Source organism: Pavona decussata, unplaced genomic scaffold (assembly GCF_977016875.1).
Source record: "Pavona decussata unplaced genomic scaffold, jaPavDecu1.1 SCAFFOLD_164, whole genome shotgun sequence".
Lineage (NCBI taxonomy): Eukaryota > Metazoa > Cnidaria > Anthozoa > Scleractinia > Agariciidae > Pavona > Pavona decussata.
In genome coordinates, this window is record NW_028145575.1 from 1810001 (window position 1) to 1862500 (window position 52500).

The 52500-nt window shown below is 39.5% G+C and overlaps 3 protein-coding genes across 5 annotated transcripts; 2 read left to right on the top strand and 1 right to left on the bottom strand.

The window, feature by feature from the left end:
- The first annotated feature begins 895 nt into the window (after positions 1–895).
- On the top strand, positions 896–16045 carry LOC146464445 (gamma-butyrobetaine dioxygenase-like). The gene is made up of 4 exons (XM_085129900.1): positions 896–1855; positions 10126–10231; positions 12650–12852; positions 13869–16045. Exons 1-4 carry the CDS (start codon positions 1095–1097, stop codon positions 14200–14202), a joined length of 1404 nt encoding a protein of 467 aa, XP_084986026.1. The 5' UTR covers positions 896–1094; the 3' UTR covers positions 14203–16045.
- Positions 16046–26544: 10499 nt separating this feature from the next.
- On the top strand, positions 26545–33609 carry LOC146464446 (uncharacterized). Its single transcript, XM_085129816.1, has 4 exons — positions 26545–26645; positions 29846–30164; positions 30669–30809; positions 32750–33609. The coding sequence occupies exons 2-4, from the start codon at positions 29852–29854 to the stop codon at positions 33229–33231; spliced, it is 936 nt and encodes a 311-aa protein (XP_084985942.1). The 5' UTR covers positions 26545–26645; positions 29846–29851; the 3' UTR covers positions 33232–33609.
- An 8571-nt stretch (positions 33610–42180) lies between these two features.
- Positions 42181–45997, bottom strand: LOC146464447 (uncharacterized). Of its 3 annotated transcripts, none has more exons than XM_085129837.1 (3): positions 43058–45997; positions 42830–42935; positions 42181–42607 (listed from the first exon to the last, which is right to left on the bottom strand). In XM_085129837.1, exons 1-3 carry the CDS (start codon positions 43158–43160, stop codon positions 42532–42534), a joined length of 285 nt encoding a protein of 94 aa, XP_084985963.1. In that variant the 5' UTR covers positions 43161–45997; the 3' UTR covers positions 42181–42531. The 3 variants fall into 2 exon arrangements, 1 of the variants encoding a protein (XP_084985963.1); XR_014868492.1 differs by having other exon boundaries at positions 42830–45997.
- Positions 45998–52500: the final 6503 nt, after the last annotated feature.

Genomic DNA, 52500 nt, shown 5'->3' on the forward strand with positions numbered 1-52500 from the left:
TGGCAATCCGAAATCAGAGACGTTAGTCTGCATTTATTTTAGTGAACAATGCTTCACGTCAATTGAGTTTCCACTTAAGGTTCACCGCTGTTAATGCGAAATTTTGGGATTTTTCGCCATCACTTCTAGGAAGTGTATTATTTTATCTGTTGTAATTGGTATTCGCGTTTCAATGCGTGGAACATCACGTCCGATAAGTGACAGTGGGCCTTTAAATGTTATTACTATTGTCAATAAACACTTGTGTAACACAAGAGCTAGATGTTGTCCTCTGTCCTAAATAGGGTCTTAAAATTGAGGACATTGTCCTACACAGGGTAGGTATTTAAGGTTATTTTCGTCCTAAACAGGGTCAGGGTTTCAAACTCCCAGCGGCACCCCTACACCCAAACATGGGTCAAGTGCCCCCCCCCCCCCCCCGGGTGCCGACCCTCCTATCTCCCTATCTCTAAAAGTCAGATCGAAAGTCCAACGTGCTGACCACTACACTACCATGCCACCCACATGTACTGTATTATAAATGTCAGTCGAAAACTCATTTGTTCAAAGATTCTTTTACAGATCCTTTATAATTTGATTTATAATGGATGCCTTTTTACCAACCTATCCACACAAAAAAACTCATGCACAATGTTCGAGGGAGAAAAAAATATCCTGCAAGCACCTACCCCAAGAAAAAAAAAATCAGTGTGAATTAAGGGGTTTAAAAAAACACTCATGCCCATACCAAATCACCCACCCTCCCCCTCAAAAGTAAAATGGTTGGCCCCTTACCCACGGTCATTTGTAGTCTCCTACGCAGCGTTGCATGACGAGCCTAAAAACGGTCATTTGTGGCTTGAGTGGTTTTTGTATCTGTAAGAAACGATCGAAACTCCCTGTTATCGCTCCGAATCGAACTAAAAACCACACAAGACACAAACAGACACGCAAAGGAGTCCACTTGAGTATTTTATTCCAGAATCGTTCAAAATGTTTCTACCGTCAAACAGGAAACGTTTTAGCGCAGAGGAGTAAATGTGATGTCACAAAGTTTTCCCCATCGTTACCCAACAGTTGTCGTGACACTCCAATTACCGTGACGGACACACACAATGGCCATCGTGCTGCTTGGAAAAAATTACAGACATCTGATACGTCACTTGCCTAATAAAAAAGGGATAGGTTACTTACTTCAAGCGACTCCCATCAGAATCGTCATGTTTTCTTCTTTGAGGCAGCTTTGCAAGACCCGGGTCATCATCCAAGCCCAACGTTTCGGGCAGTTCGCCAAGACAGGCGGAGTAGCAGCTGCATCGGCCTCAAGATTTCTTGTACAAGAGATCGAACGCAATAACAACAGAGGCATGCTGCACGTAACATGGAACAACAAATCAGTGAATCGTTTCCCCTTCATTTACCTGCGTGATAACTGTAGATGTTCGGAGTGTTTTCACGAGTCAAGTTTGCAGCGTAGGTTTGATACCGTCGGAAGTTTGGATCTTAACATTTCGCCTCAGAAACTGGAAGTAACGCAAGACGGAGAGCAGTTGGTTGTGACGTGGCCCGATGGTCATGTTAGTGTCTTCGACTCGGAATGGCTCCATTCACGAAGGCTCAGTGAAGGCGAAGACTTGAGCAAAGAAAGATCGAGCCTCAGTAGAGAAGGCGTAGAAATATGGGACGCTGAAAAGTTGCAAGGCAACATTCCGAAAAGCGATTTTCAAGAGGTTATGCAGGATGACAGAGCTCTTTTCGACTGGCTTTTCGCTATGCACAGTGTGGGAATCGCATTGGTGCGCAATACGCCGCTTGAGGTCGGACAGGTAGAAAAGCTGTGTGATCGAGTTGGACATTCCAAAAGCACTCACTATGGGTAAGTGAAAGATGTATTTTTTAACAACTGGTTCGTAAAAAAATAACAAATACCGCGAGATCCTATCGATCCCTGCGGGTTTCAACGAATTCAAAAGGAACGAAATTAGCATATCATCAAATAACCACTTGCTTTTGTTTGGAAGCTACAAATAGAACAAGTACCTTATTATGAACCCAAAAATTTGATCAGGATTTTAAAAGAAAGTGATTCATTTATCGAACAAATCAAGTTATTGCAAATTTGTATTTCGCAATAAATTAGCAGGAATCCCAAGCACTACATCGTGTGACATTGGGTGGCTCACAACAGTTTCCAGCACTTTCCATATCGCTTATACTTTGGGTTATCAATATTACCGCACAAATCTGTGGGGAGGGCCTCAAGGCCACCATAAATTTTCGTTAACTCAAGGTGGCTTTGAAACCTTCCCTACAATTTGTTTAACTTTGTCAAAAGTTGTACCTGTGCATTCTGATCACAGATCCATAATAAAATATGGTGGTCACTGAGCTAAAGCTAACATCATTCTTATTACACAGGCTCAACATAATAAGGGGGTGGGGGTCAGGGAACAAAGGCCATTAAAACAGAAGCAAATGTCAGAGTCAAAGGATTTATAGGTCAAAAAACCAAAGACATAAATGAGTACCACAGTCATGTTTCATCTGTAAAGGTTCAGTTGTGTTAAAATTCACCAGGCCAAAAGCAGTGTTCATGCATGCACTCAAAAAAATTGAAGTCTAACCGTCTTTCTTAAATTTTAGTCAAGTGACAATTTACAGTGATATTTTCCTTATCTATAACTACATATAAGAATGAAAACCTGGCTGTACCCTTAACAAAACAAAACAGATGTGAAATTAGAGTTAAAAAGAAACAGGCAATTCAGACTAAACATGCATTTGATCTTGAGAGTCACCAAATTGTGTAATTTGCAATAGTTACAATGAAGTTAAATTCAGTCATAGTAAAATTCTCCAAACTGCCACTGTACCTGTTACAAAAATGAATAGAAATGAAAAGAAATTTTTTTTAGATATGAAAGGAAAGGATGTAAAAAAAATTACAAGTAGGTACTTGTGATCATGCAGGCTTACCTACATAGAAACAACGTGCCCATTTGCCATGTGACAATTTAATCCATGTGGGAAGAAATTGCAAGCTGCAGAAAGCTGGTCTTTGCATAATTTCTGTGTCATTTTCATTTGATTTTCCATGTTGTTGATGAAGCGATACTTTTTCTTTGCTTGAAGGGATTTATCTCAAAACTTACATGTGAAATAATTGACAAAGGAAAACAGAAATTAAAAATAAAATACAACAGTGCATATAAATACTGCAGACCACAGGCAGCCCAAGCTCAAGCTGTGAGTGATGGTCATCTTGCATAATGCAAGTCACGGCGCAAATATAAGAGTTCGTACATGGGAATATTTATGATTGGGTTTAGGACGTAGAAAAATTAAACGGAAAGTGTACTCAACTCTTTACCAGTTTGAGACCAGGGATTATTGAAAGCAGAGTACCACTTGGCGTCAGCTGCAGGTCCCAGATTGCAATGTTATTTTACTGACACGAAACTAGGACATTTGTGCTGGGATTCTGCATTGGATTTGTGGCTGCTCTATCATTTTGAGCTGAGATTTTTTGCTTCTCGGAAGGGGCCTTCAGAAGTTGATTGTGACACCTTGTCTTTCTCTTAGAAGTAGGAAACCTAGGAAGTGATAACTTGCTAAAATGGCCTCAATCAGCAAAAGAAGCAAACAGACCATAGGCAATACACCTTAGAAGCAAGGTATGTCATTTCCAGTATTTCTACCTCCTAAAACCCGATTGTACTGTAAATAATCCCATACATGTACAAACTCTTATGTTTGCGCTGTGACCACTATTATGCAAGATGATTATCACTCACACCTTGAACTTGGGCTGCATGTGTACAGACCAATAAAAATAAGACACTCTGGCCCACACCCCAGCTCTAGCCCTGCATTTTACTGATAACCAACAATTTGATTAAAATATGAGCTGCTCCACAAGAAAACCCTTATGAATACAACAAAATTAAAAATTCTCTTCCTCTGATCAGTCCAATTTGCCTCTACTTTTACCTGTCTACAAAGTCTACAGCAGCCATCAATCTCTCAAAGGACTAAAAGAGGAGACATTCTTTGCAATCTTGCTGGGCCAGTCTGGAGTTTGGCTAGGACATTAATTATCATGACACAAAAACTGTGTAACAAGGTTCCCCTCTTTAGAATTCACCTTTTCTATGAAGTCCAATGCATCAGCATCATCATCATTGTCACTTTCCGCTACCAGAAGATGCATAACCCCAATGTATCCGTATGTAAATCAAGTTTCTTAAGAATTGATTCTTTTAAGCATAAGTATAAATAACATTTTTTTTCATTTTTTTTTTTTTCAAGCATTTAAATATTTTTTCTTGCTTTCTTTCTTTCTCTCCTTCCTTCCTTTTACCATAATTTTTATTCAGTGAAGTTTTTTCTTTCCCACCATCCCCAGTAAGGAATTGCCAGTGTGACTGGTTGATGCATTTTGATGTATTCTGACCGTATAGTGCAGTACGTGTGACATGTTGACCCTATGTTTAACAAGTGAATCAGCTTTGCTATTCTTTTTTGAATGTTCAATGTCTCTAAAGTTTCTGCAGGGGGTAGTGACCGGGTGATCAGTTTCATCACAGTTAGGTTCTTGCCTTCCACATTTGAATTTCATGAGTGTCGAGTCTCACCTTGTCACATGACTTTCAATAAGCTGTCAAGGTAAATTCCCCAGGCTGCTCCGAAAGACTGCTTGAAATCTAAGACAGGCTTTTATCCTCTCCCACTTTCAAAACTTGGTGAACATGTGCTGTATACAGGCCTATTGTTAAATGTAATTTGTGCATAAAAAAACCATGTCACTGGAGATTAAGCGCATAGAAATAAGCTCAACATTGAAAGTCCAGTTCTACCATAAAATCTCTATTAAAGCCCCTGAGGGGAGGGGGTGGGGTTGGCATGGGGGTTATTTTCTTCAAGGTCTTAAAAAGGGAGGGTGGGGGAGTGCTTATTTCAGTTGTGAGTTCTGAGCAAAGATAAAATTAGGTATGCCATAGTTTTAGTATATAACTAATGTATAACATAATGCTCTTGGGTTGTTTATTAGAAATAAAACCTCACTTTTACCTTGCTACAATAACACTTCTGCTGAACGGAGATAAAGTTTTCCCAAACTGGCTAATGTTTTGAACAAGGGCACGCCAGATTTTTTGAAGTATTCTTTTCTTTTTTGTTTCTTTCCTATTTCTGCATTGGTATCATGGTATGTGGGGAGAGGGGGGGTGGTGGTGCTTAATAGAGAAGGGAACTTATAATATTTAGAAAATATGACCCCCAAACAGGGGGCTTATCAGAGAGGGGGGCTTTTATGGATTGCCTTTCACATATAAAGTAAAGATAAGCAAAGAAATGTTTTAGGCTAGACAGTTAAAGGGTAGCATCTTTTCTCCTTAGACCCATTGGAGGAGATTAAGAATTGTTAAAAGCGTTGTTTTTGGAGTGCCTCCCCCCCCCCCCCTTCCAACTCCCAGCGAGAACTACTCTGGGATGGCTGGGAGTGAGCTGTGGGATTTATGCATTCAAAGGTTCAAGCTAGAATTTTACTAGGGGATATTAGTAGGCTTAGTAAATTAAATAATAGTACTGATGATAATAATAATAGCAACAATATAAATGATAATGCCTAATGTGGTCCTGTCTAATTAATACCTAAAAACTGTCCAAGAAGTCCAGGAACAGTAAAACAGCTAAAATTATTTGTGCAGGATAACGTTAAAACTATTAACACTATAAAAGGGAATTAAAAGTATAAACTACCTAAGCTATTAAACATGCAAATAAAAACTATAGATGGAATCAAAAGCTGTAAATTAGATTTTCTTGATTCATCGTGAACAAATTTCCCTCATTTGATTCTTTTGCTGGTTCAAAAAGGCAGTGCCAAGATATCTTATAGACTTCTTTGCCATATCTGTCTTTGGTCTCGGATTTATAAACACAGTTGTTATTTAACAAACAGGTTCCATTTTGCCGTGCGTCTGTACTCTGATAACGCACAGATGACGTCAAAACCTGGTGAGAACAAAGAAGACCTCCTGCGGCTCGTAGCGTGACTGATGTTCTCACCACGTTTTGACGTCCTCTGTGAGTTATCAGAGTACAGACCCACGGCAAAATGGAATCTATTTGTTTTATACAATAACCAAGACATTTCAACACATTTCGTAAGTGAGCATCGCGTTGCCTGAGCTGAGTCAAAAACTTTCCAGCAACCTCAGTTTTAGACTACTACACACATGCAATTATGATCCTCTAAATAAGAGTATAATCCGAAAGAATTTCACTAACATTATTTTCAAAACTAACCTTTATTCCAGAGGGAAATCCTGACCCCAAAATATTACAGCATGTAAGTCGCTTCACTGCGATTTGTAATCGGTTACTCTCCATTACCGGATTTCTATCGGCGACATATTTCTACAAATATTTGCTTCCTTTTCACGTCACAATAAAGTTCTAGCTTTTTTGTTCTGGTTGAGATCACTCTCAACGGTCTTTGTCCAATTTTTTTATTGGGCAGTTTTCCTTTCCTGCAAAAATTTGCCTGTGTTTGTCCGCTACTCGCAAAAACAGTTTGCAACTTTGTTGACCAGTCACTCTGGCTGGACTCAACTGGACTCTAGACTCTGATCACGTGCGCTGGTCACACCAGACGGCGATAGAAACCGAGAGCGATCCGTCTAATTGTTTTAGCATACCTCAGTGATCGATCTATCAAGCAGAAAAATCTTTTTATTTCATTAATTTTGATATATTTGTGCAATGATGCATGCTAAATCGCGTGCGCTCTGACAAACTGCCGTCTATCGATCGTTATACAATGCGCTGAATACTACGCGTGCTGTGATTGGTCGTTGCCCGTGATCTATTAAAGTACAGACACACGGATGACGTCACGGGAAAGATTGTTTTCTTTTTTTTGTACAACATGGCGCGCAGTTTTGAAAATGTTTGCGAGGTTAATTCGAATTGAGCAAGTGAAGGCCTCGAGAAAAGTTTAGCAGAAGCTGTTTACAAACAAGAAAAAGAAGAAACCAAGGCGAAAGTGTTCTTGTCAATTTGAAAATGCCTAAACTGGAACAAATCTTCAAAACAGTTGTTAGGGCTACGAAAAGGCTCACAGTTTTGGAAATATTTACTAGATTATTCTGCTTTGAGCAAGTGAAGGCCTCGGAAAAAAATAAAAGGAAGCTGTTTACGAGTACGATAAAGAAGAAGAGAAGAAGCCGACACGGAAAGTAGCGTTGGTGACTTTGAAAATGCCTGAACTGGCACAAATCGAACAGTCAAGCACTACGAGGCAAGTTTGTCGTGTTTCCTTTCAGTTCATTGTATAAAACAAATAGATTCCAAGTTGCCGTGCGTCTGTTCAGTAATAGATCGCAGAAGACGTCAAAATGTGGTAAGAATATCAGCGACACACTCGCCTGCGGCTCGTGTGCCACTTTTTTGTCCTTACCACATTTTGACATCATCTGTGATCTATTACTGAACAGACGCACGGCAACTTGGGATCTATTTGTTAAATAGACGGCACCTGTGTAGCCAATCAGATTGCGCGTTACGCGATAGTCGGTCACTGAGGTATGCTAAACTCTAATCACACACTCCTCTAGAACAATCAAAACGCGAGTTTTACACAGTTCATTGTATAAATTAAGCTACTGCAACATCAAAACTTAATAGCTATTTTCTGGTGGTCATTACCTCCATTGGCGCTACGTCCTTCGTTGCCTATGGATATGGATTTATGTTTGACAAGATTAAAGGGACAGTATCACGCTATTTTTAGCAACACATTGAAAATCGGAAAGACGCTATTCGGTTGATTGCAGCCAAGATATAATGACAAAATTCCATCACAGCGGTTACCAATAACACGCGACCTATCGCCTTCAAAAGACTTCGATAAAGTTGCGTTTTGGTGGACGTCAATCAAAGAAAAGCCGTTGAAATTGTTTTGAATTCTGAGACCATTTCAAGGCAACAGAACAAAGAAATTGACAGTTTTATCCACTGACGGATGGTAAACTTTATGAAAGTTGATTTCCAAGACAGGTTATCTAAAAAAAATGCGCATTGTTTAGACGAAGCTGTATTTTTTTATGAAACATTTGAAATTGCTTAGACTGTTCACAGTCCCCCTATTTTTCCGTGGGATTCTCGAGACCGGTACGCTTCGATGGAACCGCCGCCATCTTGGTTTGTAAGAGCAAGCGCGATCTGGGGAGAGTGTCTAAACTACCGAGGGGAGCTGGAGTGGGTGTTAGTATAGTGATGATATTTTTCCCGCCGCCTCCCTACTCCGCACCCCTCCCCTCGGTAGTTTAGACACTCTCCCCAGATCGCGCTCGCTTTTACAAACCAAGATGGCGGCAGCTCCATCGAAGCGTACCGGTCTCGAGAATCCCGCGGAAAAATAGGGGGACTGTGAACAGTCTAGAAATTGCTACACCTAACAATTAAATCAGCGATGCGTGCAAGTGAGAAATTATCACGTGCAGTGAAAATCGAAATTTTTAATTCAAAAATACCTTTTATTTGCGCTTGATCTGGCTGGAGAATCAATTCAAATAAAGTTTACCTTCTCTTAGCGAGGTAAAATTCTTACTTTCTTGCAGGGTTACCTTGCAATCTTATCAGAATTCAAAATAATGTCAACGGCTTTTCTTTGATTGACGTCCACCAAAACGCAACTTTATCCGACTCTTTTGAACTCCGTAGGTCGCGTGTTATTGGTAACCGCTGTTAAACACTGTCAGAATGCAAAGAAACTATGCACGGATATTTTCGCCGGCAGATGACCAAGATAGAGAGGGGTTCAAATTTGAAAACGTCTGACGACATTTGACGTTTTCAAATTTCGCCATTGTAACGCACTAAAAATCGCCGGTTGTACTATATTTTGGTTCAACCTTTCGTCTTAGAATCACTATCAATATTTCTTTAAATTAGCGATTGAGAAATTAATTAACACAGTGTTCAAAGTGTAACTTTGGTGAATTTTGGCCAAAAATCATGATATCTCCCATCGATCTCCCATGATATTGCCCCTTTAAGGTAAAAAAAAGTGAGAAATTCTTAGTTACTGTAGACATTGAATGGTCAGTTGCCTGTTAAAGCAACTAATTTTTTTCACCTTTAATGAAAAAAAATGTTGTAGTTTTTATCTATAAAATCATAACTTGACCAAGCCGCACTTACGCAGCACCATAATGACAGCCGAGGTGGCCTCTCTTGTAACCCTGGTGGTTTCGTGAGATCTCCTCGCCATTATTGTAAATTAAATGATTTTTTTTAGCACTTTGCTAAAAAAAAATCATGTCATTTATAACAATGGCGAGGAGTAACCACCAGGCTTATAAGAGAGGCCACCTCGGCTGTCATTAATAAATAGAAAATATGGTGCTGCGTAAGTGCGGCTTGGTCAATTCATGATTTTATAGATAAAAACAATTCAATGTCTACAGTAACTAAGAATTTCTGACCTTTTTTTATCCTAATCTTGTCAAACATAAATCCATAGGCAACGAAGCACATAGCCCCAACGTAATGCGTAAAATAGGCGTTAGTTTCTAGAGAGACTGTGGTGCTGCCTCGATGGACACGGATCAGATTTGGTCTTTAATATCAGGAGCCATAATCAGGCCTTGTCTTATCAATTGAGTTGGGGCAGAGTTGGTAAGATAATTTGGCAACCGGAAAGAGATTGTAGTGTTGATGTTTTAAACGTTTGCCCTTCGTCAGAACGAACCAAGAAATATGTGGGTGGTGTGTGGTTTCTATAGCGACTTGTGGAGCTACGCTGTTGGTGCGAGCATGGTAACGTGAAAAACAAGAACAAATCAGTCGAAACCAAAACAGAAATGTAGAAAAAAATCTCTATATATCATGGTAACATAGAAAGCCGCAAAACTTTAGTGCAAAAATTAATCTTCCAAACTGGAATCAACGAACGCTTCTCATGAATTTCTCCTTGTTTTCCACGTTACCAGCCGAGGCACTGAATTTTTTCATTGGTCAGGGGTTTCAGTTAAGTGTCGCATTTATCATCTACTTGATTTGCATTTGCCTGTAGAGAGCAATTCTTATTTGTGTTTTTCCCCAGGCATTGTATTCCATTGTCTCTTCCTTGCTTTTCAGACATACTTTCCAAGTGAAGGCGAAATATGATCCTAGCAACTTGGCTTACACTACAGATGGACTTCCCCTGCATATCGACCTGCCGTTTTATGACTACGTTCCTGGAGTAAGTGAGATTTCTTGTATTTTGTAAATGTGTATGTATCTATAGTTGTAGCTCACTGGTTAACTTTTCTCCGAGTCTGATTGGTTCAAAATACTGAGTCAAATCTTGCTCTTTTATTGTATTGATATCTTGTACGTTTAGTCGTCTTTTTTGGTTCAGCCTTTTGCCTTAAAAAGTTCAAATAGGCCATTTTCATTCGTGTTCCTAGTAACTTGGCCTTGTATTGAAAGCGAGGCTGGGGGTGACCTTGTTTTGATACAAACCTCGCTGTTTTTCATATGTAAATGCAAACTAGTTAGCATAAGAATAGCATGATCTGCATATGAAAAGCAGTGAGGTTTGTATCAAAACAAGGTCACCCCCAGCCTCGCTTCAGATCCAAGGCCAGGACACTAAGCGCACAACTGTAAAATAGGCTATTGGTTGAAGAAATGCTTAACTCTCTCTTAGAGATTTGATGCTCCTAAAGCTAGCATATAAGCCCTCGAATAGCTTCGCTTGTCGGACTAATATTTGTTTTAGAAACGTCATTTCGCGGGTAACTATTCGCTGATAGCTGCTGGGGAAATTGGATGTTCGTAAAACAAACAGAATCGTATCTGTTAGTTTTAAGAACATGAAATTTCCAAGAGGCAACTATCAAACCGGTAGTCCTGAGAGAGAAACATTCCATTTTTTTATCGCTCACAACTAAACTTCCGCACAAAAGTCACTGAGACTGCCTTTTCGAAGTTGGCAACGTACAGGGTAAAAACACGATGAAAGCAACCTGTTTCTTAATGAACTTGAAGAATGGATGGAGTCTTTTCACTGTGCTACCTATTCGGTCATTTTTAGTGAATGGACACAAAGCGTTCCGTGGATGAACACTATCACATCACATGATTAATTTAAACCAATCAGACTCGGAGAAAATTTAAGCACTCTATGGTCTATGGAGCGAAACTGTACTTGGATGCATGGCAGCATGGCAGCATTTTTCCTGTAATTCAATTACAATGATGCTACTTTTGTTTATGACCTACTTTACTTCATAACCTGTTTTTTTTTTCTTACCGTTTTATATCTTATATTATCAGACAATAAGTTTATCAACTTTGTTTTTTTTTTTACTTACCAGTACTCTACCGTAAGAATTTATGGTCTTGCAAATAAAGCTTGTTCCAGTTGTATCTTGTAGCTCGCTAGACTGTTCATAGTCCCCTATTTTCCGTGGGACTTTCAAGACTCGTTCGCTTCGATCGAACTGTCGCCATCTTGGTTTCTAACGGCGAGCGCAACCTGGGGAGAGTGTCTAAACTACCGAGGGCGCCCCTAGTCAGTGTACATTGTGTGGCCTCTCTTTTCCCCACTGCCATCCCCCTCGGTAGTTCAGACAAAAGAGTTCAATCGCGAGTCTCGAAAATACCGCGGAAAATAAGTGACAAGCGTACTGTGAACAGTGTAGTAACTCGTTTTTGCCCACATCTCTCAGTAGTGTTTGTATTGTACTAAAACAGTTACCTTTATGTGGTGCGGCATTACTGCATAGATATTTGATATCGAACATTTTCTGTTCGTTTAGGTGAACAGAGAATGTGAGGTCAGAGAAAAGTTGATGTCCAAGAACAAAAATCCATGCATATTTCTCTCCAAATAAAGCCGTGATATTGGGTTCATTATCCTTCAAATATTCTCACTGAAAACGCGCTTGTGGTTTGACTATTTAGCGTTTTCAAGCACCGCTTTTGGTGGCCTCGTCTGTTCCACGACAAAAACGTTCCTACATCTTGACATTTTCAAATGCAGTCTTTCAGGACGTTAAAGCCAACTGGGTGATATCGTCTGGTATCTCCAGTTTTTAGCTGATGTATTTTGGTTGATAATAGGCAAAGGAGAATATTTCATGGACTAAAAGGATTAATATTCTCTTCCAAAATAGCAGATCAGCCGCAGGATCAAGCTACAAAGACCAGCAATAAAGGAAATAAAACTCCGAGAATGAGGAAAATGACACGGGAGAATTCGAACCAATGAAAAAGGATATTTTCTCGGTATTTAAGACAAGGTGTGCTTTCCATTTGTCAGAACTGGCCAGTCAGACCGGTCGGTCCGTAAATGATGTGTACCACTCCGAAGGACTGATTCTTTAAAATGGCGAATTCTGAGAATAGCGTGCGCCATTTTGCCGAACCAATTCCAGGCTGGAGACTCTGGTCAGGCACATCTGGTCGATGAGCTGCGGTGGTTTTATCAATCTCCAGTTTAAATGAAAAGATCATAAAACATTCTGGTAACATGTTGCGTCTGTTTGACTAGCTGCCGACGTAGTATGTTGCAACAGCAGGCAGCATTGTTGCACAATGTTGCGTGAAATGTCGTGTTTGTTTGACTGGCGCTTCATATCTAAATCTCTAACGATGACCAGTTCTCTTGCAGGTTCAGATGCTTCACTGCATTGAACAGGCACCTGGCGTTGGGGGCGCAAACCAGTTTGTGGATGGCTTCCATGTTTCAAAGGTGTTGAGAGACAAGGATCCTAAGACGTTTGATCTCTTGACAAATGAACGGTTTCAGTTTTTCGACACTGGAAAGGACGAGTTTGGACACTTTGACCTCAAATTCAGTCGCAAAATAATAGAGTAAGTTCTTAACACGTTTTTTCTTACGCAAATATGTTATTGAAGGAAAAAACAACGAAGAACAAGACAACAACAACATAGTAAGCTTGTCTATACTAGCCTTGTCCCAAGTCGATTTCTCTTAGTGCGTCCTTATGCGTAGCGTCTCCAGGCGAAGGTAGCATCCATCGGAGCTAGATTCAGGAAGCACTCCTCAGTTAAGATCTATCCTACTTCTTTACTGAGGAGGACTTCGTGAATTGGCTCCATTTTTCACGAAACTCTACTAAGTTGAGATTGATGCTTAGTATTGTTTCTTGACAAAAGTCTATTGTTGGTCTAACAATAGCCTATTGTTAAGAAACAGTACGTCTCAGGCCAACGCGTTTGGTCTGATGTGATACAAAACAGAACAGCACAAACAAACTAGAACAACAAAGAACATCTTATGGCTGTGCATACCTTGACAGACGTAAAATGTATGTATGCGTGTGGGACACGATTTTATTGTCCAACTCCACTTAGCACTTTTCGAATAACGCACGGAACAAGTACGAATTTCCCGTGATATTCCTACAGTTAGTTATTTGCATTGTTAACAAAAGCGGTTTGGTGGTTTGTTGTACAGTAAAAAACTGGTTTGTTAAGGCGCGCTCTCTCGTCTTGTTTTAGTTTTTCCTCGTAGTTTTCTTTTCTACTTGTCAGGGAAAGTAGAGTTAGATAATAAATCCCTCCCTTAGTGGATATTTTGCTGTGTAGGTTGGCTGTATATTTGTACTTGTTGTCTGTATGTTGACTCGCCCTGCGGGTTCGTCAAAATACAGCATAACTCGTTAAAACGTAAGCGATACTACACGCCAAGACATCTAATAAGATATGAGTATATCTTTGATGAGTTAAAAAAGACCGTAGTACGTAACTTTTACAAAATCACTAATTTTTATCTGGCGTTAGCAGTTACTCATGCCATTACGGTATTTTTGCAACGCTCTTCTGTTTTATCATGTAGTCTTATTTTTGCTCTTATCTTGTAACAGGTTGGATGAGAATCAACAACTTTCTCGGTTCAGCTACAATAACCATGTGCGGGATTCCATCATGCACATGACCCCGGAGCGCTCCGTCGAGATGTATGAGGCTTATTTGACAATCGGCAGAATGTTGAGAGACCCAGCAAATCAAATCGAACACAAAATGGACCCTGGCGATACAGTCACCTTCAACAACGCTCGTGTGCTACATGGCAGATCGGAATTCACCATCACAGGGCAGGGAAGTCGATTTCTGAAGGGCATCTATTTGGATTGGGACATCATTTACTCGCGGATGAGAGTCCTCGCTAAAAAGTTTAACATTCCTTTCCATTGTTAAGGCACGGTTCTGTTCTTGGTGTGAAAGCCCAACGATGGACACAATAGAGAGATTAAGAATCGCGTTTACGGCAAACGGCAAACGTGAGATTCGCACTTATGTTTTTTTTTTTTTTTTTTTTTTTTTCAAATAAAGAGTAGGAAGATGATAATAGTGCAAACTAATTCTTGCCTTTTATGCTAACGCAAAACTACTCGATTTGACAGAGAAACTGAAAACAGTAAGCGGCAAATATAGGATAAACAAAAACATGGTCACGTGGTAATATCTCACGACTGCTGTTTGCCGTAAGCGTCATTCTTTACCTCTCTAATTTTGGATTCAAACGCCGTCTGAATTTCTAGGGTGATTTGCCTGTCTGTTACGACGATCATAAAAAACAGACGACCTTTAGGTCTAAAGTCGTGTTCTTTTTTTAATATAACTTAATGCTTTTATTCAGTACAACACTTTCAACGTGTCTACATACAATCCAAGGCAAAGTAATACAGCATACTTCATACAAAAATCAATAAATCGTGTTCTTGCCGTTTTCACACTAAGATCTACCTTGCTGACCTGAGCTGTTCATCCAAGAATGTTAGCCATTCGTTTTCCGTCTTCCTGTATGAAAATGGCCGTTGTAGCCGGTATTTGCTATTTTTAACAATTAGATTATGAGCTCGTCGCCCGAATCAAATATCACGCGATAGAGAGATAGAGAGCGAGCGAGAGAGAGCGAATAGTCCAATTATTTCAGTATAACTCTACTTGTCGTTTAAGGACGGTGCCTGCTAATACAGAAGTATTTTTGCACAGTTTACGATTATGCGGAAAAGAAGATCTTAGCAAGGGCTATTGGAATCCTAAAAGAAAATTGGGGGTAACCAGGCATTTTTCAGCAACAATAACTCTAAAACTAGCGTTTAAATACAATTAATGTATGGAATTTTTTCCCAAATTGAAGCTTAATTATCTCTGATAAGATTCCAAGAAACCTTGCCCAGATCTTCTTTTCCCGAGTAGTTGTAAAGCGCGCAAAAATATCTTTGTTTTAACAGGCACCACCGTTACGAAACGCGAGTTTCTCAATCTCGTTCCCAGAGCCCGCGTTACCCTTATCCAGTGGAACGGGCAATTGTCCATTCCGCTGGATAAGTGTAACGCGGGCTCTGGGAACGAGATTGCGCGTTTCTCGGGCCATCTCGAGGTGCGCAGAACATATGCCCAGTAGCAAAAGGAGTCTCCGTCCTTAAAACTTAACAAGACAGGTTCACGTTAGCGTACTCCGTAAGAGAACAGCATTTGTAATAAAACGCCAGTAGATTTTTCCTAAAACGTAATAGGTTTCCAGGTAATGTTTCCTCCCCGGCATTTCGTGAAGACCCAGTTAATTGCTCAGAAGTAGAGAGAGTATCGAGATAAAAGAAAAAAAAATAATCTTCATCAAATTTCCACTTGGTCGAAAGTGTTGTCTCATCCAATTGAAAGCTATCCAGCTTACAAAGTTGGCAAAATAAATATTGTATTGTATTGTATTGTAACTATGAAACCTTCTACCGGGAGAATGCTGCAAGGCAATATCCCTAGGAAGTTTTGTTCAAAGGAGTCGTGAATTAAATATAATTGAAGATATTGATTTTAGTAACTTGTACAGTAAGATTTTTTAGATGTTTTGGTCGTTCTATTGAGAATGTTTTAGTCTAGAGCTTTAGCGTTTTTAACTTATCTTAGTCGAAACTTTTGTGTGATTATATCTTTTTTTTTTTCAACCAGCCAGTTTTGTTTGTACACTACCCCACAAGCTACCTAGCTTTGATCCTTATCGTGTCTAAATAAAGGTTTTGATTGATTGATTGATTGATTGATTGATTGATTGATTGATTGATTGATTCCAGAGTTAGAATTTCTTGCGTGATTCAAGGTCTAGTTTACCATACGTCGAATTCATTTGAATCGATTTTCTTAACCAATGGGAATCCAGACTTGAGTTTCGTTCCACGACATCAAATTCCATCGATAAATGAATAATCTACTGTTTGATACGAAAATGTTAATGTCACCGTTTTAGGAAATTTACCTGGTATTGCAATCGCTTGGCTGGAACTTTATCATCATTCAAGTTCATATATCCAATGCAATATCTCCCTTGATTTTTTGTTAGATGAAATAATTTTAGAGAAAATCCAATTAATTACTCAGGTTTGAGGACCTTATCAAGGGACACTGAAGGGACAGGTGACGAGGGCCTGCAAGACCATAGAAAACATGGGAACAAGACTAAGGGGCTGTTTACATCGAGGAAGGAAGATCCTAGCACTAGGAAGATCCGAGAAGGCGAACAAACTTTTCGTTTGCTTTACATGCAGAAATAATTTCGGCCGAAGTGGTTACCAAGTGGAGAAGGAAAACAAGAATAACTGTCGGCCTTGAGCAGCTGAAAACCCGGCTACCGCCATGTTTGTTCCTTTTGTCCCTAGTACTAGGATCTTCCGAGCAAAAGTAGTTTACATGGTGCTAGGATCTTCCTATCTCTCAGCTAGAAAGTTCGTATCTATAGGAAGATCCTAGCGCTAGGGCCAAGCACAGCTATTTGCACGTAAACTGAATAGAGAAAACATATGGCGGTAGGATGATCCGCCTTCTCGGATCTTCCTAGTGCTAGGATCTTCCTTCTTCCATGTAAACAGCCCCTTAGCCTGTACTTTTCTACAGAAAAGTTACCTCGAACATATTTGCTTCAAGGGGCTATGTCCGTTGCCTTTAATTTCTACTTTAAACAGGTAAAATACATTTTGAAATCAAATGAAAGTTTCAGTTTTTACTTTGATCAGGATGGATATGGCTTGCAACTTGTAAACTTTGAAATAACGTATCAAGTTCTTCCCTTGCGTTTTGGAAAAAACGCTAGCTTGCGTGGCGGGCGTAATCGGGGAGGGGTAAGGGAAACGAAAAAAAGTGAGAGAAGAAAAAGAGTCACTTCTTTCTTCTCTCACTTTTTCTCGCTCCGACACAGGATAACAAAACGCATAACTGTTTATGGTTTGATGTCCTTTCGAGAAATCACTTGATAACGTTCCTCTTGCTGCTCTAGGAACATTTTATGTACGAGAAATAAAACATGAGAACGGTATTGAGCCAAAACCCAAAACATACCTTTGATCTGATATCGTGGACAAGACTGTTAGGAAACTTTTTGTCGATCTCCAAATTCGACGGCTACAATGATACGTCAACAACTCAGCCCTCCCACCTCCCGCCTCCCCCTCATCAATGTTGCTCTGCCGCTGAAAAAAAGGCTGGGTCATCGTCCGGCCTTCAAAGCAACATTGAGATAGGGGGAGGGGGCAGTGAAGGTTTGCTACTCTCCAGGTGGTGTTTTCTTTAAGGTAGATTGAAATATATGCGTAAAATTCGCATTTTTTTAACAAGTTCTCTTGACGATTTAGCCCTGTTAAAATGGACCGAAATTTGACGGTCTCTTGATTAAATGGACTGAAGCAGTTGCCTTGTTCCATCCTTGGTTATTTGCTCCCCCCCCCCCCCCTCTTCCCTTCCGCTTCTCCAAACCGCCTTTGAAGTGAATTGGAAGGGCAATTTTTACGAAATGAAACTGTTAGGTAGTGTCAACCTCGTTCCCAGGTTTTTCCCCTTGGAAACTGGGAGGGGTGCCCCTCCCCAATTTACAAGGGAAAAAACCTGGGAACGAGATTGAGGTAGTGTTAGGTACGCAGGGTGACCTACGGTTCAACTGGCCTTAACTTGGGTAATTTAAATTTTGATGTTGGCCATTGACACTGCGCAAGAGAGAACATCCTCTCTTGCACTGCTGGAAAGAGCAAATTAAAAAACAAACAAAAACAAGTAAAAAGTTGGAGAAGCTCATTTCTTAAAATAGCGAAGATGTAGTTCCGTAGATTCAGGAATTTTGCAGACGTTTGTATAAAGACGGGCAAAAAAGGGCCTGTTACCATACAACCGTCTCAATTCTCAGTCTTCACAAAACTACATCTTCGTTACTTTAAAAAAAAAAAAAAAAAAAAAACAAGACTCTCAAACTTGGCCTTTTTACTAATTTTTAGGTGTCCTTTCCAGCAGTGTCAATGGTTTTTTGTAACCTTGACTACATGAGAATTTTAAATACATTACGATGATTAGAGAGAATGGTGGATAATATAGACCCAATGCAAAAATGGCTGACATTTTAATATTTCTTTTGTCTACATTCAAATTATCCTCACTAGCCTCGTTCTTGAGTTCAAATATCAAAAGAATACTTTACCTTGGACGAGGCTAGTGAGGCTAATTTGATTACAGACAAAAGAAAATAAAAATGTCAGCCATTATTGCATTGGGTGTATGATAAGTAAAAGATGAAAAACCACGCCCCTCAGTATCAAAAGTAGACGAATAATAATGTGGTAAAACATTTCCTGTCACTGCGGTCCACTATACCATAGTGGATGAATAATAAATTAAATGTGCTTGCCACCAAGGTCACTAGCGCTTTTGTGGAGGAAAATGAAGAAACGTTTACCTCACGTTGCGGTCCGTCGTCGCATAATAGATGAATATTGGTAAGGGACTGTGCAATAAATACCTGGAGGGGTGGGGGTTGGGAAATGGGTAGAATACGGCTCAAAATTAAGTCGCACTCCCTCTCACTAAGCAAAATTTAACTTTAACCTCCCCTCACCTACTGATAATATTAATGTCACCCCCCCCCCCCCCTCCCTTGCTTCCTCCTATTCCCCCCGCCCCCCACCCCCTCCATTGGTTCCCTCATACCTAATTTACGTGTTGGATGTCTTCCTCAGGCTCAAAAAGTACAGTCGAACCTGTATGTAACGGCCACCCTCGGGACTTGGGTAACTGGCCGCTTAATACAGGATCACTAAAAATACTCACCGGGTGTGGTCTAATTTCAATTTTAATGGCGTATCATGCAAAAACACTTCATGCAAGGAAACAATAGGACAATCAACAATGTTCAATGTCACATGGCTGGAGAACAAGTTAATTAAAGAGGAATTTCTTGCTAAAGAGTGAACCATATTCAAAACAAACCTTTTTTTAGCGTTCTTGATATGGTACTGTACTTCAGCACATTGCGGACATCTGAAAAGCGTTAAATATTATTAAACGGCCAAGTATCAGCTTACAGTAGCTTTGGACATGTTATTTCTTTATAGTGATGCTGGATCGCATTTTAAACACAATAAAATACCGCATAAAATAACATATGGCTTAGTTTCCATTCAAGGGTGGCCGCTTTATACAGGTAAAAATAACAAAGAAAGACAAACATAGGACTGCTACAGGGTGGCCGCGGCCGCTTGGCCGCCTAATACAGGTAACAAATACAGCGTTTGTATGAGCAAACAATCGGGACTTTAGAAACTGGCCGCTTAATAGAGGGTGGCCGCTTAATATAGGGCCGTTATATACAGGTTCGACTGTACTTCAAATGACTCTTCAACGTAGGTGTTCTCTCCATCGGAATCACTTAATTCTGATTCTGAAGTTGTGTCGTCTTCACTCAAGTAATTAAATTCTTCATCTTCCAGAACATCTCTGGCAACATTTCCATGTGCGTGGCTAAGAACTCGTTTAGCTAAATCAGCCTTTTAACTTTCGCTTATCTTCAGACCATGTTGTTTCAAATACATTTTCAGCTGGTTGTTTCAGCTAACGTTGGCTCACTTATAAGCTTACTTTGAAAAATAATCAAACTGCTAATGCTATTAAATTTAACAATTGGGTTTTGCATTCTCTTTAATTATAATACCATGAAGGCTATCCGACACTGCCATCTTACTTTTGCACTGAATAACTTCGTAGTACAACTTTTGCAACGTTTGAGGGTTCCAATTTCATTAAAACGTGGTGCAAATGAAGTACCACTGTTTTAATTTTTAACAGAGGCATTTCTTTCCTACTGAGGACTGATAGGAAAATACTAAATAATCAGTCAGTTCAGAGATCAACACACTTGGAGTTGATATTTTCCCTGTATAATCCCAGTGTAAGCAAGTATAAATATTTGAACTCTAATAGCTCTTCTGCCACTTTTCCAGTTTGTGAAAAAGAGTGAAAAAAGTAATGCCACCCCCCTGTATGTATTAAATTTTACTTCCAACCATCCCTCTTTTTTGGTGACTTCCCCTATGCCCCCCCTCTGGTTTCCCAACCCCTCCCCCCCACCCTCCAACACACATTCTCACCTTTGGCAACTTGTGAGGTCTGTGTTTCCATACACCTCTTGTGAGGACCCCCTCCCCTTCTATTGGAGGTATAAAAAAAATGGGTGTTTGGTAACTTATTTACCCATCTCTTTAAACACTTGATTAGACTTGAGGAAATTTCAATTTGTTTTGTGGGGTCTTAGTTATGAGGACCTGCCCATTACTCAACTTTGAATATTTATGGGTACTACTTGCCATACAATTCTTATGGGGACATACTCACCTAACTTGTGAGGTCTGTGTTTCCGTGTACCCTACTTGCAAGGACCACCTCTTCCGACGCAGAAGAAGAAGAAGAAGAAGAAGAAGAAGAAGAAGAAGAAGAAGAAGAAGAAGAAGAAGAAGAAGAAGAAGAAGAAAAACCCTGTTTGATAATACTTATGGGGACTACTTGCCAAACTAATAAGAGGACGTGCTAATACAAAACTACTTCTAAAATGGGGATTATTTGCCATAACTGAGCTATTGATTTTCTTAATTAAAGGGCACGTTTTTGCATGGAAACCAAGTTATAATTTGTCTCTTTGTGTTTGTTTAAAAGGCCATTATAAGATTGAACATGATACCAAGGTTCTGATGTTATGCAATTGTGTGATGTTGCACTCTATTTCAGTCACATCCAATCTCACAATCACAAGAAATCTGATTATCTGAACAAAATAACAAAATAATGCTACATTTAATTTAGTTTGCATTGGAAACATCGACACTTGATTTTGGAACACATGAGCACAATAATAATAGACTGCTAGGTCAAAGGGGGGAGGAAGATGCATGACAAATATATATAGGGGCCATGGATCTAACTAATATTGGAAAGAGCGATACACCTGCGGCTCGTTTCTCGAAAGTGCCGATAAAACTCACCGGGCCCGATAAGTATATTTTTAAATGTTTTTTCGTCAATTACGCAGTGATTACAGACATGGTACTTGGCCAATGTTTTCATAGGACTATAAGATTTTAAAATTTAGTATTCAAAGCTAACAAAAATTAACTTGTGTTAAGAAACATTTATCACCAAAGACCATTATATCGAGCCCGGTAAGTTACCGGGAGTTTCGAGAAACGGCCCCCTGGGGGCCGTTCCTCGAAAGTCCCGGTAACTTACCGGGCCCGATAAGTATATGTTTATATCTTTTTTTCGCCGATTACACAGCGATTACAGACATGGTACTTGTCCAATGTTTTCAAAGAATTGTAAGATTTTAAAATTTAGTATTCAAAGCTAACAAAAATTGATTTCTGTTAAGAAACATTTATCACCAAAGACACTTATCGGGCCCGGTAAGTTACCGGGACTTTCGAGAAACGCGCTCCTAGACTTAATGAAATAATTAGCTATGACTGGATGAGACTGAGTGTGATCTGAGGATTTATGAAAATTGAGTACTTTTCCCATACGTTAGATTTTCCACTTTTTTACATTAACAGGTATTACAAGCTTGTAAAGAAAACAGATGCTTAAAAAGGATTACATATAAAGTTGGACCTGATATTTAAATTAATCGACACAGTTGGATGGCATGGCTGTTGAAAACCGGTTAAGGGACAGTGCTGTGTAGTTTGCATGGCAATGTTATACGAATTCATGTGTAAACTGATGTATGTAAGGAAAGCATTCAATAAAAATGTAGTAGATTGTAGCCACAGGCTTGGCCAAGTTTAATCTTTCTTTTTGGGAGAGAAACTCAATTACGTCTTAGAGCGGAAGCTCCGCTGGGAGGTTTAATCCCTTACCCTTTCACATTGCAACTTTTTCTAAAACAGGTTTGTATGAGATATGAGACCACCTCCCCTCCGTGTAACCTGCTATATTGTAGTGCCTCTCCCTACCAACTCAGTTTCATTGCTTTGTATTTTTTCCTATTTTCCTGTGTAAATAAAGATGATGAAAATGATGATGTTGATGGTGGTGGTTGTTGTTGGGTTCCATTTGTCCATTTAATCAGTCTTCGTATTCCCTCAAACCCTCTATTTCCTTCTCAAGAAAAGCAATTTCTCAGCCAGACAAAGGTAACTCTATAATCTAACATCTTCTTTGTAGGAAAAGCAGCTGTGGGCAAATTTCTTTGACGTTTTTTACTCATTTTAAGGTCATATTTTAATTTTTATTTAACTTCCATTTATACGGTCTCCATAGGAATTCAGTGCTTTCTATTGTTCTGTCGTTGGCCGTCTGCGGGGCCGTCTGTCAGTGGTGGACTATCCTTGTGTCAAACTCGCATTTTGCTAGCGCTAAGACAGGGGACAATAAATAAATAAATAAATAAATAATAAATAATAAATGTGAAACCGAAGCTTCGTCAGTTCTTAAACCCAAAAAATCTCCCTACGAGTCACATAATGTGGGCCATATTTTTGCTCATAGTTTAAACTAGGTAGCAGAGGGTACGCGACCCAAAACAATTCAAAATTTCGCCGAAATGGTACACGACTGGTCAAGGAACCAGGTGAATTAGTCTACCCTTTGGTTACACAGGACGCTCACCCAACAAGAGAAATTTTAACAGATTAAGATGCGTTCTCCTAATATCGAACGCAGTTTTATATATCAATAATATATATATTTAGCCAAGCCTAAAAGCGGAGCTCCACAATAGAAGTCTGCTTCCAGGTATTGTATGAACATAATAACCTTATGAGTTCCTCATCAATTCTGCAGTAATATAGTACATTTTTAATGCATATGCAGTTAACTGCTCATCAACAATAACAATGTAAAACAGAGGGCAAAATTACTGAATGCTGATTTGTTGTAACAGAGGTCAGTTTTTCGTAATTTTCCTTTCACCGAGGGCAAAATTACTTACTCCTGATTGGTCGAGCGGCGAAAATACTCGCTCCTGATTGGCTCAGCACGACAGTTTTACATTTTGTTGGTTTCTGCATTCTGTGTCCAAATAAAACAAGTTCTTTGAGGTTCTTTCGAAGTTCGACTCTTTAAGCCGGGTTCTTTGTACCAAAAATACATGGAAATCAAGTGCTGCAGCTAGGAAGGAAATTCCTAAAGGTTAAAGGGGAAGTATCACGAAAAATTGCTGTCATTTCAAAACCCAAAAATGTTTGACTGTTAGCGGAAACAACAAAATAATTGTCAAGTTTGTTAAAAATTATCACCCAAGTAAAATAAAACTGTCGATTAGTGCCTCTGGCCAGAGACAGGGTAGGCCGGTTTCGATTGAAACTTGAAAAATATTAGGCTAATGTTTTTCAAGTTCTCGCATTTTTGTTTCCAAAATGCGCTAGAACAGATCATAAGTTGTTTCTTTCAAGAATTGAGTTGAATTCGTTCCTCTCGTCATTCTAGAATTATTTGGCAGGTGATTGAAGGTCTTATTTCATCATTTTTGACAAAAGATATCAAAAACCCCATGATACTTCCCCTTTAATTTTGGTGTCTCTCACAAGAAACAGCAAAAGATAATTTGTGTCAAAAGCTAAAGACTTGGATTGGATTGGTGTTATTTTGTTTGGTTGAGAAATTGAAATCAGTCATGGCGTCCAAGTGAACAATACGAACGATAACCGAGCATGAAACTGTCTTTTTGATGGGAGGAAGGAGCAGGAAGAAATTACTCCGCAAGGTCCTTCTTTGGATCCATCGTTTGCTATTTTTATTGATCTATGTTCGTGTGATTTCCAAGCGGTAGGAAGCTTTACAGCGCAGGTGAACAATTAATTGATGCCTAACATTTTATTTATCGTTGTTAGTTTGCTCCTGGATTAAACTTGTATTCTCTCTTAATTACATGTGTATGATGGGAACTGTTCTAGTCGGTTTTGTTTGTTTTGTACGCTACGAAAAAATTAAATAATTTGTTGGTTTGCTTGCGCCTTCGATGAGTGTTTTACTGACTGTTTTACGAAGTTCCTTGATAGTTTTAGGAACATTTTGCCCTCTGTGTTATAAAAGCGGAATTTACATGGACTCAAAATAATATTTTCCGTTTTAATTATCGTTTTTATTTTTTAAGATGATCGAGGCAAAACGGTTTGTGAACAGCCAACGCGCGCTACCGGAAAACTGTCACTGTCTAGTAAATTTTGTTTATCAAGAGGGCCGTACGCTATAAACCTCAGAGAAAATGGATACACTAACCAAAAAACACACTTCAAATACATCTTTGAGTAATAAATGAAAAAAGCACTGTGATAATTCATAGCAATAAGTACAGAAATAAACTAAACAAAGATCTTTGAAAAATTCACAAAAAACAAGCAAATGAATGTTTTGCGTAAACTTTGTTTTGATGAAAATGAAATCACACTTTAATTTTACATTAGCTTGTGAAAAAGACTTTCAGTGAAAATTACTCACACATCTTAATCTTTGCTGTTATATCCTACTGTTTTAAGTATTTTTGTTTTTTCTTTGTCTTGATTGTCAGAAATAAATGCTAAAATTATAGAAATATATGCGAGAAAAACTTGTCAGTAGTTTATGCCAACGATACAATGTTGGGAGACGTTTGTTTGGCTGACTATTTTAGCTCAGAATCAAATATTTTTAAATGAAGCAAAATGAGATGAGATTAGAAAATAAAACTCTAAGGGAAATAACCGAACAATGAGGGACCGAAAATAACCGAAAAATAGGGACCGAAAAATGAGCTAGAGTAAAATAATTTCTCTTCAAAATTCGGCCGCTGTTTATGAAGTGCCGCCTCTAAAAGCTGCTAAAAGAGTCGATTTGTTTCTCCCGCCGCGATCCGCCTTGCTCTTTCTCCCGCTGTTTGACGGCAAAATTGGACGAGATCAGAAATTAAAACTCCAAAGGAAATAATCAACATGGACCGAAAAAATGAGCTCCAAATACTGTTCTGAAGTTAGCAGTATTAGCTTAAGCTTAAGTTAAACGGCGTCTAAAGACTGCAAGAAAACAATATCTTGCAAACCAGCAAACTAGCAAACTAGCAAAGTTTTGTCAACAAAATTGCATGAATGTACTCGTCTCTTCTGAGAATAACCAGTCCCTTTATTCCATTGCTGATTTTTCCGTTCGTTTTACAACGTTTAGTGAGCGAAACGTTTCACTTCAAGAGGAAAAAATCCAACGTTTCGTAGCGCCGGTCTGAGTAAAATGATTTCACTTCCAGATTCTGATGATGTGCCAGTCGATTTGTTTCTCCCCAGTCCCGCCGCTAGTTGCCTTGCTCTTTCTCCTGCTGTTGGTCACAAATTGACTTTGTATCTTGTCGTTTTCAAAATTATTTTTTTTGTTTTGTTTTTTTCTCAAACGCAGTTGGCGATTCCCGCCAAACAAACGCGGCCGGCAGCGCAGTCGGCCATGCATTTTCCCGCCGAAAAACAACCCGGGTTACAGCACATACGCTCGTCTATGTAAGCCAATGTGAAATGAGACACTCAAACCCTGTGCCGCAACACGGGGTTTTTTCGGCACCCTTTCCTGTTCTTTCTCTCTTTGTTCGTCACTCACTCATGCCTATGGCGCGCGCGCGAGCTGCGCTATCAAATATATCAAAACTCGAAAGAGCGTTTCATCCGATTTTGTAAACACCTTGGTTAAAAAAAATAAACAAGGCTGGGCCTCGTTTTTTAGCCCACATCTTGGTGTTTTTAACAAGGCTGTAACGCTAGGATGTAAATATTATGTGAAGATTATGATCCAAGGCCAGATAAAAATAAAAAATTCAAACAAAGGAAGTCAAATTGACACAAACAGAGCCGCTACTAATAATTGCTTGACAGGGTGACGTCCAGCAGCGCTTAAACATACACCGCAGAGTTAATTATCTGATCCGTCAGTTATGACGTGGGATAATATTGCTAAGACGTAAATTAAGAGATGAAATGCATGCCACGTCTTACATAAAAGTCAGTCTCTGCAATTTCTTTTAAAAGTCTTTCGTGGAATTTTTCTTATTTACCACTTTAAGTAACAAGTGAGCGAATATTAATTAATAAACGCATTGAAGAACTGTTAACAGTTGGTCTTTTTTTTTTTCACGTTGTTTTATTATTTATTTGCACTGTTTATAACACAGTCGGTCTTGAAGAAACAACAAGAGTGCCTCTGTTGGCTTTGACGCCGATGAACTAAAAATATAACATGTTTAAAATATTTTATATGACAAAACACGGGCAGGTGCAGGAATAACATTCTGCTCACTGTATATCTTCCGTCGTGTTCAATTTCTCTTATTTACTCAAGACTCTGCAACAACCTCACACGTTAACGGCCTTCTAACGTATTTGGTAAGGATGTTCTTATTTCTGTAGCTTTACAACTATAAAAGGGTTCATCATCTATTTGGTGAGAATGTTCTCATTTTTAAGGTATAAGGACTGTTAAAATTCATAATCTGTTTGACAACAGTGTTTTCATCCCTTTAACATGATAGCTGTTAAAGGATTCATAACGTTTTTGGAAAGAAAGATTTTATTCTTGAAGGATCAGAATTGTTACGAGATTTTGTTACTTTTAGTGATCTCAAACAAATAGGGAAGAAACGAAAGCACGACGGTAACGCCAACGAATACGTCCCTTAGAAATAAGTACTGTATTCACTTTATGTGATCTATTTTGCGAATATTCCAATCCGTTCCCCTTGTACAATTTGAGCGAATTATACAGGAACATGACTAGTAGCAACGGCATTCAACTCCAGAAAGAGAAAGAAAAATTCATCGCCTTGATCCCACGTTCACCTTCAAATTTTGAAATTTTGGGCATGCCAAGGAACTTAGGTAGCGATGATGGCAACGACAACGGCAACGAACAATTATAACTTGGGTTACTTCGTGATTATTTCTACTCGTTTAAAACGGTCCAGAGTGCTAGTTTTTCCTAATAAATCCTATCGTTTTGCAGCGCGGTCGTTGCCGTCGCCGTCCTCGTTGCTTAAGTTCCCTTTGTTAGGAAGTCAGAAATATGTACTATTTACACACGTGCGTTGGGCGGTTGGTAGTCAATAAACAATGTGACAGAATTTTATCCAAGCTCTAGAGAAAACACCTTCTCTCTTTTTTCGTAGAGTCAAAAAAGATGTGTGTTCAACTGTTAAGTTTATCATCAAAAAGCGATGGAAAACTTGTACTGTCTTTCCATAAACTATCAGTTCAAAATAATTCACAAAAGAAATCGCGAGACGTTTGGTCGCTATCCACTTCGTTCGGCTGACAGACTGACCAAAAGCGAATGAGGGATGTTCTTAACATTTGCTGAGAATAAACAACAGTAGAAAGGATTTATTATTGTGTTTTACCAAGTTTTCAAAACACGTACAACTTAATAAACTGGCTTCTCCTGATAGATTTGCCAAAAATTTAAGTCAATTATTTATTCATGAGAAACCACCGCAGAGTGCAAGAACGCAACTTTTAAAAGCAGCTGCGAATGTTATTTTAATGTATTAGTATTACCTTATCCATACAAAATAGAGCATAGAATGTTTTAATCACAACATCGTTTCCAAAAACTTTTATTTTCTATAATATCGAAGATATTGCTATCCTACTGAGATTCGCATATCCTCTACGAAGAAACTATAGAAAATGCCTACCTTTTTCTGACAAATACTAGTCTTTCGTTTTTATTTGAAAATTCTCAAAGTCATTAACGTTTTCCTAATTCTCTAATAACACAAATCTCTCAGAAAAAGATGCGTTTTCAAAATTCTCCAGTTTAGAGGGGTTTTCTAAAAATCCCCATTTGGACGAATTAGAATACGATAGAAAAACATGTTTGCTTTAAAATGAAGACGCATTAGACAGTTCCAAAGAGGTCTGGCTCGGCTTCAATTGAGGAAAGACAGTTCATTTATCATTTCAGGCATGTTGGCTAGTGGAATTTAACAGTTGGGGGGAGTGGGGATGCGAAAAACATCAACTTCAAGGGGAGGGGAGTGAACAATTACGATTCATGATGAGACAGCGGTATGACCTTTTTATTAATCATGCGAATAGTAAGGAATGAACTTTATTTTCATTAATAATTGACATTAAACAAAGAAACATAAAGGAAAATATTGTGGAAACTTGCGATACACAAAAAAAAAAATACATTCATATATTTACAACTTTCTCTTTTACAAAGCCTGGAACATACTTTGTACCATAAAGGCTTTGGCTACACTACTTTTCGAGTAAGAAAACATTACGTCAGAGGGATGAACTTTCACTTCTTGTGAAAATCATTTAACTTCTTATTCTTCCCTGCAATATATTTTTCAACTTGATATTTCTTAGCTAATAAGACCTTAAAGGAGGAAATGGTAGCTTTTGTATTATTTCTCCTGCAGTGATAAATTTGTGATTTTCCTACTAAAACACAGTAGTTCAACAATACATGAATATTTCCACTAACGCCCATAATTACATTTTTCAAAGATAAAGTAATATCTTCTTAACGTCGTACCAAAAAAAGCCTGAAATCATTCCAGAAAACTTGTGATGCAGGGCTGAAACAAATAACAGGCGTTCTAAATCTTCTCTTAAAAAGTTGCGAAACGAGCAGACATCGGAATCCACTTTTCCTGATTTCTTTAGCAGAATATTCGTGCAAGTTATATAATTGAGTACCTTATATTGAAAATCTCGCAGATACGTTTCCATACAGACATTAATTGGCAGAAGATAAATCTTAGAAAAGTCCTCTCGAGTAAAGGTAGATTTATCCTGTAGCCTCTTCGCACCATTTAGTAAGGTACCTTTTAATTGAATAAGCAAGTTATAGTAATGTTTGCTTCTAGCTTCACTTGCATCAAAGAAGTATTGTTGTGATAGAATCCCAACTTCTCAAGATTGCTAACATCATCTTTCTTATACCTTAGGAAATCTGGAATAGCTGACCTTAAACTAGCCCACTGGAAAAAATTACATTTTAAACTCGTAACATTTGTAATAGTATCTAGGCACTCTAAATTACTCTGAGATGAACCTAGTGGCCTAATTGAAATGACATTTTTCTCCCAAAAAATCTTTCGTAAAAAACCGGTTGTCCATCTATCCTAACGTCTTTATTGTTCCAAACAATTGAACGTCTACTATCCATTTCAGGAAAAGCATTCCTTAAATCTGCCCAAAACCGAATCAACTCTGAATAAAAATTGTCAGAAAAATAATAATCTTTAGAATCATTATCACAATGGAAGAGAAAGACACTCTTGTACGGTTTTGACAGATGTTCCAAATAACACTTCCAACCGACGGCCTCACCACTATACAACCTCGTAAGCCATGATAATCGAAGAGAAATCACTAAAGTTTCAAAGTCTAACACTCTTTAGCCTCCATTTTCATCAAAAATAAATCACAGCAGTCCTCACAACTCTGTCTTGGCCTCCCCATAAAAAATAAGAAATGAACTTGACTGTACAAAGAAGGCCCATGGATAGAAGCTTTTATACAACGAAATATTTGTATGTTTTGACGATATTAGCATGATATTTTCTTAGGCTGACATGAATCCACGAATTTGGTTGTCAGTTTCGTTGCTTATGTCCGGTATTGTTCCTGATCGAGCTACTGACAAATGCCGTCCAAAAGAATACTCCGTCTTTGGAATGTTCCTCAAAGGCCACACGTTTAAAACGGTTCAGGCTGGATTTCCGGCTGAGTGTTATTTCAGATGCGAGCAAGAGATTAGATGCCAGAGCTATAACGTCATCATTGGTAGAAATATCTGCGAGCTGAACTCCAGAACAAAAGAAGCCAGACCAGAAGACTTCATGCCTGATTGGCACAGGTTCTACATGAGGCGCGCATTTAAGCGAGGTAATTTTCTAGATTCCAAATGACTTTTCAATGAGTTTGCAGGTGATTCCCTAAAAGTATACAAAGGCACCGTGCTCTTATGGTTAGCGTGAGAGGATTGATAATTAATCTGCAGTGTCCATCAAGCAACAGTTTCAAAGACTATCAACGCCAGAGTATGTAGTATAATCTCCTATTAGGTCAGGAGAATATCACAATCAGATTTGTTTAGCTCCAATTTACTCTGAGGTGAAAATATCTTATGTTTAAAATTATACTTTTCAAGTGAAGAGCGCGAGCTATGGTCAATGAATGTTGCGATTAGGGGGTTTTGGCTGTAGACCACGGTATATTTAGGTAACTACATGTATACATCCATTTTAAAAACCCATCTTTTTGCTATATGCTGGATAGTTCAATTACTGTAATTCCACAGTAGGATAAAGATTTTTTTCAACTTCCTGAGTCCATCGCTGTTGTTATTGAAGATAATGATTTTGATCGTTTTCTTCTCTTATCGTGTAGCACCGTTAGGCTCCATTAAAGACCTTGCTGCCGAATCATGTAGTGAAATTATGGCGAGTGAAGGAGACGAAATGGCTAAAAACGAGAACTGGATTTACTCAGACGGAAATGGCAGTCAGGCAATCTTGGCTAAATGTGAAGGTATTTTTGAAAAGTATTTTTGAAACGTTTACCGACACTGAATCTCGAATGTTTTGACCCGTTTTCTCAAGGAGCGCATTGGGAGCTTGGTTTTGCTACCCATCATCTTCAAACCAAAGATGCACAAGAAGACTGCTTGCAGGAATTTTACATGGCTTTGTACTCGGGATAAGGAAACTGTATTTGCTCGATACACACGACACTTCATTTTGCAGGAACAGCTTCAGTTGCCTATAAATGCCAAGCTTTAGTCACATATGGTATATCGGGAAGACCCATGGAAATCTCAGGAGAATAATTCCAAGCCCTAGCCCTACTATTTATTCAAGTTTGACCAGGCATAGTTTACTGTACCTTTTTCGTAGACAGGTTCCTATTTGTCCGCCAACCTTAAACTGGGTGTTTCTGCTGCCCATTTGGTCGGCAGATTAAAATATTTAACAATTATTGGACGAGGTTGAGCAAAGTATCGTGGTTTGTCAGTGGCGAGCAGATCAGTTATTTGCTGAAGCCGAAGGCTGAGGCAAATAACTGATCTGCTCGCCACTGATAAATCACGATATTTTGCGATAACCGAGTTTTATCATTGTTTAATCATTCGATCGCCAAGTTTTTTTTTCTGGCTTCAGGGTAAAATTTCCTCAGAACAGTTGCCAACTTGTCTTTCGATGACACGAGTGAGGACAACTTTTGCTGTTTTTTTAGTATTCTTACCGTTTTACCTAACTCAGGGAAGCGTCTGCCATTTTCACACAAGAGCGTGGTTTCAATTACGCATGCGCAGAATATTATTGGGAGCAAAACACTGTTGAGGCCCTGTTAGGGTTTTAGGATTTCGGATTATTAAGGATTTTATAGAAGGGATACGGATGATTGGCCACTAAATTTAAAAATTATGGATTATTTGTGTTGCATTTTAAAATTATGGATTATTATCGTTGATTATCACATCGGCTGTTTTTACATAAAAATGTATTAAAGGGTCATAAAAGTTATAAAGAGAACGACACATACTGATCTCCAGTGAGGTCCTCGGTCTCCGAGCCCGCGATGCCTGTATATTATAGGTCATAACACTTTCATGAACACACACGCGTTGAAAGGTCACAACCTCAGTAACCACCCCTACGTTTCATCAGGGGTATGGAATTGCAGCCCTTTGCATACCTGACACATAGTACCTACAATCAAGCACAAAAGGGTTGGGACAAATTTGCATTGACAATGTTTCCCTAGGCACGCCACACAACACGGTAAGCGCAAACGCTAAGTGTCCTTTTCCCTACCCCACCCCCCTTACAATGGTGAGCCTGTGTAATAAAAATGACTTGTGGATTTCAACATTGTCTCGTGGGGAGGGGTGGGTTTAGTAAGATGGGCTTTAAACGAAGAGCATGGCTTCATTGGTCAGCCACACTAAAATTAGCAGGACTTTGTAAAATTTGTCCCAAGACTTTTCGTCCTTGATTGTAAGTCTATTAAAGTGTCATAAGATTGCAATTAGGGCTTATTATATAGAGATTGTGTTAGATTTTTACTTTAGAGGTATATTTTTTTTACCATATTAGGATACGGATTTTTTCCAAAAGTTACCCGGGATTATGGATTATTCAGACCTACCCCCCCCCCCCCCCACCCAACAGGGCCTCGCTGTTGGATAGTACTGCGCACGAGCGGAACATTATTTGTAGGCCGCGTGATTAGCTCTCGGCCAATGAAAATGAAGAAAAAATGCATCGAATGATAAAAAGTTTTGCTGTTTGAAATAAAACGTTTTTAGCAGAGCTTTGTTATGGTGGTGCTTGCTTTAAAGCATTTTTGAAAATAAAAAATAGCCATGAATGAGCCAATAAAACACGACTCATACCTGTACAATGGAAAACTAAGGTATACCTATTCGCTTTTGGTTATAGCGGCTGATGTAGTATTTTCACTTTTAGACAACTGGCAGAAAATCAACGCAGATCCTGTTTGCTTTGGAGGCAGAAATGATACTTATGGTCCTTTCTTCATCACCAAGACTGGCCATATCAATACCATGAAGCTTGTTCATAAAAACGGGTCGATACACTGCAATTCGATTTATGGTGATTCCTATTGGGCCTGCGTGCATCCAGGTTATTCCAACAAGACGATGACAATGATTACAAACGCCCGCAAAGAAGTCCTTTTGCCACCGACGGAAGACTTGGAAGGACGTAGTGATCATGGTATACCTGCTAGTTGCCAGAAGCCGCACTTTTACAACCTTGGAGGGATTGGCATCAAATCCCCACAGTTGGTCTTTCGCAATCTTTCAAGCCCATTGTTTTTGTCACGTGGCCAGGAGTTGCAGATCTGGCAGGGGCAGGACTTGGTTAACTGTTGGGAAGAGGACAACACTGGTAGCACTTGCGTTGATGTGTATGCTTGGTACATATAAACATCAGCAGACTAGTACAAAGAAGCTGTGTGGATATTTAACAATGCAAAACAACCAAACTGTTCTTTTTTCTTTTTGTTTTAAATAGCATTTCTCACTCTCGTTAATTTTTGTAGTTCAGTTTGAGCATCACTCGGTTCAGTTAGATTTTCTATTTTGTTATATTAACAGGTATTACAAGCCTGCACAGAAAATAAATGTTAAAACGGATTACATGTAAAGTTGGACCTGATATTTAAATTAATCGACACAGTTGGATGGCATGGTTGGTGAAAACTAAGAGACAGTGCTTTGTACTTTGCATGGCTACGCTTGACGTATTCAGGTGTAAGCCGATGTCTGTAAGGAAAGCATTCAATAAAAAGGAAGTGGATCGTAGTCGCAGGCTTGACCATGTTTAATCTTTCTTTTTGGGTGAGAAACTCAATTACTCACAGGGGAAGCTCCGTTGAGAGGTTTAATCCCTTATCTTCTCACATTCCAACTTTTTCAAGAACAGGTCTGTACTATATTTGAGCCTTCCCCCCCCCCCCCCCCCTCCTTCCCCTTACCCTCAGTGTAACCCGCTATATAGTAGTGCTTCTCCCCACCCGGTACCCACCCTTCAGTAGCTCTCAGGTTCATTGCTTTCTATTTTTTTCTTTTTTGTGTGTGTGAAAATTAAAAGTTAGGATCTTAACTTTACTGGTCATCTCGAGGCACGGTTCATATCATTTAGACGTTGATGTCAGATGAAGGATCCAAACAAAATCACAATATTTTATCGTCAGTTACGAACAGAGTCATTTTAAAGCAACTGGCGCCAAAGTATTTTATCTGTGTCTAAGAGACAGTGCTGTGCGGTGCTGTCTAAACAGTGTACTTTTTTTTCTCACGGCTCCGGGGAATATTATGTCATGCAATGACACGGTTTCCTGTGTAAATAAAGATGATGATGATGATGATGATGATGATAATGTTGATGGTTGTGGTGATTGCCGAGCAGGGTCTCGATCAAGAAACTTAACCTCGTTCCAATTCGGCCGGCGTCATTTGAGCGTGTTCAGAAACGGCGGAGTTCTGTTGTATATCCCTGTCGTACTCTTTGCTTCCCTCTTGGATAGATCTCCCTATTTCCCCGATGTAGATATTGCGCATTGGCAGGTAATCCTGTAGACCACGCCATCTTATTTAGCCGGATTGACGGTGTCCCTTGATTTCACTTAGTGTGACCCAAGTGTCGTGCCAGAGAGGCTCCGATACTCCCTGGATATAAAGTGAAATTTAAAAGACAAAATTAGGGGTTTGGGGCACTTGAAGGTGGTTCCCGCGAAATAAAAGTGGTCGTGAAATTTGTCTCAAAGTTTTTGTGATTTTTTTTACTACAAAATACATGTATTTTTTCAAAAAATGTACCAAAAAGGTGGGTCACTCTAATGTTTTGTAGCGGAGAAGGCCAAAACGGAAAAAAATAGTCCAGTTTCAAAAATTCCTGGACGACGGGAACTCAGGCTTTGACCTAGTTTGCGTTCACTTACCCTGCGAGCAGAGGCCCTTCGATCTTCCTAGGATTATACATCTAAAAATGTAAAAAACGTTCTCTGGCTAAAAGGTTTTTAAAACATAAGCTTTCGGCTACCAGACTGAAGCCTTTAACGAACGGTAAAAAGCCGGTGCGAATGCATGAATGTTTATTATACTTATCAGATTCATGCATTCGCGCATTTTTTACTATTCGTGAAAGGCTGCAGTCTGGAAGCCGAAACCTCGTGTTTTCAAAACTTTTTAGCCAGAGAATACCTTTTAGATCTTAAGATTAATTTATGGGGTTGGGGCAATTGAGCAAGACAGCGGGAAACGTTTCATCGCGGTAGAATATTCTACGACCAGGGGTTGGATATGATACGATGGATATCCAACGAGGCGAGTAATCATCCCACGTCCAGGAAGTACGAGTGGAATTATTGTCAAACAAGAAGTATCGCTGGATCCTGTTTATTTCATTTTGTAAGAAAGACAAAAAGACGGGTGCTATTTGTCGAGTATTGTATAATGACTGAAATTCTCTGAAATCGAAATTCTCGAGCATTGTATAATGACTGAAATTCTCCGAAATCACGCCATCCAATGATCCAGCTTTTAATTATACCAATTATTAAAAACTAAATCATTGTATAATATTATTTTAGGGATTTTATTGGCTTAGTCGCCATGGTAAATGAGCCATTATACCATGCCCGAGAAATAGCGACTATTAAATTATTCCACTCATCCTTGTTGGATATGTGATGATTATGGCTAACAAGGCTACAATCATCTTTTATCAAACGCGCGCTCATGGAATAGTCGTTAATAATAAAAACAATGAGCAGAAAACAGTTATTATATCACACTACTGGGAAGCGAATACACAAAAAAGTAAATATTTTCAGAAAGTTTATAAGCGATCAGGGCGATAGCGCAAGAAATTAAAGATGGAGGGACAGTGGCGGCAAACGAAAGCCAAACTTCTACCATTTGGTGAACTTAACAAATTGTACGAGGCCTCACTTGTTTGCAGTGTTCTTTACGCAATTTAAAATGGCGTTCAGAGAGCATATTTTCTGATTGCTTTTAACAATGAGACTTGTTCTGCCTTACGGAATTTAGCTTATGGAAATAAATGAAGTCATCCTAATCTTCACCCCAAATGCTAAACCTAAGCTTCCTTTTCATATTATCCTATCTTGGTTTACACTAATTTCAATGTGACTGAATCTATACCGTTTTTAAGACTTCTTTGGTGTGTGATTAACTGAATGGAGTTACAACAACAAACAACAACAACAATTTATTTGAAAAAGAACAGAATAAATGGCTTGTCCCGCAAATGGTTACAAAGCTAATCAAGGCGGGACAAGACGAATACAGGAACGCTCAAGAAAAGTAACAAGAACTTACAAATACAGACAGGCAAAAACTTTACGTAGAAACAAATATAAAGCATATTACGCAAGTTTACAGGATAGAAATAATAATAGTAAATGGAAAAATTGTTTAGTTAGACGTACATTTTTAATTATCATAGGGATTTCAATATAATCATCTTCTTTTTTAGGACATCAAAAAGCAATTGGCGAAGTACCATTTTGAATGTTTCCTTCGGCAGGTCTGTTATATGAGATTGTATCTCATTCCTCATCCTTGGTGTACCGGAAAAAGTCTGTCCACATACATGAAATACTTACCTTGAACAGACCAAGGAGTTTCTTCGACTGCCGGTCGCTAGTCAAAAATATTACTTAATCATGCAGTTTGTAGAGTGGCACGCTATTGTACACTCATGGACATTATTCATGTTTCCACTGCATATCAGAGAAACAAGAGTTCAAACACTTTTTCTCGAAGAGCTTTATACCGCTCGATAAAATATACCCTTTCCGAACGACAACATGGTCTTTGCCAGAACAGCCAAACAATACGCTTTAGGGTTGTATGTAAAAGAGTGTCACCGAACTTAACAGCATGGATACAAACGCCTTTCGTCTCGATATAGGGTCCAATGCAAGGCCTACTCTGGGACCTTAAGTCACCCCAGATCACCTTAAAATGCTATAAATTGCTTAAGTTCAGAGCGAGCTTTACTAAAAACGCCCAAAGTTACGGCGACTTTAGATCCCAGAGCTGGCATTGTGCAAGTATAGCTTGCAAGAAAACGACTGCCCGGACTCCCCAAAATCAAAGCGGACTTGTTCATAGGCTAGTGCGTGGCAATGCTAGAGAAACTCATTTCTATCGCGCAAGGGTGTGAGGCCGCTTTGCCGGAGAAGAAGACGCTAGTTTTATATCCTTTTATATCCGGGCTTTTCAGGTACCCTCCTTTTCTTACTCCTATAGAAAATCGTAAATTCCGTGCATTGAATTTTAAAAAATTTCTCAAATTCAGTCGCGTTCATTTGGAACTCTTAAAAGAAATGACGCTTACAACGGGAGGACCAAACCAGCCCGTTCCCAATGGAATACACCAATTTGAAGAGCTGATTTTATGCCAGTCCTTCAATGTTTTTCCAAAATGGTGCACACTTTTTTAAAGATATCATTTTTGAGAATTTGTACAACCAACCCATCAAAATAGCCCACCATTTGCTTGAAAAACTGATATGACTGGCGAGTTCTGAGGAATGCACCCAACCTGAATCCGTGATAGGGAAGGTACTCCAATAGAAAGCACTTATATGAGATATTACCCGTGCTATCGGGTGCTCCATTGTATTTATTCGCATTGCTTCAATTGTGCGGCTGTAAGTTTTGTACATATCAAGCTACCCCATCTCCCCCATTTTTGGATAGTAGCAAGCGAATAAATTTCCCTTGACTATCGTTTTCAAAATTTCACATCTATCCGTTTTCGTTTGAAAATGCAAAAGATATTTTTTTCCTGGTTTTGCTTGTCGTCCACACACGGACGGTTTCCGAAGAAAACGGTCACCGAAAACAGAACCTTTAAAAAACGATGGCCATTGATTTCAGCCTCCGAGTTAAGTCATCGTTTTCGAAAAGTTCTGTTTTCAACTGTCCTCAAGAGAACACGAAAACCACTAGGGAGAGCGTTTTTGAAAAGTGCGTCTTCAGTGACCTTTTCATCGGATTCGTGTGCACGGAAGAGCAATCCCTAAAAAAAGCTGCGTTTTGAAACGAACACGGACATATAAGCACGGACCCTCTTACGTGTCAAAGGGGTGAAAAATTTTTCCGTCGACTTGTTGAGAATCTGGAACCCCAATTTTAACACGAAAGGAGTCAACAGAGAAAAACTAGAAATGTCACACAAAAGAACACAACATTTGTGCAACTGTAGACTGTCAGCAGCTGTATAGAGAGCGCGATGGTTTTAGCGAGCAGCCAAGCCGCGAACCGCGAGAAACGCGCCTACTTTTTCCTTCCTCTCCCCAATAGGTTCCTTTCGAAATATAAAAATTCAACTTGTTATCGAGGTCTAAAGGACATACACAACAAAAATGAATAAACTGATTATTCAGTTTCCTTTGTTTGTGTCCTCCAAGCCTCATTATCAAGCTGAATTTTTAATATATAGAAAGAAGCCTATTCCTCCTCGTTCATATTCTAATTCGCATAATTTTACCGTCACTTCTGTGTTAAAAAGTACAAGTGTTTGTAGTCTAGTGCAACTGCAACACAATCTAATCTTCTACACATAAGTTGGACTTAACAAGTTAATGGGCCCTTTGCAGGTAACGGTCACATGGAACAGAATCCGCCATGCCGGAAAGCAAGTTACGCCCTGGGACATCCAAAACTGACAAAGCGATTTTATCCAGTCAAACTTGAATTTCCTTTGTTTTGAATGTCCCAGTGCGTAGCTTGCTCTCCGGCTTGGTGGATTTTGTGTCATGTGACCCTTAGTTACAAAGGGCCGTTGACAATACACTAACTTCGATATATTAAAATCGTACTTGGCTACCAGGCTTAAGAGAATAAAATAAAGGAAATCACGTAAAAGTTCAGAGATTAATGATTCATTTCTTTTGTTTTATTCACCTAAGCCTCGTAGCCAAGTTAGAACTTTAATGTATCGAAATTGGTGTAACTTTCTCGTGGGTAAAAAGTGAACGCGGTTTTCCTTATGTGTTATCCTTAACAATTATATTTAGTCGCGTAAACGACTAAAAAAGCCTTCTTGACAAGTTTTCATGGCTGACTGGAGCACAACCTTGGGCACAGGAGAAAGATTTCCCTCGACTTTCGTTGTTCGAGAACTGACACGCCAGTTTTTCTACAAGGAGGCAACAAGAAAAACTAAACATTTTTTAGCACACACACACACACACACACACACCAAAAAAAAAAAAAAAATAAGAAAAGAAAAGAAAACAGACACGTTTTTGGCACTTACGATAATACAATTCTTGTTTAATGCATACTTGTCGAGAAAAACTTGCTCGTGAGAAACCAGCCTGATAAGAGAAGGAAGGGCCGGTTCATATATCTCATAAGATGTTTTGGTGTATAGAATCGCTGTAGGCTTTAACGAGTCGGGGACAACTCTTAAAAATATGCAGCAATACTATACTCCAAACATCTCATAAGAGATTTCGTATCCAAATCAAGATTTCCTGATTAGTAGCAAGAGAAACTAGGAGGAAAACCTAAAGCGAGATGAGCACGCGCTTTAGAAAACCGGTTTTTTAACTGTACAAATTATTGGACCAAATCGATATTTTACACTACAATCTCAGTCATGTCTAATATTGAAAACTGATTCGGTCTGAAAACATAGCCTCACGATCCGCACGGTTTGACAAACTGATACGGTCTTGAAAACACAGCCTCACGATCCGTACGGTTTGACAAACTGATTCGGTCTGAAAACACAGCCTCACGATCCGTACGGTTTGACAAACTGATTCGGTCTGAAAACACAGCCTCACGATCCGTACGGTTTGACAAACTGATACGGTCTGAAAACACAGCCTCACAATCCGTACGGTTTGACAGATCGTAAAGACAATTAATTTTCGGTCCGTATACAGTCTAAAAATTGCATCTCATTTCGAGCGACGGGTGAACGGTTTGACGATCCGTACAGTTTGTACAGATTGTAAAGGCACTTTTCGGTTCGTATACGGTCCGTAAACAGAATATAAGTTGGAAAGTAAACAAAATAGAAATGTTTTCCTCGTACTTTAGCGGGGGAAACTAAATGACGCCTTTCTTACGAAACAAAACATTACAATCGGCTGGATCCCTCGTTCGTTATGAGCGCCGTTATGCGTTTTAGGTGAAAGGACATGAAAATTGGGGAGACGGAAACCTGCAAGTTTAACTTGTTCTATAAGCGTGAGTGACCAAATGATGCATCTCTGGTGAAACAGAAGATTAACTGGAAAGTAAAAATATATATATATATAACCCAGGAGCCACTGTTGTAAAAGGCAACGCATACAGCTGTATATGTTTTGTTCGTCGTTTAGTGCAAGAAACTAAAAAAATGATGCGTTCCTTACAAAACAAAACATTACAATCGGCTGTCCTCTGGAAATAAAATTGGAAAGGGAGGGAGAATTTGGCCTCATCCGTCGCAGAGCGCGCAGCAAATTGAGACATAAAAGTACTGCCTAAGTTGGTTTCGATGTTCTTAGTTTGGAGTTAGGAATCATATTTTCCTAATGACTAATGCGGAATATTATAGAGTAAAGTAAGTATTTTATAGAGAAAGTAGAGAATGTACGGTGGTATTGGTCAATAACTTTCGTGATATTTGGTTGTTCCCAAAAGAGCCGTTGTGGGAGATCGTTTTCTAATTGCTCTCGTTTACTGAGGTAACCCATTCAGGTAAAGAAGTTTCTTGTAATCTACAATCAAAGCATAACTACAGATGGCTTTTCTGGTCGGCGTTGTTGAGGGCAGAATCAACTTGTCTTGCTCTCTTTTCTGCTTTAGACAATGATCCCGTCCAGTGCTGCGCCAGCATTGTCCATCTTCCAATAAGGCTTGGCTCACAACCGTAACCGATGAGGAAGAGAGCCAACTTGAACGTTTCGGTATCACCCATTGCTTTTTTTTTTTTTTTGGAATATGAGCCCCATTTCCTTTGGCCACGATTTTAATGGACAGAAGGCGTCCCTGTCAATTGGCCTGGTCAACTGCCTTCTCTTCCACTACTTCTGCTCGTGACAGTAAACGAATTTCTCGATACAGACTTAACGTCGCCAGCATGCATCAGTAGCATCTCCCGAATGGATAGTGCTGCCTTTGTAACGACATCTGCAAATGGTTAGACTTTCTAGTCTTCTCGGATAAGGACGATAAAGCGTAGGCCCCGTCTCACAACACTTCAATGTTCGTAACCCTGTGGGACGTTAAAGAACCCAGACACTAATTGCAAAGAGTAGGGCATGGAGTTCCCGGTGTGCTGGTCTGGTCTTTGTGCTGTTTCATGATTTCATGGGTTAGGTGAGTAGGATGAGGTCTCTAATGGACATATGCTAATGTAAACCGCATTTGAATATATATATGAATATAAAATGCGATATATAAATGCATTGCCATTACCATTAGATCAATTTTATTCATGTATTCAAATAGATTCAGGACCCCAATGTAGGTATAGGATTGGTATAATGAGATGCATGCGGTATAGGTATGGGGGGGGGGGGGGGGGGGTTAATGAGATGCAAATGTATGTATGATTTGAAGTTTATTATTGTTGACTATTTGAAGTGAAGTGTACTGTGCTCTGGTGGTACGGTTTCGCCCAACCAGCCGGGTAGTACATCAAATATATAGAGAAAGAGCAATAGGAGTGCTAAGAACCAATGAGAGATCACTGACGAAACTGTTGAACGGGTCAAACTGGTTTTGAGATCGGTTAGATTTGGGAATTCAAAATGGTGGTCATATTGTTACAAAAAAAACGGTCAAACTAGTTTTAAGCCAACGGTTTGAATTTTAACGTCGGTTGGATGAAAGGATTCAAAATCGTGGAAAACTCTTGTTAGAAAACCGGTCAAACTGGTTTTAAGGAGATAATTTAAAAGTAACGGGAAAAAATCTGTTCATATGAACAGAGATGAATCATATGATCGAACGACAGATCTTTGCTCTGGATATGGAGGCTTTAACGTCCCGGTTTCAACGTTTTACTGAACCTTTACTAAATGAACTTTGGGATGAATTGTGTATCAATACAACGGAGCGCCGCAAAGTAGAAATCACTAATGACGAGGATGGGATGGAAGTAATGATTGGTGAATTGTTGGTACCCACATTCTACTTTGTGAACAAGAAGAAATTTTGGCGTCATCTTAAGAACATTTTAAAGTCACAAATACAATCCGAATACTGGCTAAAGATCACCATTCGACAAAACTTTGTAAGCGACTGGAGCAACGAACCTTTTATACCGTGGTATTGGGGCAGGAAAGAAACGTTCACCTTCGAACAGTAAGAGAGATATCAGGTATACGAAAATTCATTTATTATTTACAAACATATGTGTGAAATAAAAAAAGAAAAAAGCGAATGAATTTAAACTATTTACATTTGATTTTACATACCACAAATATACGTGGATGTAAATAAAAAAATAAACCCTATTCAACAACACCATATTTGTTTTCTAACTAGAAGAATAAAATGCATACGATAACTACAGACATAGTCAGAGACTGGTAAGAACGGTCCTTAAGAAAAATAATACCCGCGAACCTTTCTTATCAGCCTCCGACAGTGTCCACAATTTTCGTCTCCGTGGCAAACAGAATCAATGCATGCCACTATTCTTCTAATTAAAAAACAAAAGTCATGCTTTTGAAAAGGGTTTTAACCCTTTAAAAAAATCTGTACACGCGACACATCCGGCATCAAAGCCTCTTCCTGGGTGTCTCTGAGGGCAGAACTATAGGAAAGAGAGTACAGAATAAATAATTTATGAGAAATGACTAGCACGGAAGATTATGCAGAAAATATTTTATACATCGTTCACATGTGATAGCTCATCGGTGATACTAATAAAAGACGCATCCATCTATTGATTACATTTGTCCGTGAATGTATTGTAAACTAAAATAAAAAATATCTTTTGAAATGAAAATAATATTCTTACTCTTTGTAAGCTCACCATAATTTCATCGTCGGCCGCCTTACGTTCCTCTGACGGCTGACGGAATTGTGCTCTGTACATTGGGCAGTTTTGACTCGCCTGTTGATCCTTGGTTCGCATCCATCTGAAATGAAATGAAAATGATTATAAATTATATCGAAATAAATTGAATCATCTCATCGGAATTGCTAAAAAGAATTATTATTGTAAAAAATTCAGTGAAGCACAAAATAATATAAAATCTACGCTGATTTCTACTTGAGGGACCAATGCTTGGCCAGTGTGAAAGGGTTCCAGATGGGGGTTGAAAGACTAGTAGGTGCGTTTTTCCATCCGTGTAATTGGTCATCGAGATTTGGAAGCTGCCAGTGCTGCTTTCTGGTTTGCAGGTAGGGCTCGATAGTTTACATGGGGAGTATCACTGTCCGTGTTGTTGGCTGTCCACTCTACCAGGAAATCCAATTGATTAAGCCATCCTTGAGGCTTCAACACCGTTTCTCCATCTTCTCGGTTGTAGTTTGACAATGTTTCCGGGTAGGCTTTGTAGTGGTAAGTATCAGTTTGTGGACTGATCAGGGGTCCGTTCAATCGCATACTGATTTGTTTAAACAAGGTGCGGGACAAGTTATTGGTGACCCACAGTTTGTTGGCAGCTGCAATGTCGGTTCCATCGTTTTTCTTCAAAGTCAGCTCCACTGTGAAATAACTACGGCTCAGATCCACGTAATCGAATCCAGGGAGTGAATGAGGAATTCCATGGGATTGATGCCTGTGGTAAGTGGTTGAATGGTGACCATGCGGTAGGCATTGATGCTCACATCCGTGTGGGGCACCTTGAAAACTTGCAGGGCAGGGTTGATGGTCTGTTCCGACCGTGGGCGAGCAGGAGTTGCGTCCGTCATCATGACTCTTGCGGCTTTTGCATTTGTGGATTTAATGCTTCTTTTTATACCATCGTCGTAGAAGTGTGGAAAGGTCGTATCCAGATGGTCTGGACACTTGTGGTCTGATCCATCCTCCTTGCTGCGGTTGTCGTCTCCTCCTCTTCCTCGTCTTAAGTGGTTGTGGTTTCATTTTTGTGAACAAAAACAAACCTCCTCGTTGGGGTAGGCCACGAAATGAATGAATGGGTCGCATGAACATTTTCTTGCTTTACACGCCAAAGATATCTCGAAATTTTTTGGCTCGCTTGGCCACTTCTTTTGTCAAGATCTCTTTGGTTTTTCTTTTAACCCCTCGCTTCAATCATTGCTTCAACCCTTGCACCGTGTTCTTCTGAATGTCTCCGAGACGGTGACTGCTTTTTAAACCTGTCAGTCCTCCTAGAAGGGTGGCTTTTACGATGTCGCCAATAATCCCCTCACCCAATTGTGTGCCGTCTGGTCGGAATCTCGTGAGACTACCTCCACGCATGTTGATGATTAAAAGACTGATCGTTGCTTTGGGGTCCCTTTTTATTCCTTTTTGAAGTGGAGCGTAATGATAGTATGACCTTCTCCGAAATTCACCAGGTCTCCATCCATCTCGGCCACTTGGCTTTCAATCATTTGAACGTACTCATTGCGAACGGGTAGGTACCGTACATGCAACGGTACGAAGTACATGCCCCCTTTACCCTCTCATTTGTATTGTACTTCTCGCAACAGGTCTGTCACTTGGTTGCCTACGATACTACTTCCTCCCACGTCCGAGTAGACGTGCAGTGGGCGTGTGGGATTCCCCACGACAGTTCGGAAGGCATTGTTCAAGTTTACAAAGCCAACGACAGGCCATGCTCAACACCAAGAAGTTATATTTCACATCCCAAAACACACCATTGCCTTTGTCGTCCATGACATCTACCCACGGATCTTCGTTCATTTGATCTGGAATCTTGTCATCCAGAAATTCTTGTCGTACATTGGGTCCCAGAGAAAACTTGCCACCGTCGTTCTTCTTTAACCACCCCATTCTGATTGCTAATCCTTCGTGGATGAAGACTTTCGGGGTCTTGGAAAATCCTCCATAAGACATGTTGGTGTTATCAATCAAGAGTTCCTCCTCTTCTCCAGCATCATCCCAAAGGAACTTGATGTACGTGCGTTTTCCCTCACTGGTGACAAACTGACTCCCTTGTGCATGTTCTACTCCATTCTTGAGTCGTTGTTGCTCCAACAAATTGATCACCGCTTTCATGAAATGCACTCCATCCACGACAGAATCAAGATCTTTGAGATGATTCACCAAACAGGAAGCACTCCCTTGTTCTTCTATCAAATCCTCTCCTTCTTGTTGGGGAACCTGTTTCAATCATGTTGTGCTAATGATGAAATCATCTTTTGGGACTAGATGATAGATGTTCACTTTGGAGTCAGGCAACGAAATGCTGCTCAATCCCACTTGCCAACCACTCCCGGGTAGGTGCAACGGGTGGGGGAGTTGAATCTTGAAGGCCTTGGCTTGATTGCCGGGAAACTCGCTCTTGTTGGCATGACTTGGCAATGTGACGTAGAAACTCAGTTTTTTCAGTTCGCTGTTGAGAATCCAACTGTTGTACTTGTCGGGCCACCCTTTCCACTTGACCAGCAGCTGACCTTTCTTCCGCTTAAGTACTTTTTCAAACCAGAAGAAGGGAACAGAGAGAGAAGAGAGCAAGAGAACAAGAGGAGAGAGAGAAGGGAGAGCAAGAGGAAAGAGCGAGAGAAAGTTTAGAGAGAGTGTTGAGTCATTTTTAATAGTAAGTCGGGAGCGGGTCATTAGGACCTCGCACACGTCCCGCTATGTAAATATTAGATTTGTTTTTGTATTAAATTTTTGTTGGCAGTTTAGATTCTAATGTCTCTGACTCTAAAGAGGACTGGGCATAAATCCACCCACTTCCGGTCATGACGTCATCTCATCGTCCTTCATAACTATCCGATGACATGAAAACAGTATTTTGACTTCGCCAATTGGTATTGTTACCTGTCCATCATTTCATGCTAATTTCTCGGTTGCTATGGTAACTCACTTTGATGAGAACCTGTCAAAGTGGGTCAGAGCCAGCGTATATTACTACTGACGGTGAATTAACAGACCAGATCCAGCATCTTAAACCAGCTACCACCTCCACCCTTACCGACACTTTCGCCTATTCTGCGTTCGCCATTACTATTTTTCACTGTTTTCTTTTTATCTTTACTTATTGCTATTTTCGCCATCACCACATGTTTCATTATTAATTGCATTAACAAATTGTAAGGGAATTTCGGCCCATGAACGAATGTTTCTAAACGGTCATTCTCGTCGTAAACGCAGTAGTTTTATGTGCCACGCAGGTCTTCTTGGTGTTTTACGAGCCATCTATATTTCGTTAGGACACTCGTGCGAACCCAATCATATTTCGTCCCTTAAGGACACCTTACGCTCAATGTCGCATAGCCTTGGACTTTCACAATCAATGCTACGCGTAATAAATGGAAAATTCATCTATATCATGAAAACCACCGACTCTATGACAACTAAAATCAATCGCCTTTCTCAAGATCTGAAACTTGTTGACCAGACATTTACACAATGGCAAAGCCAATTGAATCGCTTCGCGGAAACAAATACGTGTCATGATAGTATATTATTAGAATTTTTGTCCAAACATTCTAATGCAGTAAATCGTGCATTTGCAGCTCTCTTGCGCCTTTCAGAAATACAAGACACCTTACATCAATTTGCAACATTAGAAACACGCACATTATTTGGGTTTTCTCACCTTCCCGCTTTTCTTCACCCCCAAATTCTAACTCGGTTATCAACCGATCAATCTATGACTTATACGGCCAAAGCACTCGATGAAGGTTTTCCTCTTTTTATCAACCCAATGGTTGATATTGAACATCAAGGTTCACATATCGAAGCTGGTGTTCTCTTAACTTTACCAGTCGTTCCAGATACCAATGCTTTTTGTACCATCGAATATCTTTCTCCACTTAAATTCAATTCGTCAAACATTTGCTATACCGGGCCAGTCACTAAAGAGAATTTAGTTCTTCTCACCTGCCCAAATTCAAAACAAATCATAACTACGGAGGCTCTTAACAAATGTTATCAAGACCCAACAGCTATTATTTGTCCAACTAACCTACTTAATACCGCTACTAATATAACATGGCTTGGTTTCCCTTTTACTCTTGACACTAAACTCACATTTCCTCGTAATCACGTGGCTGCTCAAGATTGCTCTAATTTACATCCGCTGCTCCACCTTGGTGGACGTGCGTTCCTCGCTACTACAACTATGGTGTTAACATTGTCTTCGGGACCTTTGGTCACCGCCCCACTAGCTGTATACCAGTTTCCGTGTAATGAGTCTTTCCAGGGAATGGCGACAGGACTTGGTCACTGTTCAAAGCATATCACTGTATCAGTACCAATGGCCACGACCCTTCATTTACGTTTCACATCTTGGGCTCGAGTAACACTCAATTCAACCATGGCATTCTTCAAGCATGCAGTATTTGACATTCCACCTCCAGAACATTTGAATAAAACAATTTTGGACAGCCTTGACGCTACCTTCAACACTCTGGATGGGCAGCTAACAGAGTCCATACAAACAACCTCTAAAAAGATTGACGAGATTCACGAATCTTCTACCACTTCCACTACCGACTACGTGGCCTACTCCGCATTGAGTATTGGTATACTAAATCTTGTGCTTTGCATTGTATTATTCTGTCTCCGTTCCAGAAAACATGCTGTCAACCGGTGTGCGACCTGCCAGCGACCCCAGGTCGGGATTCCGTTTCCGCCTGCAGGGCCGGATCAGGACCCGGCTGACGTATAACTCTACGCTGTGGATGAAACAGCACAACCCCACTCTGCAATATTTGTCAACCACATTCTTACGGGCCTGCACCACTCCTCGGGACATTCAGTTCTATCTTTACGCCACGATTTACAACATCATGGATGACTCTGACTCTGACTCTGAATTGAACTACCGCTCTAATTAATGTTTCACTTATTTTTAATGTTTAATTTATTCTCAGCTCTTTTTATCGGCACCAGGAGGCGCCATTTTCAAAAGGGGGGGATAGTATGTAAGAGTATATTTTAAGCTATTTTAGGGTTAGCCATTTGGCATTTTATTTAGGGGTTTTTTCGACATATTTTATTAAACGGGTGCCGCCAAGAAGAACTGACATCTCTGAAAACATAATTGCTCGCAAATAAAAGACAACTAAACAAACAGCGACGCTGGGTTCATCAAACATCAGAGATCCAGTTCTTATTTGGCAGCACCTCGAGTTTCCTTTTATTCATTCATATTTATCCGCATTTATTCATATTTACTGATTTTGGGATTTTGAAATAATGAAATAAACTTAGGGATTTAGATAATCGGTTTAAATAATTTAAAGCGTCGAACTTCAGTGATTTCTTGTTGAACATTATGAAAGTATTGTTTCCTGAATTGTAATTTCAAGTTGTAATTTCTTAAACAATCTTTTCTTAATTTCAGAGTGAGTTTCAGCTGTTCAAGTTTTCTAAAGAAATGATTTATTTTAAAATTTGCGTAAGATGACAAGCTTTCTAAACAAGCAATTTCCTTTCAATAAAATTTTAACGAACTATTTATTTTTACCCGCGAAACATTCGCACTTCTTGACGAAAGTGCGCATATTAATATATTTTCTGTACACTATTAAAACCTAGCTTTCCTCCATGTTTTCAACACCTTCTAAGTTCTTTGTTCTCAATTCGTGAGCTCAAGGCCTGAAAACGGTGCTTTTCATAATTCAGAACTTAAGAGCCACTGTCTGTAAATATCGAGAATCCGGCGTCAGTCGTGAAATTTTCAATTTCTTCATATTTTGCCCAAATAACCTCTATAGTGATTTATTTTCGAAAATACTATTCAAAGGACCTGAAGCGCTTTAGTTTTTTCAAAATCTAAGAAAGTTCGAAAAACGCCATTTTGGCCTTCCGGGCGGCGTCGAAACTACAATAAAATTATGCATTTTCTTTTCGCTCGTTCAGATCAACGCAATAACATCTATCGATGTACTTTGGTTAACTCATAACAGAACTCTTGATCTCCCTGAATCACTAAATTATTTTGAGAGAGCCGTTGAAAACTGCTTCTTTTTGGCTGTGACAATTACCCTAGTTACAGCGCTTTAGCGGATAAGGTAATTTTAGCTAACTTTAACAGCCACAAAAGCCCACTGGTACATGTAATTTGAAGTTGAAACTAGTATGGTCTTAAAGCTCATTCTTTATAGTTTGTTGTATAAAAATTGCTAAGGCGGCCCGACAAAAGTGTCCTGTCGAGAGACGGAAACGTGAAGTGTACTTTCTGGAATTTCGACCTTTCACTAAGCGAACAAGAAGCATCCCGATTCCGAACAGAACCGCGCACATTGTAAAATCTACCAATGGAAACCTGTTTCGAAATCCTGGATGCATCAAAACAGTCTCGTACTCAAAGCTACAATCCCTTTTGATTGAAAATATTATTAGGTTAACACTTGTGGAAAACAGGAGACGTGTAGTTCAAGCCGTGAAATATGTAATTCAACGCCGCGCCGAGCAGGTATCTACAGTACAACGCACGTGTACATGACGCAAGATTCCGCTATTATTTTACCGTTAAAACTAAAAAGAAGATCCTTAATATCATGCATGTTGTCATCTTCCTTCGTTCATTCTTATCTCGAGATTTTTAAGCTCTGAAGGGAACACGCCACACGCCAGAAAACAAAACAAACAAACAGGACGATCAAATTCCAAGACAAATGCAAATAGCTACAAATTCAGGCCCGATTTAGTATTGAGTTGATTAAGACAACCACACATTTGTTTTATATTCCAGTGATAAGGCATAATGTACATTAAATGATTATGTAGACAAAGTAAAAACAAACTATCGGCAATGCCAAAGTACCATGGGAAAGCAACTGTTAACAAGGTAAACAAAACAATTTCAACCTCACCGGTCTTTTTGCAATCGAGAAAATGTAGTGAATTCCTTGCTTCTATAGTTTAAGTTATGTATGCCAAACTTGCTTCTATAGGTATATTTGGCAACCGGTAGACTTGTTTCCTCCAAAGGATGTGATAAAATTCAGTACACTGGAGTATTGCAATATAAATCTTCCGTCAGGTACAAAAGTTACTTTTATAATTGGTCAATCACGCCATATGGTCCAGATTTCTTCCTCTACAAAACCTTCCAGAACGTCGTTTGTGGCCGGATTTTGTAGTAGTTTTGTTGGCCTGTCTCAATAACTTTTTTTCTCTGGGAAGCTTGCTAACGGTCACTATTATGGCCTTCTCGGGAGCCGTGTGGAAATACATGTATGCGATTTTGGTTGGTTGTTTGTGCGGCTCCAGTTCAGAGAATCAAGCGACTGTTGGGATGCGTGACAGTCTATCGCGCGTCCAAGGGAATCTCGCATTTTGCCAAGAAAGGACAGTTAGCGACGATTGTGGAGTGGACAGTGAATCAAAATTGCTGCTTTCCCAAGCAGGTAAGGTGTCAAATAATTATAAACTTCACAGTAACACATTATATTGTCACGGTTTTTAGCGCTCAAATCAGTGGAGCCGCGCGCTTTGCGCGTTACGCGTTGGGAGGGGGTAGGGGGTGGGCAATGGAACTGGAAGGTGGAAAAAAAATCACAGGAAATTGTTCAACAAGGCTGCTGCTAAGGCCTTGTTTTGTTTGGCTCCTGTGTTTAAATGCAAATGGTTCTTTTTGGACCTAAAAATTAAAATAAAATTATTTCCAAGACAAAAGTTTAAAAAATCCAATTGCTTAAAAAAATCGTCCAGCATCAACATCCCTTCCTCCACTGTGCACGCGCCCGAAAAGAAAAAGGTAAGAGGAGAGAGCGGTCGGTCCCTTGAAAGACAAGAACTTCTAGCTAGCAGAATTCCAGCCTGATTATAGCTTTCAGAGTTAGAGCCCTTGCTCTGAAATGAAAATGATGATGATGATGATGATGATGATGATGATAATGATGATGATGATGATGATGATGATGATGATGACGATGATGATGATGATAATGATGATGATTTAAATATGAGCGAGCACGATACACTCCTCTTTTTTTAGTTTTGTAACTTTAAATATAAAGTGAAGTAATTTATTTAATGTCAAAATCACAGGGATTACTTGCGCAATCTCCCGAGCCAGAGGCGCATAATAAAGTGCTTCCCTATAATTATTAGTAGATTGGAATTCAATTTGATTTTTGAGGAGAGGGGAAAATCGGAGTACTCGGAGAGAAATCTCTTCAAGCAAGGACGAAAACCATTAACTAAGCCCTCTTATGACACTGAGAACCGCGCGATAGACTGTCACGCATTCCACAGTTGCTGGAGCCGCACAGGCACCAAGTCGAATATTTACACACCGTTCCCGACAAGGCCCTAACAGTGCCAGTTTGCAAGTTTCCCAGAGGGCGAAAGTTATTGGGACAGGCCAACAAAACTACTTCAAAATCCGGCCACAAACGACATTCTGAAACGTTTTGTAGAGGGAGAAATCTGGACCATATGGCGTGATTGGTCAACTATAAAAGTAACTTTTGTACTTGACGGAAGGTAATTGCAATACTCCAGTGGAAATTCACAGCCTTTGGAAGAAACAAGTCTACCGGTTTGCTAACTTTACATATAGGAGCAAGTTTGTCATACATAGCAATAGAAGCAAGGGATTCACTAATTTTCTCAAGGATCGCCAAAAGACCGGTGAGGTTGACATTCTTTTGTTTCCAACTACAAATTAATTTAAAAAGCTTGCTAACAGTTGCTTTCCCACGGTACTTTGACATTGCTGAAAGTTTGTCTTTACTTTGTTTACGAAATCATTTGATGTATATTATTCCTTATCACTGGAATATAAAATAAATGTGCGTTAATCGACTGAATACTAAATCGGGCCTGGATTTGTAGCTACCGTATTTGCATTGTCTTGGAATTTGATCGCCCTGTTTGTTTGGGTTTTTTTTTTTGGCGTGTGGCGTGTTCCCTTCAGAGCTTAAAAATCTCGAGATAAGAATGAACGAAGGAAGACGACAACATGCATGATATTAAGGATCTTCTGTTTAGTTTTAACGGTAAAATAATAGCGGAACGAAATAGCAATCTTGCGTCATGTACACGTGCGTTGTACTGTAGATATCTGCTCGGCGCGGCGTTGAATTACATATTTCACGGCTTGAACTACACGTCTCCTGTTTTCCACAAGTGTTAACCTAATAATATTTTCAATCAAAAGGGATTGTAGCTTTGAGTACGAGACTGTTTTGATACATCCAGGATTTCGAAACAGGTTTCCTTCGGTAGATTTTACAATGTGCGGTTCTGTTCGGAATCGGGATGCTTCTTGTTTGCTTAGTGAAAGGTCGAAATTCCAGAAAGTACACTTCACGTTTCCGTCTCTCGACAGGACACTTTTGTCGGGCCGCCTTAGCAATTTTTATACAACAAACTATAAAGAATGAGCTTTAAGACCATACTAGTTTCAACTTCAAATTACATGTACCAGTGGGCTTTTGTGGCTGTTAAAGTTAGCTAAAATTACCTTATCCGCTAAAGCGCTGTAACTAGGGTAATTGTCACAGCCGAAAAGAAGCAGTTTTCAACAGCTCTCTCAAAATAATTTAGTGATTCAGGGAGATCAAGAGTTCTGTTATGAGTTAACCAAAGTACATCGATAGATG

Coding starts and splice junctions, on each gene's coding strand:
- LOC146464446 (XM_085129816.1), top strand. CDS start 29,852: ATGAATCCACGAATTTGGTTGTCAGTTTCGTTGCTTATGTCCGGTATT. Junction 30,165..30,668: donor GAGGCGCGCATTTAAGCGAG/GTAATTTTCTAG, acceptor CTTATCGTGTAG/CACCGTTAGGCTCCATTAAA. Junction 30,810..32,749: donor AATCTTGGCTAAATGTGAAG/GTATTTTTGAAA, acceptor TTTCACTTTTAG/ACAACTGGCAGAAAATCAAC.
- LOC146464447 (XM_085129837.1), bottom strand. CDS start 43,160: ATGACCAATTACACGGATGGAAAAACGCACCTACTAGTCTTTCAACCC. Junction 42,936..43,057: donor TCCCTCAAGTAGAAATCAGC/GTAGATTTTATA, acceptor ATTTCATTTCAG/ATGGATGCGAACCAAGGATC. Junction 42,608..42,829: donor CGGCCGACGATGAAATTATG/GTGAGCTTACAA, acceptor TCTTTCCTATAG/TTCTGCCCTCAGAGACACCC.
- LOC146464445 (XM_085129900.1), top strand. CDS start 1,095: ATGGCCATCGTGCTGCTTGGAAAAAATTACAGACATCTGATACGTCAC. Junction 10,232..12,649: donor TTTATGACTACGTTCCTGGA/GTAAGTGAGATT, acceptor GTTCTCTTGCAG/GTTCAGATGCTTCACTGCAT. Junction 12,853..13,868: donor TTCAGTCGCAAAATAATAGA/GTAAGTTCTTAA, acceptor ATCTTGTAACAG/GTTGGATGAGAATCAACAAC.